A 60,948-nucleotide genomic window follows, 5' to 3' on the forward strand; every position below is an offset into this window, starting at 1 on the left:
ATGAATCGCAATAGCTACAGAATCGCAATATGTATTGAATCGGCACAAAAGTATCGGGATAGAATTGAATCGCGAGATTAGAGAATCGTCCCAGCCCTAATTTTTACACACCACAAAAACAACACTGTAAAAAAAAAAAAAAGCACAGCTATGCATTTAAAAGCTGCACGAATGTTTATTGAATTCAGAACTCTTTTGAAATAAAACAAAACAAAAACAACAATTCAGCTCATCGTGTTTGTAGAAAGCAGGGTTGCACATATGATACTGAGTTCACTGAGTGGGAGGATCATAATATGGGGCTGCTTCTCTTCAAACAGCACTGGGCCATTATATGTCATTGAAGGAAACATGAATGGATATATTAAAGAAGAAGTAAATCTCATGGGCAGAGGAACTAAATCTTGAGAGAAGATACAGACCAAATAACTCAACACTGGTTTTCATTAAAAGGAAAAACGAAGGTGCCTGCATAGTCACAAGTCTGCAAAAAATGAAGTACCTCTTACCACAAACCTCTCAAAGCTTTAAATGCCAACAATGCCTTTCCAAAAATTATGAATTTGTGTAATACATATGTAATACATGTCAGTCAGTATCTGGTGTGACCACTATTTGCCTCACGCAGTGCAACACATCTCCTTCGCATACAGTTGATCAGGTTGTTGATTGTGGCCTTTGGAATGCTGGTACACTTCTCTTCAATGGCTGTGCAAAGTTGCTGGATATTAACAGAAGCTGGAACACGCTGTCAAGTATGCCGATCCAGAGCATCCCAAACATGCTCAATGGGTGACATGTCCGGTGAGTATGCTGGCCATTCAAGAACTGGGATGTTTTCAGCTTCCAGGAATTGTGTACAGATCCTTGCAACATGGGGCAGTGCATTATCATGCTGCAACATAAGGTGATGGTCATCGATGAATGGTACAACAATGGGCCTCAAGACCTGGGAGTTATTTTAGACAGCAACTTATCTTTCAAAAATCACATCAGTCAAGTTACAAAAACAGCCTTCTTTCACCTTAGAAATATATCTAAGCTAAGAAATATGTTATCTATATCTGATGCAGAGAAGCTCGTCCATACGTTTATGACCTCTAGAATAGACTACTGTAATGCATTACTAGGTGGATGTCCTGCATCATTAATAAACAAGCTTCAGTTAGTTCAGAATGCCGCAGCAAGAGTTCTTACTAGGTCAAGAAAATACGATCATATAACCCCAATCTTATCGTCCCTACATTGGCTTCCTATTAAGTTTCGAATAGACTACAAACTACTGCTACTCACTTATAAAGCACTAAATGGTTTGGCTCCCATGTATCTATCCAGTCTCTTAACACGCTACAATCCGTCACGCTCCCTGAGATCTCAAAACTCTGGGCTTCTAGTAGTTCCTAGAATAGCAAAGTCCACTAAAGGCGGTAGAGCATTTTCACATTTAGCTCCTAAACTCTGGAATAGTCTTCCTGACAGTGTTCGGGGTTCAGATACACTCTCCCAGTTTAAGTGCAGATTAAAAACATATCTTTTTAGCAAAGCCTACACATAACACACATCACACACATCACATCACAACCTTGTGCTCCAGAATATATGATCACATGCACATTATCAACTTGTGCTGTTAATATCATGAACAGCAGCTACGCTAATTCCTCTCCACTGCTTCTCTTTCTCTCCCCATCCCGAGGCATCCTGAGGTTTGGCCAGCTCCAGTCACGTCCCACCTCGTGAAGATTATGGACCTATGGATGATCATGGAGAAGTAGATGCCGAGTGTTTAAAGGCCCTGGCATGGAGAAGCTGATGCTGGATCTATGATGATCACAAATTGTTCTGTATTGTTGAAAGATTTATGACCAAACTTTTGATGTCACCCATATGAGGATGGGTTCCCCTTTGAGTTTGGTTCCTCTCAAGGTTTCTTCCTCATATCATCTAAGGGAGTTTTTCCTTGCCACTGTCGCCACGGCTTGCTCATCAGGGACAAACGCACACCATTCACCTTCACTGTTGTTTTCTGTAAAGCTGCTTTGAGACAATGTCTGTTGTGAAAAGCGCTATACAAATAAACTTGACTTGACTTGACTTGACTCAGGATCTCTCCACCGCCACCATGGGCCACTCGATCCACATTGTTGACGTTGAGAAGCATGCAGATGCGTTTCCCTGAAACGGTTTCTTACAGTTTAAGCAGAAATTCTTTTGTTGTGAAAACTAATTGTTGCAGCAGCTGTCCGGGTGGCTGGTCTCAGACAATCTTGGAGGTGAAGATGCTAGATGTAGAGGTCCTGGGCTGGTGTGGTTACACGTGTTCTGCAGCTGTGAGGCTGGTTGGATGTACTGCCAAATTTTCTGAAACGTTATTGGAGATGGCTTATATTAGAGACATGAACATTCAATTCAAAGGCAACAGCTCTGGTGGACATTCCTGCAGTCAGCATGACAATTGCATGCTCTCTCAAAACCTGCGACATCTGTGGCATTGTGCTGTGTGATAAAACACATTTTAGAGTGGCCTTTTATTATTAATTAACACAGATTTAAACAGATTTGTGAACAATATTTGTGTCAGGGATCCACCTGCCACGCCTCCCTCAGTAGCTGTCACGCTGCCTCGTTCTGCCGCTCCCGGCATTAACGAGAGACTGGTGTCCGCTCCAGTGTACCGCCAAGGGTGCCGCACCGCCGCCTGGCCGTGAAAGGGACATTGCAACACAGCCTGACTGTGAAACGGAGGTCGTACCACCACCTGGCGAGGAAGGGTCGCCGTACCGCCTCCTGGCCGCGAAAGGGAGGTCGTACCACTGCCGAACTGCAAAACGGACAAAACGCCGTCACCAAAACCTTCCGGATGTGCCATCGTACCTCCAGGTCCCTCTGAAGGCGACGCCTTGCCCCCAAGTTCCCCTGAAGGTGATGTCTTGCCCCGTGCTCCTCAGAAGGTGACGTCTCGCCCCTGAGCTCCTCAGAAGGTGACGTCTTGCCCTCGAGCTCCTCAGAAGGCAACATCTTGCCCCCTAGTTCCCTGGAGGCGATGTCTCGCCTCCAAGTTCCTCTGACGGCGACCTCTCGCCTCCAAGTCCCTCTGGCGGTGACGTCACGTCTCCAATTTCCCCCAAAAGCGCCGTCACACCCCAAAGCTCCTCCCTGGGTACTGTCGCACTGCAAGGTTCCTCCAAGAACCCCGTCGGACTTCAAAGTCTCCCAAAACATGATCCCCGGGCCCCTCCGTAGGCGACGTCTCCTTTAGACCTCAGATTATATGAACATCATATATATATATATATATATATATATATATATATATATATATATATATATATATATATATATATATATATATATATATATATATATATATATATGATGTGGATATATACATGTATAAGTATATTGAATATTAAAAAAATCTGAAAATGTATTTCCACCATAAACATATTTAATGTATGTCACAACGTCTGTGTAATTTGCCAAGTGTAAAGAATGTTTGCTTTACTCATGATGACAAAGTCTTCTGGGCATGCCCATGCACCCTTATAATGTCCAAATTATCTGTGTAATTGCATTTGTGACATTCTCAACAACAACAAGACATTATAAGACATTTTCAGAGAGCCATTTATGGGCTATGCTTCACATGAGGTGAACAGCCCTGAAGCATTTGGTACTAAAGATTCACCTTTAGCAGAATGTTGCAACTGCATCATGTTAATGGAAACTACCAGTGCATTTCTTTAGGATCTGCCATCTTGAACTTTTAATAACATTTCACAAGTGCAGCCTCACCTTTAATTGAGCAGTAGGAAGAGTACTAGAAAAAAATTAATAAAGGGGAAGAACAACTGAGAGAAAATAAGGTGGAGTCTGCTTTGCACTAATCAGCAAGTTCTCTAATGAGGAGCCTTGGACCTTCTTCTTTCGACTTCTCCCATTAGGGGTCGCCACAGCGGATCATCCGATTCCTGGATAATAGTGGATAAAAAAAGTAAGAGACTGTGAGGTTTGTACAAAAACTTTGCCACAAAGCTGTGTAAATTCTAAACAATGGTAAACAGTAAAGAAGTATTTTTCGTTTCTCACTGTACTTCAGTGAATTTTTAAGTATTTTTAAATTTTTTTTTTTACTTTTCTATTATGAAACTATATTTCATATTAAATAAAATTTCTCACAACTTCAAAGTGAATACATTACATCGCTTAAATAACAACCTGTCACTAGGCCATAAACCCAAAGCTCTGGTGAGATTATGTGTGGAGTAATGGTTCTCTCAATCTCCAACTGTAACAATAAAAAAAACCTTTGCTTTAAATGAAATGAATAAAACATTGAATTGCATGAATGCTTAAAAAAAATTGTTCTCAGTGATCAGTTCTTTGACATACTTAAATACATTGAAAAGCACATATAGCCATAATTCCACAAAATGTGAAACACTCTTCAAAATGTAAAATAAAACCAGAATGCAATGATTTGCGAATCTCAAAAACCAATAGTTTATTCAAAATGGAACATAGAAAACTTGAACTGTGGAAATGTACCATTTAGAAAAGAAAAAAAAAAAGGGTAATTTTGAAGTAGGTATTAAAAACGACATTTTTTAACTAATTAGGTTAATTGGCAAAAAGTCACTAACATGATTGGGTATAAAAACAGAATCTTAGACTGGCAGTCACTCAAAAGTAAAGAAGGGCAGAGGATTTAAATATTCTTCCTCAACATAAAATTGTTAAACCTTCAAGTATTGCATCATATATAGTGCATAATATCATCAAAATATGTTTTAGAGATGAATTTCAGAGAAGAAATCAGAGAACCTGGAAAAATCTCTGGGTGCAAGGGACAAGGGCAAAATCAATATTGGATGCCCATGATCTTCCAGCCCTCACATTGCACTGTATTAAAAACAGGCACAATTATGTAGTGAAAGTCACTGCATAGGCTCAGAAACACCTACAGAAATCGTTGTTTGTGAACAAAGTTTGTCATCCACAAATGCAGGTTAAAGTGCCATTATGCACAGAAGAAGCCATATGTGAACATGATCCAAAAATGCTGCCATCTTCTTTGGGCCAAAGTTAATTTAAAATGGAAAGAGGCAAATTGGAAAACTTTTTTGTGGTCAGACATCATATCATTATCACTCAGTTTAATAGCCTTCATCTCTGATGGTTTGGGTGCATTAGTTCAGATAGAAAAGGCAGCATTCTGATTTGGAAAGGTATCATCATTGCTAAAAGGTACATACAGTTTTTAGAGCAACACGTTCTTCTAGCCAGATGATGTGTTTTTAAGGTACAGCCTTGTATATATTAGAAAGACAATGTTAAACCACATACTGCATCTATTACAAAAGCATGGCTCCATAATAGAAAAATGCAGGGCTAAAACAGGAATGGAGTGCTTCAGAGATCACTGGAAGTGATGGGAGAGAAAAACATTATGTAGACAAAATTAATTTTGAAATCATTTTGACAACATTTGTTCATTTACGGAAATTGAAACCTGTTAAATTGGCCAGTTTTACTTGTGATGACAGAAAATGTTATTTATTTATATCCAGAGTGATTTTGTAATTACATTTGTGTCATTCTAAAGAACAAGATATAATAAGACAGCCTGGCAAATCCATAATCAGTTTTGAGTTAAGGGCTTTGTTTTAGGGATAAACAGACGCATGCTAGCAATTTTTTTCAAGCATTTTTAACTCAGATTTTTGAGCCATGACATTTATCTACAAATAATAATAATTTAAAAACTTAATATTATTTTGTGCATTCCATTTCATAAGAGATTTTTTTTTTTTTTTTTTTTAAAGCAGCAGTTTAAAATACACTCCATCCCAGTTTGTGTATGCACATCACATTTAACAAAAAGTAGAAAGTTGTAAATGGTAATTAGAAATCGTGTATTCAAAATTGTACCAATTACACTAAAGTAATGCAATGATAAAGGTCTCCTAAACCATGCAGAAAAAAGCCAAAATCTTAAAAAACACTTATTTATGCACAAGCAGTGTGTGGTATTGCATTTGAAAAACTTGCTCTCCTACTGCTGTGACAGTAGGAGAGCTCTTAAGGGGGCTTACAAACTTTCAGTATAGTTTGAACGACAGCATGATTCACATGAAAAATTGGTAACGTGTAATAGTGAGCAATTAATCAGCAGTTCCAGTTAAATTGCACTGGAACTGATCCATGATTTCTGTGAATGTGAACATAACCCGTGTTCCTGGTATGCTCCTGTACAGGAAGCAAAGTAACCTGTGCATGTATTTAGCTGATGATGACATCCTTATATTATTAATATAATGTTATATTATAAAATTACCTTTTTAAAATGTGATTTGGTTTTTGTTCATTAGTCACATTTGTGATTACATAAGATGAATGCAAATACACCATTGTCTAGAAGAGCCAAATAAATTTGATAAAATTAAATTAGACAAATGCGAGCACACTCATATTCAGACAGAAGCAAAACGTGCCTAGTGTGAAAACCACCTAAGTGACTGAATTCCAATGATGGAAGCAACACATTCATTAGCTGAAGTTTTACCGCAGGCCCATGCTGTATTAGAAACCCATCCTAAACTGCACACATTATTTTATAGGCCCTCCATAAAAATAAAAAAAGATCAATACTATAATAGCATATTTATACAGTTCATCTACCACCCCAATCCATCAATCCATCAGGATATTAATCAAATCAGTTTTTTCTTAAACTATGAATATAGGCTTTCTAAGATTGGCCCAACAAAGAAGAAACTGCTCTTGGTAAGAAAGAGGAATGCAATATGACGTAGAAAGGAAAGCAATAACACAACAAAAAGAGAGATAAACAGCCCATAAATAGAATTATTTGATAATAATGAAAGTTTAAAAAGAAACATTAAAAAGTGCCACTGCTTAAAATATAGGTAGCCTGTTCTTTTGTTACAAGAAGTGCACCAACAGCTGTAGTGTGATATAGATCATATCCTTTCATAATATTTAAGGTTGCCTTTTAATAAACCATTCAAATCCATTCACTTGGATTTCAAAGGGCATGCTATGGCATTATGAACAGATACGGTATAATATATCAAGTCTTATCTGTCAGAAAAATAAAAAACTGTGATTTGTTTGATAGCAGGTTTGGCTGTCAGTGTATTTTATGATGAATTAACCAATTTCAAACTGTTTTAAGGGCTGTAAAATATGGTATTGATTTTTTTTTTGTCTTTTAAATACATCTAGCTTGATCCTTTTCAGACATGCTTTCTGCATCCATTTTTAAGCAAGTTTAAGACTGTAAAATTTCAGCAAACTTTTCAGAATATTGCTTGTCACACTGTATGAGATGATACCATTAAAATCTTTGCCAGAGTCTATAACAGACTATGTGATAATATCTCGCTTATAACAGGATGTTCTTTATGTCACTTTACACCATGAAGATGAAAAAAAAAGGAAAAAAAAATCTGCTTATTTTATCAATCAGTGTGATCCAGGCCGGTACAGAAAACAGGGTTGTATAATCAGATGTGTGCTTCAAATAAGTATATTAGTATATTAGTTTATTATTAGTGAAACCAAACTCAACATAGAGCATGAAGACAAAAAAATAAATTTTAAAGGATTTTAAGTGATTATGGTGTCTTAAATAATGTAAATCATCAGGACAAACAAAATTTAGTTATGTTTCCACGCAGACAGTTTTAATTGCCAGATGGGTACATTGGCGGATTTTGGTGCTTGATTTGAGACTTGGCAGATCAGTAAGACAAATGATTTTGGATTAAAAACTTAGTGGAGTTATTTGTTTACTTATGTTATTTTTAATAAAAATAGTAAAAAAGAAATGCATGCTGCATTAATTACGTGTTAATAAAATCAAGTTGACATATTTGCTTTCTGAAGGCTGCTTCTAGGAATGTTGAGATTTTTTTTTATATATATATATATATATATATATACTTTCTTAACTTTCCTAGAAGCAGCCTTCACAAAGCAAATATGTCTTACATTCAAAATGAGGGGAAAATGCTTTTCAAGTCGCTTTTTTTAAGGTAGAAATGAACTCCAGACTCAAAGAAGATGTGAGAGATTTCTGATGACATAATTTTTGAAGCAGCTCTTACAATTAGATCCAGCAAATTGAGCGTGAAGCTACAGGCCATTAACCCACAGTATGACAGCTGACAGTAAATTGACATTACCAATTATGATAAATAGATTAGACCTGATATATTTCTTTATTTTCCTGAGATAACCTTTGCAAGTACCTCCTCATGATTTAAACTCGGAATTCTATTCACATACATACACATATATATATAAATAAACATAAACATAAATATAAATATATATATATATATATATATATATATATATATATATATATATATATATATATATATATATATATATATATATATATATATATATATATATATATATATTTTTTTTTTAACTCTATGTGAAAATTTATTTTATATCTAAAATTTAAAGTAGGAATGATTTCTAAAATAAATGTGTCAACATTTAACTTTTTTATTTAACAAATTGGAAAGTAAATGGACAGAAGAAAAATCCAAACCAGAACAATTCTTGGTGTAGCTACATTTTGGCTTCCATTTTTTTTTTTTTACACTTGCACACTTGGTACACTTGCATACATTTTTTTAGGACTAGATACAGTTGTATGATTATGCAGTTATACCAAGCAGGTGCTAATGATCATCGATTTTCTTTTTTCTTTGAAACACAAATGAAACAGAAACAGCTGTGTAGGAGGTTTAAAACTGGGTGAGGAACAGCCAAACTCTGCTTCTAAGTTGAGATTGTGGAGGACAGTTTGATGTCTCAGGTCATACACCATGCCATGACTGAGCACAGCAACAAGACACAAGGTAGTTATTTTGCATCAGCAAGGGCTCTTCTATTTTATTTTTATTTATAATTAAAAGCAGTTTGGAGTTTCAACATGCTGTTCAAGCTATTTTGAAAAAAATGCACAAACCCCCCCGCAATGTTGAGGACTGTAAATGCAGTAGTTGGCCAAGGACTGTTTCTGTGTATGTACACAAACCAAAAAACAAGTGAATATATAGAGCTGCATAGAGAAATGCAATTCCATTACACCTGTAGTGCGAATGAGTAAAAGTATTTGTGTATTTAGGGATTTTAGCACTCAAACATGACTCTGCAGTACATAGCATGTTAAGTGAGGCTCTCTCTCTCTCTCTCTCTCTCTCTCTCTCTCTCTCTCTCTCTCTCCTGTGTGAAAAAACCCACATCAGTGCTATATTTTTAGTGTTATAAGGTAAAGCGTCACCAATGTGTCTGTGTACCACTACAGCAGAAACAACACCATGCTGACTATGAATAGTCTTTGGATGTACAGGTGATGTAATTTATTCATGAGGTCTGGGGATACCCATAGAAACATAGATTTGGGTTTTAACGCTTTGAGCGACAACAACAACAACATTAATGAATAGCAGGAACAGTGTTTAAGATAGGAGAGGAATGCAAGAAGAATTGAATATGAGACATGGAAAGGGAGTAGCTGTAGCTGTGAAGAAAATGAAAAAAATGTATAAGAAAATGCATGACACTCAGATGAATTACTGCTAGTGGCTCCCACTGAAATATTATACTAAAGCAAAATGAAACACAGACTGTAGCTGTAAATAGAGACATCTTAGTTATCCACTCCCCCTCCCTCTCAGTGTCCCTGGCACAAAACCCCCTACACACTTTTAACATCACTCTCTTTAAAGGCAACATTGCTGAGCAGCAAGGCAAAGGAGCTCCAGGAATTTGGACAGAATCATGCCTGAAGTGCACATAAGCTGATATGTAACCAAAGCACGTCCACGCCTCTCTTCTGCTGTCCATGTGATCTGTCGGCTCTCAGAGACTGCATACTTTTCAGTGTTTTCGGTTTTGGTTGTGTGTTGCTTCTATACCGCTACTCTTATGTAAGAACAAAGCACAATAATTAGTTGCAAGAACTCATGATTTCTGTAGAAAGTGAAACTGCAGCTATATTTAAGAAAATTGTACTCTTAACATTCTTATGCATGACCCTATCATTTGTAAACAAGCAGTAATGGTGTAGAACAGCATTCTTTGCCACTTAGAGCAGGTAATATGAACACCACACTGCCATTTAAAAGGAGACCTCTTGAACTTACACAATTACTGTATTTACTCGTGACAGGTATGGGATTTTATCTTCTGTAGCACACATCGGATAAACATTAGTGATGTGAACCATTTTCCTCATCACATGCCGCTGGATGATCTGCTAAACTGTTATATTACAGACTTAGATTTCATTTATATTTATAGAACATCACGATGGATCATGTCGGCTTATTTGGAAATTGCAATTTAATACATCATGGCACAAAGATACAACAATTTGGATTAGTCAAGAACATTTAAAATGCTATTGAGAGCGTTCTGAAACAATTCTTTAGACAATAATACAGCATGTTACTTTGCACTGAATCATTGCTGAGTGATGGTTCCTGGCTTTAATCCAGATTTTGTGCTACTGACTGTGTGATGCTCTGCATGTTTACAATACTTGTTCTTTTCTGGGTACTCTGGTTTCATCCCACCTTCCAAACTTGACAGTGGTGGATTGGCAACTGTAAATTGTCCCAAGGTGTAAATGTATGTGCAAATGTGTGTGCATGGTGCCTTGTGACTGACCTACCCATCGAATATTCCTGTTTCAACACTGTTTTTGGGATCGGCTCTGGATTCACTGCAACATTGGACAGTATCAACAGGGTAGAGAAGATGAATGGAAAAGTAATTCAAAGAATTTTACTATAATTTCATGTAGGCTATACAGGACAAAAGCAACAACAACAAGTCAACAGAAAAAAAAACATTTGAGACACTCCTGGTATATAAGATCAAAGATAAAACAGTTGACAGTTTGCAATATTGGTGTGCCACTATCTGCAGAGACCAGAGATGACCCTGAAGCCACTGTCAAATTATTGTGACATTTAACTGGATTTAAATATATTGTACGGGTTTTATCAACAGGAAACAGTGATTTACAAAATAAAACCTGCAAAGCAGTTACTTAAGTGTAGATTATATTGATGGTTGCTTGTTATCTTCCCTGTGCTGTCTATAAAACATGATGTAGGCGGTCAGGGAAATTATGGGTGTATCAAGGAAGTAGGAGACAAATACTATGGTGGGAACATGTATAGAATTATGTAGTAAAATAAAATGTATTAAATAACTCAGAATAGGTTTTAAATCGTTAATTCTTTAAAGTATCCTCTTTTAGCTTTGATGACAGCTCTTGGCAATCTCTCATCCTCATGTGGCAGTCACCGGGATTTGTATTCCAACAATCACGATGAGGTGTTGAGTGCTTGTTTGCTGCTTTTCCTTCACTCTCCAGTCTAACTTAATCCAAACCATTTCAACTGGTAATCAAACTTCATGTAGCTACTTTGGGCTGTTTAACACGTTTTTCTTTACAACCATTATTCCATATGTATTCTTTTATAGTTTGGATGTCCTCAGTATTAATGTACAGTGAGAAAAATAATAAAAAATAAGTAAAAAACACTGAAGGAGTATGTGTCCAATTGACTAGTAGTATACATACATACAATCAAATAAATAAAAAATAAAAACTCCTGCAGTGACAGTTAAATGGAATCTGTATATAAACAATCCTTTGATTTATTAAAAAATATCCTACTCATTCATATAATGTGCAAACTAAAACTGCTGTTCTCCTTGCACAACGTTCTCTCAATATTCCATAGAATGATGCGAAAACAAAAGAATCATAAAGTGAGTAAAAATGCTGTTAGTTGATAAAAGAGGACACATGAGTTAACAAGATAATTAATAACCACCCTATTTAACCATGGTAAACAAAAAAACTAACCCAGAACAGATTTTTTAAGACAGATGGGCTACAAGAGCAATAGCCACACAACATAAAATTCTCCAATTAGCCTAGAACAGGAGGCTACAGTGGTCATAAGCTCACAGAATCTGCACAGCTGACAGTTAATCTGGGGTCTGAACTGGCATCTGAGGAATTTTGGGGGCTCGCGGTCTTCCAATTGTGCACACGTGTACATCTGGAGCCATGGTAAGAAAGAGTATTGTTGGAATAGCTGCTCTGTTAGTGTTGTTATTCAGGGTGAGGGACGAGTTGCTGACCTTTTGTTTGACCAAAATAATTTTGCTTGTCCAAGGTTGATGTGCATGTCTGACCCCTACCCAAAGAAACATTTTAAAAAATAGTGTTGAAATAAGCCATTATAATTATTAGGGAGAAAAAAATATAATATTTTTTTGTTGTATTCTTTGCTTCAACTCTGATATACTCAAATAGCCAGGAGTGTGTTTCTCAAAAATTGCTAAATTATGTTGATTAACCTAGTTTCTACTGTTACTTTCGTTTCGTATTCTCCCGCTTATCCGTATTTCGGGTCGCGGGGGCAGCAGTCTAAGCAGTAACCCCCGCCTTCGACTGCTGCCCAATCCTCACAGCACCGTCCCTTACGGTCCCTCCTGCAGGTGGTGAGCCCACGGGAAGGCAGCCCTACGTCACTTCGACGTTACGGACCTTGATGTTTCCCTCGCAAGGGACCCCCGGAGCATAGAAGGTTAAGGGCCAAGGGTGGCAGCTTGGCGATACCGGGGCTTGAACCCCAGACCTTCCGATTGGCAACCCAGCGCCTTAACCGCTGGAGCCACCACTCCCTCTAGTTTCTACTGTTACTAATATAGCTAAGATGGGAAATTTTAAATTGAAATACATCCACTATAGAGACTAAAGAATGCAGAAAACTATGTACCATGTGTAACATATAAAATAAATAAATAAATAAATAAATAAATAAATAAATAAATAAATAAATAAATAAATAAATAAAGCATTAATTATATGATCTATTCCTATATGATTAAGGGACTTTGGGTTAAGAAATACAGTGCAAGCACAAATGACAGAGGGACTTATATGCTCATGACAATAATGTGTGGGGTGTTAATACTTTTACATTACCTTGATGTATGGTGTATGTGATAAACTGCATCTAGCTTTCAGTAACCTTTCTGCAGCCAGTCATTTAATGAGGCTACGCAAATAGCTTCAGATTTACGTTCAGTCCTTAGCCCTGTTCTGAGAGAATATTGTTGGAATAGCTGCGCTGTCAGTGCTGTAATTTAGGTGGAGGGTGAAGCTGCTGACCTTTTGTTTGAGTATACTGGGTTGGCTAACAAATTGTGTTAATGTCTGAGATTTATGTGGATTTCTCTGCTCCATCCAACAGCACATTTTGAAAAAAGTGTTGGACCAAGTCATTATGCTTATGGGATAGCAAAAAATACAAGCTGTTACACTATTACATTAGTACTCATAACTAATGTTGCTCTATTGTAGAGTCAAGCCTTCGAAAAAACACAAGCTAAAACCAAGTTAATTTTAATGACATTTTTACAGTTAATATAAAGACATATTAACTATTTACCTTTTTCAGTCTATTTCTTGATAGTATCTTAATAATACTATAAACTCTAGCTAAACTTTGGACAAAATGTTTGTGGATGCCTGAATAGTCCCCATTTGCTATTACAATACACTCCAGGAACTCGAGCTGCATCAAAAACATTTTGGGAACGCTTCCGCGTTGTCCAGGTTCTAAATCACGTATGTAATCTGTCCAATGGAAAGCGCTCCATCACCGGCGGGGTGACATCATGACCAGGAAGCTATAAAAGCACATAGAGTAAAGCCGGCAATAGCATCTGTTTGTTCATGAAGCCCTCTATTGTGTGTTTGTCTGAATGGTAAGTGGTAAATGTTCAAAAAAATTATACTGAAATTATACAAAATTACATGAAAATTATAGGTATAGAGAATTCTTGGGGTAAGTGGTACTGTAGCTCAGTGGTTAAGGTATTTTGAGGTCACATCCTAGCTACACTAACCTGTCACTGCTGCAAGCCTTGAGCAAGGCCTTTAACCAGCAAATGCTCAGTGCTAATGTTAGTGTAAATGTAAATGTAATAGTAGCACATGTAATGTGTGTTCAGTATAGTATTTATGCATTGACGATTGTATTCTGTGTGTGCCATACTCAAAGGGTGTGTATTTTTTGGGTAGTTTTAATTATTCCTACTTATATTCAATAAGCCACGGAGACATAAAAAAGATTACATACAGAACATGTGGGATGTATGCATATACATAAGCCATGGAACCTGATTACCATAACATAATCAGCACCTGAATGACAACACTGACCTTCTGCACAGATTAAGTAGCAAAATGTGCATAACAAGTGTTCACATAGAAAATTAAAACATGTGCACACACACACTCACTCACACACACACACACACACACACACACACACACACACACACACACACACACACACACACACACACACACACACACACACACAATAAGTATGGTTGTCTGTATGCCTAGATCTATAATGAAGGTTTCAAAATTTGAATGGATTCAAGGTACCTGCTTCTGGAAAGGAATTATGTAATGTTTCTGGAGAAACCTTGTTTGTCTCACTGCAGAACTGCACACAATTCTTTAATTAATAAAAATAAAAAAGGTTTAGTACTATGCAGGTAGTAAAAATCTGTATGCATAAAAAGAATTCAGAAACAAAGAGAGAGAAGCATGTCTTTTTACTAATATTACTACAATGTTTAATAGATCTTTATTCTAAGCATTTGAATAAAATAAGTGGAAAAACACAAAAAACTATTGTTCACATATAGCACAGGTGCCAGCAGGTGACTTTCTTTTTTTAATATAAAGTAAAGATTTAATTTAGAGAGAAAGTGAAACATAGGTATACAAAAAAAGTGAAAGATATACACATAACTATGCAATATTCCTAATTTAGCTGCATATTGCACTGTGTATATTGAACTATAGACAGTAAAATATAATTACAAATCCTTGTCTTATGCCATACTGTAAATCTCAGGTGCACTTTGTAGATTACAGTACATGAGATCAGGTGTGAGAAAATGTGACCATCAACAATCAAATTTGGTGATGTTATGCGTTTTGAGTACTAAAACTTTCTCAATGTCATTTACTACCAGCTGTGTTCTCTTGCTTGACATTGTTCCATATAAATGGAAACTTGCAAACTCATATGCAAATAACAAGCCTTTGAAAATAGAAGCTATTAAAACTAAAACAGTATTTTTAATTTTAATTACTTTAATTTGGATATCTACACAATTTTTAATTTAATCAGCAACTATCATTAGATTACAAGTTACCCCAAGCAAAATATAAATAATGTTTATCATTTTTGTAGTTTTAAAATTGAGAAAATACATACAGAATACAGAATGTAATAATAATTTAGAATGTATGGCCATTCATTCACTTTTCTCTATATGAACATATAGAATATGAACACCTGCACACCTGCTGATTTTACAGTTATCTAAACAGCCTATCATATGGCAAAGCTCATTACTATACCTAAAATAATGCAGATACAGTTTAATATCTAATGTTAGGATCACACTTAATAAAAAGGAAAGTGTGACATGTGCCTTTAACCATCTTGAAGATAAGAAAAAACAACAACTGGTCTTTTTGCATGCTTCACCATCTATGTTAAGTATTTCTGTGCCCTTGAAAGCTATAGTTTCTTGCTCTTTCTTGACAGGAGAGAAGATAATGAGATGTTCCACCTCAAGTAGCTCATCCACCTCAAGGTTCTATATGTTGTGCTTTGCTAAGATGTTTTTCTGCTCACCAAAATTGTAAATAGTAATAATATGAGTTACTAAATGATTCTTGCCAACTCGATATAATCTAGTCAATTTCCTCTAAACTTTCTTATTCTCTCTTGAGTTTCCACCCACAGAACTGTTGCTCTCACAGTGTACCTGGAGTCTGTGATATGTTGATAGCACAGTGTGACAAATGAAAAAAAAAAAAAAAGAATCATGGATTGTTGTCTAGAAGCCTCAACCAAGATTTTTCAAACTTCTGCTGACAAGTGACGGAGTGATGTGTTATCCACCTCAATTTGTGTAAATATCATTCGTTGTTTTGGCTATATTCATTTTAAGCAGAAAATCAGGTAAATATTTTAAATAGGCAAGGGTGAGAGCGGTGGCCAGGCAAGGGGCGCTCACTGGTGCCCCCAGGTGGTTATGCCCTAGTTGCCCCCCAGTAGACTTTTTAGGCCGCCTAATTTTGAAATTGCATGACTTATATAATCTGCATTATTAATTTAGAACGAAAACAAACACAAAACATTTTAGCTTTCCCAGCATTAAATTTGATAAATGTAATTACAAAAAAAATAATAATAATAATAATAATAATAAAAAAAGTTCACATGACAGTGAAGATACTGTATTAATCATATGTTATAGACTTTATGGACAGACAATTCTATACAATTTTTTTAAGCTAAGGGTTGTCCAAATATTACATTTCTGACCTTCTACTGTATAGTTCACTACTCATGGCTTTTAATTTTTGTTTCTATAATATTTGCCCATGACTGTATATATTTATATATATATATATATATATATATATATATATATATATATATATATATATATATATATATATATGCCTCAAAATAAGATACAATGTGATGGCCAGCAATGAAAGTTAATAATTAAATGTTAATATTTAATATTTTTTCTCAACAATATTTTTTAGCATTTACAGAAACAATAACCTTTGTATATGTGTAGGTACCCATGTTGCAGAGAAAATACAGCAGGTTGATTATGTTCTGAGTTCCCTAAACTTAGTAAAGGGATATGTAATTATAACTTATTGGATTAAATGCACAAACTGCAGTTTTATTTTGCACATCAGCATATTTACCTTTATATGTAGCTCTCAGTGTCAGTGTTAAGGTTAGCCGGATCATCTTTAAATTTATTTAGTATTACGATGTGCCAACAGGGAGGAGGCTGATAAAATGCCTCGCTGATCCAGCTGTCACGATACACATTCACACCCCTTAACTTACTCAGACAGTCTTTTCTCTCACTTTTCCATCCATCTACAAAGGGAGGAGACGATTGTTGGTGAAGTCAAGGTTGAGTGCAGAGAACAAGTCACACATGTGCACACACTGCTCAAAGAATTTATTACCTACACAACTCTGAGGCACAAAAATATTGTGGGAGCACAAGGCATTAGATTGTGAAGCTGTGAGGACAGCATACAGGACCGGGTACAGGTAAGTTGTTTTCTTTATCCTCTTAGTAAAAAATAAGTGACAGGGATTTTTTTATTTATTTGTAATGATCAAAAAGCAACCTAACTTTGTGTAGCTCTCAGGTATATAAATCAAATGTTTTAGAAATTAAATAATTAATTAAATATTAATTAACACACTGCAATGCTGTTTCTGGATGTACACCTGCAGTATAATTGGATGTAGTTACTATGCCGTGTTTACACTTTAAGGCAGAGGTGACTTTTTTTTGACAACCTCAGATGACCTTGAATATGGTGTTGAAGTGAAAACATTGTTCTTCAGGTTTTATTGTTTTCCCAATAATTCTAAGCATTTTTTGAATCGTGTTAGACCTCTTCTAACTACACAAAAAATGTCTAAGTCATTCTGCAGTACGCAACATGCTTGTTTCTACAGACTGTGCAGGTCGCAGTGGATTTTGTGGGTCACTAATAAAATCTCTTAAGTTCCTGTGACAAGTAAGTTCATGTTCTCAGTTCATGTTTCGCGGTGTGGAATCTGAGAGCGGGTCAGCTGGTGTAATGTCATAGAACAGGGTTGGAAGCTAACTATAAATAGCACAAAAGATCAAAATGTATACCAGGACATGGTGTGGTAATGTGGAAGGGGTCTGAAATGCCTATGTCATGTATTATGCAATATAGTGTGCAGCCAGTTATTGCATTTAGTTACATGTGTAAGGCTATGACAGATAAGACATACTTCCACATGAGGAAGTAAGTCTGACAGCTGAAAATTGATGTATGATGAATTTACTAATGTTTTAAATTATCGTCTGTTATTCACAATTTCACTTCTAAAGATAAAGTTGCACATATCCTGAAGAAAATACAAATCAACCAACAGACCATTTATACTGAATAGTTTAATTAAATACCCATGGTATTGTCTAATTTGACAACTACATTATGTATTTATATATCCACTTCACATTTCCAACATAATATCTTTTGATGTTGTAATACTGATAGTAGACATCTTGAAGGCAAGCAACAAAGCTTTCCAACAGCGTGTTAATGTTTGACTATTTTTCAAATTTTTATTAAATAACATTATACTGCATGTATAAGCATAAAGTGAATATGTGTACCGGAATTATATTTAAACAACAAATATATGAGTGTTATATGAGCTAACATTTCCTATTTGCCTATTTACTTTTTTTATTTTTTTTATTAAAGTTTTATTGTATTATGTATTATTATTATTATTATTATTATTATTATTATTATTATTATTATTATTATTATTATTATTATTATTATTATTATTATTATATACATTATTAGTAGTACAGATAAACTGAACAAAGAAAATTAATTTAACAGGAGATCTAGCAAGTGAAAGGTCCTTTTATTTGAAGAATATAGTCCTTTTTATTTTACTGAATGTGACAGTCATGATGATGCATATTATTTTATTCTCATAAGCTACACTGTAAAGATAAAGACTATGTCTTATGTCATATCTTATGACATTGCTATTTAGGTGCTTTCGGAGTGAATCCTTGAATTGTCCTTGACTTGTAAAACTGATTTTTTTGCACAACTTCTGTTAAAAATATTCTCCAGTGAGCAGCTTACAATATATATATTTTTCTTTCAGCTTAAATAAAATGTTTTAATTATATATATATATATATATATATATATATATATATATATATATATATATATATATATATATGGGCACTGGGCACATAGTATTAAAAGAACAAACTTAAATAAAATGAACTAATGCTATCAGAATGATGAATTAAACCACACATTAATAATTTGAGTAACAGGTTATAATGAATCATGTATTTTAGCAACCTGTAAGTCATATATGAATATCTATTAATAATACCATTACAATACAATAAAGAATGTTTTTACATTCTGTTAACTATTAATGAAATATGTGGGAACCAACCCCAGCCATTAGAGTTGCACAAGCCAGTGCACCCAAGCCCGGATAAATGGGGAGGGTTGCATTAGGAAGGGCATCCAGCGTAAAACATGTGCCCAATCAAACATGCGGATCATAAAAACGGATGATCCGCTGTGGCGACCCCTAATGGGAGAAGCCGAAAGAAAGGTTTTTTATATATATATATATATATATATATATATATATATATATATATATATATATATATATATATATATATATATATATACTGTATATAGTATTTTGAACAAATTACTTCAAGTTACTTCAGCCACAGCGAATCATCCATACCCCCCTGTCCTCTACATCTGCCTCTTTCAACCCAACTACCTGCATGTCTTCCCTCGCCACATCCATAAACCTCCTCCTTGGTTTTCCTCTTTTCCTCCTTCCTGGTGGATCCATCCTCAGCATTCTCCTACCTATATACCATACTGAAACAGCATGAAACCATACTGTTGCTCACAGATCGTCACCTCTTCTCTCATCCTGGTTTCCACTACTATTTCCAATAACTTGTGACTGATCAACTTAATTCCCCTGTAGTTACAGCAGGTCTGCACATCTCCCTTATTCTTAAAGATCGGTACCAGCACACTCCTTCTTCATTCCTTAGGCATCCTCTCACATTCCAAAATCCAAAATCTGAACAACCTGTTTAAAAACTTTAATGCCATCTCTCCTAAACATCTCTATGCTTCTATTGGTATGTCATCTGGTCCAAACAACTTTCCAATCTTCATCCTCTTAATCGCTGCTCTCACTTTCTCTATACTAATCATATCCACTTCCTGCTTCACCAACTCCACACCTTCCACACAACCTTCTCTCTCTCTCTCATTTTCCTCGTTCATCAGCTGCTCAAAATACTCCCTCCATCTTTTTAACACACTCTCCTCACTAGTCAATTTCTCTTTTGTGATTCGCATATTTGATTTGGCACGTTTTACACTGGATGCACCTTCCTAATGCAACCCTCCCCATTTATCCAGGCTTGGGACCAGCATTAAGATTGCACTGGCTTATGCAACCCTAATGGCTGGGTTCAATTAATTTAAGAATATTTATTGATTTTTTTTTACTTTTGTTTTATAAAATTTTTTTTATTTTAACATTTTTGGAAATTGGGCTTATTTGCAATTCAAAGTCGGACCCACTAACTACAAACTACACTGTTCCAAACGAAATATAAACAAATGTTGTTGTTAACAATCTCAGGTAGACCTGAGTTTTACCTATCGGATTACACAGAAATGTCAGTAGAGGATAGAAATTATCCGAAATTATCAAACCACACCTCATCATAAAAATCTAGACATTTTGATTAATACTGCAAAATACAATAATAATAATTAACAAAATTAGTTATAATATATAAATGTTAACTATATACTAACATTTGTGGAATTTATAGAAAATGATTATCATACATTATAAAGATTAAAAAAGTGAATTGAATCTAATTGCTTCAAAACTGCATCACCAAAGATTCTAAGTGTGTCAAAAATAAATTAAGAAATACATTTTAAAGTTATTTGACTTACAGTATTCAGTTAACTTCCACATTACTTTTATTGCACCAAGGTGACGGTTGCAGTGCATACTGAGGGCTAATTATTTTATGGAATATGGCTGTGATTTCTAACCCAACAACAACAAAATACTTATCTTACTTATCTAACCAAATCAAGAGCCCATGATAGCAAGGTTTGTCTCAGCATGTGTTCTTCATCATATATACAGCTTAAAACCAAATAAAACTGGCATGGAAATAGATTAAATGATTACCTTCTCCTCATGTAACAGCAGGTGATACTGGGTCAGGTGGTGGTGCTAAGATGAGGTGTTGTATAAGTTGGAACATTGCACACTTCTTGCCCCTTCTCTGGGAGCTCGAATTTCCAGCTGCTCTATTTGAGAGTGTCAAAGGACACCGGTTCATTTCGTTTTCAGGCAGCAGCATTAGCCAAGAAACCTAAGCCATAGCTCTAAAAAGCATACAGGACAAACAACTTTTAACATCTAAAATTATAAATAATATGGCATTAATTTAATTAAGGATGGCATTATAGCTGAGATAATAGCTAAAAGTCTTTAAATGCATACATCTATTTGTGATTGTAAAAAAAAAAAAACAGTAATTTTAAGACCTGTATTTTAAATACAGGTAACATGTATCATTATAATTGAGCATTAGTGCCATTTTTCATATTAGTACAACACATAATTATTAACCATATGCCTAATATCAGCTGTTTATCCTTAATGTAAGTATAAAATATATGTATGCAAGACTATTTTAATTATGCATGCAATTGTGCAATTAAGGTAATTTTACTACCCATTGTATGCCATTAACCAGATAAATCTGAGGTGTCATACGCTTGGGTTTTAAGTATAACCAGAGTTATGTACACATAATGGATCAACATGAGAATTGTGCCTTGTGCAGTTTAAAAGTCATTCAAATTAAATCCTGTATTATTAAACCTAAAGCCAAATGAGCTTTCAGTAATTTCCAGGTAAATACATCCTATTTCCAAATTTACTATAAAGAAGCTATCAATGTTAAATACTTGTCATCATCACATGCCAAAAGGAGACATAGTGTCTGTGTCTGGAGGTATGTTTGTGTGTACTTTTGTATGTTTGGGAGTGATGAATGACTGGAGCTGCTGGTTTCTGACTAGGCCTAACTCTGTAGTGCAATATAATGTACTCCACCGTCACATTCTATCATTCATACTGAATATCTGGCATGTCAGATCACCTCTGTGGGTTATACCATCTTCATTATGTTTGACTTATTTCTACTGTGAGTTGATAATCTGAAGGTTTTCAGCTTTATTTACCTTGAGGGTACCCTTATTGTTGTATTTTTGTCTCATGTGTATTTGAATGAGAAGACAATATCATTTATTTAACTTCACACTTCCCATGATGGACTCTGAACTGCCTTTCTTGGAGCTATTGATTTGAGACCACACTGAAAACCTTACAAGTGTGTTCTCAGACAACACCCCAATGGATTGAATTTAAATTGAATCACAAGGTTTTGTAGAAACTTGTGGAACCCATGCCAGCTTGAGTAAACACTGTCATTAAGGAAAAATAGTACATACCAAATACCAAACAATTCCAAATTGCATGTAAACATTTGATTGATTCAAATTTTTCAATCAAGTTGTTGTCATTTATATAATTTGCAATGAAACGTGTTGTATTGCATTTGAATAGAATGCAAAGTAGAAGTATTTTCATTTATGCTCTTATGGCTGTATAACTCAAAAAAGAAGAATTCTGAAACTAAAAACAATCAAAGAGTTCAATCAAAGATCAATCAAGTTTTTACTAAAAATGCCTCTCTCTCTCTCTCTCTCTTTCTCTCTCTCTCTCTCTCTCTCTCTCTCTTTGTCTTTTCCAGTGGCACTGACACCTTGAAATAGAAGCGAATTGAAGATGTGGAAGAGATCAAAAGTTACTGATCAAACTGCCACAGGGCAGAGTGGTAAGTACAACTATACATAATCCAGCAGTATTTTACCTGCTACAAATAAATCGAAGCATTTATACATCCCTTAAGAAATGACAGAAATCACAAATCAACTTTTATGCATTTCTATCGATCTTTTTGTCTGAACTAGCCATGAAATCTATTGAGACTACTATCAACTCATCATTACTTTACCAAGAACATGCTTTTAAAGAACACATGTATTTACTTATAGGAGTTAACTTCTATGTACTGTAGATGCAAAACATTCAGCAACACAGTCAGAAAAGCAATTAGTCAAACAACCAGAAAAAAATATAAATCATCATTAATTAATATTTTATAGAGCACAATAACCATAAATAACAGTGACACAAAGATTTAGAGACAGCCATTACAATGTAAATGCTGTCTTGAGGTACAGCTGTTGATCAATAACAGCAAACTTATTTCATTAACAATAATAAAAAAGAGTATGCTTTAGAGCACACCATTTGTATGCTTTAGAGCACAACAATTACAGTATATGTGTTATGATGTTACCCCAAGTATGTAGTTACACACTTAAAAATATTTACTGGTACTTTTTATTATTAAAGATTCAAAGCTGTCTAAAATTGTTTCTGGGAATCCTTTCCAACGGAGAAGTGCTGCATTGTTGGTTTCTACAGTGCATTTTGAAGCGTTTCCCCTCCAGAACAATAACCAAAGCACACTTAATGGTTCTTAATTATATGAGTATATAAACAGTTCTCTATTCTCTAACCAGGCACTGTTTTTTTCCTGTTCTGCTTTAAATAAAGGAAAACATCTGAATGTTCCAAAGTTCATACATTCTCTAATGTTAAATTGACAGTTCACAAGTTATTTTTTTAACCTGTGACTTATCTTGCAGCTGAGCTACTGGTATAGAAAATGTCCTGACCAATCAGATTTAAGACTTTTTAGTGCTGTGGTATAATTATCAGTAAATAGAAGTGTAGGATCCTTTTATTCTTTTGTTTAAATGCTGATTTCCTTTGCATTTTGTCGAAACTCCTTTTACATTCAATCATGATTCTACGATTGGATATTCGTTTATTTTCCTTTTCTTTTTTTTTTGGCAAAACTGTCTGTTGTTTATGTCATTGTTTTGTTTGTCCTCAATCCAGTAATCTTTGACAAGATTAACGTTTTTTTGTACTCCTAACTTTTCCCAACCCTATATGCTAATCCTCTATGTTATACCAGGAACAGAGAATCAGCCAACCCAGAAAAAATGTAAGGGAACTAAATAGTTTTAGGAAACTAAAATGGTATATCTCATCAGTAATTGGCTAAGTAATGTAAGAGATGAGAGAGTTTTCTTTCTCTAAAAACATACACACATTCATGGAAAAAATAACATTTTAGCTGTTTTATATACTGTTTGATTTAAGTTGCAAAACTATCAAAGTTAAAAGTCCCACCACAGTGCCACACACCTATAACCAACAATAAAAAAACCATCCAATTATAACAAATGTTGTCATTTGTCATATTTGTCATTGCTTGTATTAGCCATAACCTAGTTTCCCTAATCAATGGTAATCAAATAAAAATTTCAGCCCTGTTTGTGTTTATTTGTATAATTGAATTCATTAAACAACTGATTTCTATCTATCTATCTATCTATCTATCTATCTATCTATCTATCTATCTATCTATCTATCTATCTATCTATCTATCTATCTATCTATCTATCTATCTATCTATCTATCTATCTATTTTTTTGTTGTTGTTGTTGTTGTTTTTTACTATTAAAGAATGTTAAAGAAAAACCATTAAAACTATTAATTCACAAAAAGATAATGTAGTTCATTGGACCAAACATCAAAATTGAAAGTTGTAAAGCTGTTCTGTTCTCCTTCAATGTTATGACTGTCATTTCTGAGAAACCAAACACTGACTGCAATATTATATTTCTCATATGGTTGTACTTAGGAATCAAAAGAAGATCGAAGGTTCCTGGGGTAATGATTACACAGTATGTGGAGGAATTGCCAGAGGGGAAATCTACTCCTGATTTTACCCGCAAGCCCATTGCTTTAACCATTCAAGAAGGTATACTGTAGATATTGGCTACTATGGTACTACAGTACTATAATAAAATATTAAATATTTCACTGCATTCCATAAAAGGAAAGACGAATTTATATAAAAATTTAACATTTAAAACATTTTTTTATTGATTATTAATTTTTTTATGTAAAAGTACACTAACAAAAATAAGAAGTACACTTGCCCAAAATAATTAAACTAAGTTAAACTACATAGAATAGGGTTTACCATTTTATAATGTGTATAAGCATGTCTGCATTTTAAAATGTGTAAAATATAAAAACTATGTAGAAACATCCATGTGGCAAAAATAAACTATCAGAGAAATTCTAATGCAAAATACAACAAATACAATTATAAATAATTAGCTCTTAACCATTAAAAAACCTGTTTCATCATATCATTGTCATCAAACCTAAATAAAAAATTGTCAAAACTTACTAGAATCTGAATGTTTAATGTTATCCTATTGGCCCCTATTGGTGTCTAGTAGATACCAACATGTGTTCTACAAATGGCCAAAGATGTTCTGTTTATCCTTAATGGTATCTACTAGACAGAACAGGCCACCAAATTACCAGTCTGGACAAATATTATTACATTAAACACTTCATTTGGACAATGGTCATCATTTTCATCTTTGGTTGCTTTTAAATATAATTTTTTCCTATTAAGGTAAATTGGCTATCTTTAAAGCCATCGTAATTGGAGAACCCAAACCCACTGTGTCATGGAAGAGAGCAAAAGGAGAAATGAATGATCCTCAAAAATTTCAGAACAAATATGACCCTGTGACTAATGAGCATACTTTAGAGGTTAGTAAACGTGTATAGCCAAGAGTATGTAGTAAAATTGCAATACCGTACATTTTAACCATTTGTATTTTCCTTTTGCAAGATACCTAAAGTAAGTGGGGAACAAGCTGACACATACAAATGCTATGCTGTAAATGAGTATGGAAAGGCAGTCTGCACTGTCATCCTAAATGTCATTGAAGGTACAGTACAGAATTTCAAGTAATATGATATTTTTATAATCTGATATTTCAGTTCATATTCATTGAATAAACTTTTTTCTCCCACAGCACTATAACACATTTGTTCTTATTCTTTTCTCTGTTGCAGTTGGATTCAAAAGGAGTAAAGAACTTCAAAAAACAGAAGATTGTATGTTGTATCTCTGTTTATTATCAGTTCTTCCTTTAAATTTCCCTACTTTAGATATGTACATTACATTTATGCATTTGGCAGTAGGCCTTTACTCAGAGCAACTTATAGAAGTGCTTTGAGGTCTCTATCAATAACAGAGAAAGAACATTGAAAAAAGTGAAATAACTATTTGATCCCGTTCCAAATTAGCAATAATTCTGACTCCCACAGACCTAAATTAGTCCTGTCCCTGTCACAGAATCAACCTCTTCTATTTAAAACTCTCCACCAGCATGGGAAGAGCTGTCAAATGATGTCAGGGACAAGACCTGCACAAGGCTGAAATGGTTTACCAGCTCATCAGATTGTTGCCTTGGCCATATGGTTTGGGTCATTGTCACGCTGGAAGACCCACCACCACCCTTCTTTAGTGTTCTGAATGATCTCACTTGAGATCAAGCTCCTCCCATGTAATTCTGGGCTGATCCCTCAACTTTCTCAGAATCGTCCTTAACCCATAATGTGAGATTTTGCATAGAGCTCCAAAGCAAGGCCGATTGATTAATAATTTTCAGTGGTCTCTTTCTCACCAAGCTTCTTGCTGATGGTCTTGTAGCCCATTCCAGCATTGTGCGGGTCTACAATCTTGTCCTTGATGTCCTTTGACAGCTCTTTAGTCTTGCCCAATTAGGTGAAGGTTTGAATAGAAGAGTCCTTTCTTAAAGGGCCAGGACTAATTTGGGTGTGTGGTGGTCAGAATTCTTGCTGGTTGGTAGGGGATTAAATACTTTTTTCACTCGATCAAATACTCAAATTTAATTTAAGTACGATATTTTTTTTTTCTGGATGTTTTTATTATATATTTTCTCTCTCTGTTAAAAAAAACAAATAACCATCTGTTGTCCATATAATGATATTCTGATCTTTAACACCATTCTATTATTTTCAGTGGAGGATCCAGCAGAGTTCCGAAACAAGCTAAGGAGAAGGTATAACCTTCTATATCTCAAACTTTTAGGCTACTTTTTATTACAGTTCTATGCACAGAAATTTAGTGCAAGGTCTTGTATATTAGTTTTTTGTCATATACTTAACTTCCTGTTCCATCCACAGTGCTGGAAAAAAGATAGTTGAAAAAAATAATGAAGAAATCGATGAGGCAGTGTGGGATCTGTTGCTGTCTGCTGATAAGAAAGACTATGAGCGCATTTGTATTGAATATGGCATCACAGATTTCCGTGGAATGCTGAAGAAACTGACTGAGCTGAAGAAACTGAGGGAGCAAGAACACGCCACGGTACACTGTGGTCATTTACAGTAAAATAAAGTTTTCCTAAATTTTTCCTAACATACATTGTATAAGATGCAGATTACAATTTAGGGCTTTGTTTGTGGATTTAGTTCATTCAGCACATCAGCAATCTGAAACACATTGCAGTAAAATCTGAAGATTCTGCATCTTTTGAGCTGGACCTGGAACTCAAGGACCCCAACAGTCGCATTTTCCTCTATAAAGTAATGGCTGTTTTCCAAGTTTACTGCTCAACATGTGACCAAATAAGATGACTATGTTTGAGGTACCAGCACAATTTTGAAATGATCTGTATGTATGTATGTTTAGGATGGCATCATGGTTCCATACAGCAAAGATGTAAACAGTGAGATGAAACACTACTTGAAGCAAGTGGGAAAAAAATTTGTGTTTACAGTGAAATATCTTACTTTTGAGGATGCTGGTATTTATCAGGTGGATGTTGAAGGAGTCAACATTTTCTCGACAGATTTCAAGAGTATGTTTTCAGTAATTCAACAATGAGCTGAAATTCTTACTATCACAGTAGTATTTTCAAAGATTCCAAGTGCTCATTGTGTGTCTTTGTTTGTGTTATTTAGTTCCCCCTGTGGATTTTCTGGTAAAGATTCAGGAAGTGAAGGCTGAAGAAAGAGAAGATGCCATATTTGAATGTGTGACTTCTCTGCCTATGAACAAAATATTATGGACACTAAAAAATAATCCATTATCCAATAGTGATAAATATGAGATTACCGATTCTGAGGACAAACTGGTTCACCGTCTGAAAGTCATTGACTGTATGCCTGTGGATGCCGGAATATATTCTGCTGTGGCTGGCATAAAGTCATGTAGTGCCTGGCTTGTGGTAGAGGGTAGGTTTCAGTCTACACTATGTTGATCACCAAGACAGTTACATAGTATTCTTTTTAGTTAATGTTAGTAAGTGGAAGATGCTTACAGCTATATTTAAAATTGTGTCTTTTGCAGGCAATAAAGATCCTGCCATGAAAGGAAAAAAGACAACCCGCAAAACTACGCAGGCCGGTGGCAGTGGAGCTGACCTAGCTAAAATTGCTGCTGACCATCAACAAAAACTCATGAAGGAGATGGAAGCTGCTAAAAAAGCAAAGTTTGCGCAAGATGCAGCTGCAGCCAAAGCCCAAGCAGAAGCAGAAGCTGCACTGGCAGCATCAAAAGCTGCTGCAGCAGCAAAAGCAGCAGCTGCTGCTCACGCTGCAGAGGCTGTGCTTGCAGCAGCTAAAGCTAAAGGCATGTCACAGAAAGATGCACAAGCCCAAGCTGAAGCAGCGGCTGCAGCTGCGGCAGCAAAAGCCCAAGCTGAAGCTGAGGCGAATGCCAGAAATTTGGCTGAGGCCAAGGCTAAGGAAGCAGGCTTGAGTGCACAGGACATTGCCAATGCAGGAACAGCAGCTGCTGGTATGCTTACTGAAAATATAGCTGCAGTAGAGGAACTTGGACTGGCTGGAACAGTCATATGGGATGGAAGTGCTAATTCTGTAGGGGGTACTGGTCTTGCAGGAGGTGTTGGTCTTACAGGGTGTGCTGCTCTTGCGTGTGGTCTTAGTTCACCAGGAAGTGTTGGTTCTGCAGGAGGTTCTGGTCTTGCAGGAGATGGTGGTAGTGTGGGCCGAGCAGGGGTGGATGCTAATAAACATGCAGGAACAGAAGCTTTAGTGGCTAACACTTCCAAAGGTAAGAAAACATTAACACTTACATGTATTTTACTTCCCTAGTCTGACCTCTTAAAGCTGCCAAAAGATTATCAACATTCTATTTTAATTATAGTATTTGTAAACAATATCATTCATTGCTTTTTATTTTTTTGGTATCTTATATTTCTCTCAGTTTTTTTGATGTCTTGTGTTGACTTGTATAAATGTTATGCTTCTGCTATATTTATTGTCCTGCAGCTATCTCAGTGTTTGCTTTCTTTGTTTAAGAATAAACACAGTTAAAATGCTTTTCCAATTATTGAAAATAAAAAACTAAACACAGAGAGAAATGTGCTATTTACACTAATAGTTACAGAAGCAGAACCAACTTCACCTGAAAATGCCTCAGTCAAGCAACCTGGGCCGCCAAAAAATAATGAGGAAAAGCCAAAACAGACTAAGAAGGAGCCAGAGCAAACTGAAAAGCGGCCAAAAAAGGCTAAAATGCAATCTTGTGTGAGGCAAGGCCCACTGCTGTCAGACAGTCATTGATAAGAGTCTGGATTAACATTTACATAATTCAATATTATATAAACAAATATGACTCAACGGAAGCCACTGCTAACTCTATATTAGTATCCTAATACTGGTGTTGAGGTGAATTACTGAGTAAGTGTTTCATAACTGAGTAACTGTCGAAATAGAATTTAAGGATTCTTGCTTACTGATCATGTTGAGGACATAACAAGGTCAACAATAAGATTAAATTAAAACCTAAACCTGTTTTAAATAGACAATTTATAAACATGTTTCCCTTTCAGGAACTCTAGCTGCGTCAACAACGCTTTGGGAATGCTTCCACGCTTCAGCGCTCTGAATCACATGGGTAATCGTTCCAGCAGAAAAGTGCAATGTCACCAACAGGGTGACGTCATGATCAGGAAGTGAAGAAAAACAACATGCTGTGGAGCCGCCTAGCTTCTGTTTGTTCAGGAAGTGCTCTGTGTGTGTCTTTCGGTGGTTTCTTCCCCCTGTACAGAGAGTGCTGCACTCCACCTCTCTTCCTCCAAAGAGAGGGAGGGTATGGACCTCGTGTGTGATCCTGTAAAGGGCACGCCCCCCCCTGCCATTTGAGTTTGAGGAGCTGTTGGAGGTAGTGACTTGTCCTGTAGCCAAGCTGAACCAGTCAGCCGATCTGCAGGAACAACATCCCCTAAGTTAGCTGGATAAGTGTTTTTTGCCACCAACGTCGCTTTTGGGGTCACGGTACATGCCCCTCTTTTGCACCCTCAGGGGATTGGATTCATGTATCCATCTTTCCTTTACACAGGAAGTTCCGAAGCTTACCAATATTGGGTCCTTCCATATGGCCTTGCACTCTCACCCTGCATCTTCACAAACTTGCACCCACTCCACACAGTAAAGGTCATGTGGGGAGCCTTACGGGTTCCTGTTACAGGGCCCCGTGTTGGGGGCTCCTTGTCATCGCATAACGTTAAGGTTGAGCGTCTCCCACACATGTTGGGGGCGGTCATGAGTGGCCGCTCTGCCCAAGGTCTTTGGAAAGGGCCCAATCTCTCGTGGCACATTAATTGCCTGGAGAGCCCTTCTATTCTCCTGCTTTTCATGCCCCTGGCCAGGAGAAGCTTAATACATCCACAGAACTGCTGTGTAGAGAAAGTCGGACCAGCTGTTTGTCTGCTATGGTCTATATAAAAAGGGGTTTCCTGCCAATAAGCAGACCCTTAGTAGATGGATTGTAGATGCTATCCACTCCACTTATGAGTCCTCTTGTCTCCCTGCTCTTTTTAGGGTCAGAGCGCACTCCAGTTGAGTTTGGCGGCCGCTAAGGCCTTGTCCTCCAGGATATCTATCCAAGACATTTGCAACGCTGTAGGACCATTGTCAGGTCCTACAGCCTTGACTTTAGTGCCACTCCTGGCCCCTCTGTCATTTGACCTAGCAGTGCCCATCCACACTAGGCAGGGATTGGTCAGTCTGGCAGTATTGGACAATCATTCCCAAACCATTGTTGATGCAGCTTGAGATCTTGAAAGGAAACGTCTTTAAGTTACATATGTAACCCTGGTTCCCTGAGGGACAAGACGCTGCGTCTCCAAGCCACACTCCCTGCATCCCTGCGAGTTCTTCCTTTACTTTCAAAGCTAGCGCCGTCTTCAAGGCACGTGCTTTTATAGCTTTGCAGTACAAAAAATTTATTTGGTCCTTTTCTGTTGTAGAGATTACATTCGTGATTCAGAGCGCAGAAATACGAAAGCATTCCCAAAGCGTTTTTGACTCAGCAATTTGTTGCTTCAGAGAACGAGGGTTGCATACATAACCTAGAGACGTTTCTAATCGTGCATTTGTGCATTTCTGGAAGATTCTGAAATATGCAATGTACAGTACAATTTGTGGATGGTGTTGGTGTTCCCTTCTACATTACTACTATCTACTTCATTTTTAATTTATGCCACAGTTCTTTTCACTAGCATCACAGAAATGCAAACCTGTTATGTCATCCAATGTCTTGTGCCCTAATGTATCCTTTCGTATACTTGATTTTCTTTATGTGTACATTTGCTTTGCGTGTTTCTTTTGTTTGTCATTGTGTCAATCATTGTTATCTATCAATCAAGTTATCTGTGCTGAGAAATCTCAATTGCCACCTGTATTAATTACTTGATTCTTACTAAAAAATAACCTAATTAGTTTCCAAAGGCAATACAAATACTTTTTTAACTATTATTTTAAGACACTTTCACAATATTAGTATGACAAAAATGTGTATTCTTATTTTTTTTCTTTGTGATCACCACTAAATGTTTTGTTTTTAATGTTTTTCTTTATTATCTTTTCTGTCACCATCTACCTTCGAAATGCTCTTCATCAATTCATAAAAAAAATCCTGAAGTTGGAGGCAACCCACATGGTAACTCCGGTCATAACCCAGGAGGTAATCCCGGTCATAATCCAGGTGGTAACCCAGGCCATAATCCGGGTAGTAACCCCGGTCATGATCCAGGTGGTAACCCTGGTCATAATCCAGGTGGTAACCCTGGTCATAATCCTGGTGTTAACCCCGGTCATAATCCAGATGGTAAACTGGGTCATAATTCAGATGGTAACCTGGGTCATAATCCAGGTGGTAACCCTGGTCATAATCCAAGTGGCAACCCCGGCCATAATCCAGTTGGTAACCCTGGTCATAATCCAAGTGGCAACCCCGGTCATAATCCAGGTGGTAACCCTGGTCATAATCCAGGTGGTAACCCTGGTCATAATCCAGGTGGTAACCCGGGTCATAATCCAGGTGACAACCCCGGTCATAATCCAGGTGATAATCCAAATGGAAAACCAATTGGTAATCCAGATGGCAACCCAAGTGGCACTCCAAGTAAAAATGGTACTAAAACTGGGGGCATTGAGGGAGCTCCACCTGATGGTGAGGCCACTGAAGGCAAAAAGGATGAATCAACTGAGGCTGGCAAGCGTGCAGGCCACAAAAAACAAGGTCCCCTGGTTCCAGAGAAAACTGCTGGTAAGATATAATAATAGCTGTAAACAAAAATTCTTAATTTTAATAAGTGATAGCTTGGGACAGAGGTAGATTTGCCATTGCTTTGTAGACTGTAGAATATCAGTGTGTGTCACAGGCTATTTGGTCTATGTTATATTACTGACCCAGTAGCCTATTCCAAATTTGTCAATTTAAATTTAAATAATTTAATTGTTTGCTATGAATAAATTTCTTGATTTGCAAGTGTTTGTGTGTTCATATTAAGGGCATTGCCTTTGCCAAGCTTGCATAACATGCAGAAGAAAATGCAGTGGTGCACTTCAGCAATGTGGATAAACACTGATGCAGGTGGCCACTGCAAACTGAAAATAGAAGCAAGCATTTTTTGCTTGGATGTCAAACATTGTTTTTAATAATACAGTGGTGATAAAATGTGTCCAAATGACTTGTAGATCCTGGTGTTTACATCTCTGCTGGCTTGGAAGACTGCAAGGTTATTGTAGGAGAGGCAGCTGAGCTGCTCTGCAAACTCAGCAGTGCAAAGTGTAAGGGGCTCTGGTACAAAGATGGAAAAGAGGTACGGTAACAATTGTAAACAAGGCAATAAACAAGCATTAAAAGCAGGAGCTGGAATAGTTTCTGATAAAATTGTAATCAGAAATTATGTTCAATTTTACTATATAGATTTCTGATTCTACTGAGGGAATGACTATCAGCAAAGATGGTGCGACTCATAAACTAAATATCCACAAAGTATCAGAGGAGTTTGCTGGAAAATATAAATTCGAGGCTGATGGTCGTAAAACTGAAGCTATGATAATTGCTGAAGGTGCTTAAACTACTTATCTGCCTATTTTATATGATACACTTGAATATTGTTATTTTGGAAGTCTAATGTCTAATCAAATCTAATGTATTTATTTCTTAGATCCACCAAGATTTGGTGCAAAAGACCTTGAAGCATTTGCCAAAACAAGAGTGGTCAAAATTAATCAAAAAGCTGAATTTAAAATACCATACATTGGCTGTGAGGCCACTAAGATTCAGTGGTATCAAGAAGGCGAGGAACTTAAACCAGATACAAACTGTAGAATTGAAATGAATGAAAACAACTGCCGTTTGTCCCTCAATAAACTACAGCGCAAGGACAAAGGAGAAATTAAAATCAAAATAAAAAATCAGTTTGGCACAGTTGAAGCAATTTCTAATCTAGTTGTACTTGGTAAGTCAATAAAATAAAGGTTTTTGGTATTAGATATGATTTCTTTCTATGTGAACATCTGCTATTTGATTTTTCTGTCTAATAGACATACCCACTCCACCTCTTGGACCTCTGGAAATAGTTGACGCTTCTCCAAACTGCATTGAGTTTAAATGGCGCCCACCAAAAGATGATGGGGGTTGCCCAATCACTCATTATATCCTTGAGCGCAATCAGGTTGGACGCAACACATGGAAGAAGATTGGACAGATTCCGGGAGAACCCCATTACAAAGATTCTGATGTAGAGCATGGGAGAAGATACTGCTACCGCATCAGAGCTGAGACCTCGGAGGGCATTAGTGACTTAATGGAGACAGAAGATGTTCAAGCTGGGACTAAAGGTGGAATTCTCAATTTTACTGATAATTTAAAATTCAGGGATTTTTTTTATTATTTTCATGCATAAAATAGTGTATCATAAAAAAGAAGCATAAAAACACTATTTACCTTTTCAGCATACCTCGGCCCACCATCTTCTCCTAAAGTAATTGGTGCATTTAAAGACTGCATTACCTTGTCATGGACCCCTCCAACCAACACTGGGGGAACCAACATTTTGGGTTATAACCTTGAAAAACGCAAAAAGGGCAGCAACTTGTGGAGTCTTGTTAATCCTCCTGAGGAGCCAATCAACAGTTTGTTTCTTTCTTTGTCACATTCTACTATTCACATCTTACCTAGCAATACTGTTTCCATAAAACCATTAATTAAACCATAATTCTCTTGTTTTCAACAGCCAAGAAATATGCTTGTAAAGATGTTATTGAGGGCATGCAGTATGAGTTTCGAGTTTCTGCCATCAACTTATCTGGAGTTGGTGAACCAAGCATACCATCTGAGACTGTGTTTGCTAGAGATCCTAAAAGTAATTAAAACTTTAATTACTTACCTGCTCAATCATTAAAAATATATATTACATTTAAGTCTATAACAAAGTAGTATACAGTTGGTATCCTTTTTGTGCACTTTACTGCCACAAATATTCTACAATGTCACTACATTGTTTTTTTTTATTTGCTTCTGCCTCTGGATGCTGACATTTTATTGAAACAAAAATGATCATTATCTCTCCTGTTATCTTTATCTGTAGAACATCCTGGTAAAGTAATTGACCTTAAAGTGACAGGCTCCTCATACAACACGTTGTCCCTTTCTTGGACAAAACCAAAAGAAGAAAAAGGAAAACATGATCAAGCTAAAGGATATTTTGTGGAAATTAGACCAGCAGAGAACACAGAATGGGATCGTTGCAATAGCAATGCCATTATAATGAACACCTACACTGTGAAAGGATTAATGTCGATGGCCATGTACTGGGTGAGGGTGCTAGCTGTGAATGAAGGTGGAGAGGGAGAACCTCAGGAGCTGAAAAACTACATTCGAGCAATGCCGCCTCCTGGTAAGTCAATAGATGGAAATCACAGATTTTGACAGTGTTCAAATAATTTATTTAATATAACCAATCTTCAGAAGATCAAATACATGAACAAATAGTAAAAAAAAAAGAAAAAAACTATAGAGCTGATTTTAAATGTTGAGTTTTTTTTACATAGTGAGACCAAGGTTCACAGATTCCAAGATAAAGAGCTTCATGATAGTCAAAGTTGGGAACACAGGACGATTCACTATTAATTTTGTGGTAAATTTCAATTTGTAGTTTCATAAAATATTAGTAAACATTATAAAAAATAAAGAAATAATAATAATTCAATGATTGATTCATGTAAAGCACCATTTACATATGAATGCATTGTATGTTCTGACAGGCCTCTCCAGTCCCTGAGGTCATTTGGCTTAAGGACGGAAATCCCGTGTCAAAACGTGTGAACGTTAGTAATACTGAAGATTGCTCTCAAATCATGATTCCATCAGCTGAGCACTCTGATAGTGGAGTCTACACCATTGTTGTAAAGAATATTGTGGGCCAAGAGACCTTCAGTGTCAATATCAGAGTCACAGGTCACTTAAACACTATTCCACAATTCTCCATGCATTTCTTTTTTTTCCCACATTTTTAAGACCTTATGTTCAATGATTTTTTCCATAACAATTAACATTTCATACACATCAATAACCAAAAACCAGATTTATTAACACTTGACAAAAAATGGCAATTAAAATGTATCTGTGGCACATCACATTTCTCAGGACTGTCTTTAAGGTACTTCTACACATTGATTAGAAAACATCTGTGGCATGTTTGATTAAACAATGATTAAGAAAGGTGTAAAGCTCAGCTTGGTAATTGTTTTTAAGCCTGTAAAAAAATATAGAAATAAAAGCTAGAAATTGAATTATAAGCATTACAGTGATCTCCTCTATTTATGGAACTAATTATGAACTGCAAATAAAGGATTTTGATTCTCCTTTTGTTCTATGTGGAGGAATGGACCAAGGTTCCTACCTACAAATGTTACCAACTTAGACATGACAAAATATGATTACTTTTAGTTTAGGCTTCAGCAAATTAATTGTACCAGTGCCATTATTCTACAAACCGCTCTTTGTTTCAAAATAGTATTTCAACACTATTTCAGTACTTTAGAGTATCAAAATACATCATCATATCCAATGTTTAATAAATGTAACTTGCCTATGAAAGCATAATTTGTACTTGCATGTCTCCGTAGATGAGCCTAAGCCTCCAGGGCCTGTGGAACTGGATATGAATGTACCAGGCTCTGTGACACTCACATGGGCAGCCTCACCAGATGAGAAACGAGACGATCATCTGCACTACATTGTGTCCAAGAGGGACTCTGTTAAACAAACCTGGCACACAGTGGCTGAAAATATCTTTAACAACAGGTTCACAGTCTGCAACATCATGCCAGGCAGAGAGTACCAGTTCCGCGTTTATGCCAAAAATGACATGGGACAATCTGCTCCTTCTAAATCTCCAAAGTGGTTCATTTCTGAGAAGAAAGGTCTGTAATGATGCTCTGTTACTGTCCTGTTATCTCTCTTAAACGAAATGCATTTTTTTAACCTGTGATTCATTGAGTGTATTAACAATTTTTCTCCACCTTAAAAAAAAGCTAATACATAATTAACAATTAATAATAAAGAGCAGTTCTCAGACGTCCATACAGGTTCTAAAAGCTTGCTAGTACTATACTCATGTGTAAGCATTAATAGTGCTCAGTCACTCTAGGGCAACTGAAAGTATTCAGAAAGCTTCTGCTCCCCAATATGCCTCAAGATACCTTTTAACAATGAATTTACATATATTTAAATATTAGTTAATTCAAATGTTAACTGGATGTTGGCCATATACAGACAGGTGACAAATGAAATGAAAACCAGTGGCTCTTTTTTGCTCTGAGGGCTTTTTTCTGGTGTGGTTTGGGTACACTTCTTCCTTCTTAATACTTTTCTACCAGACGTGCGGCATGGAACAGCTCGGCTCAGCAAATTACTCATAATCCTCCACACGGCCTCTATTTCTGCTGCCAAGCCAGACATGACGTACATAAATGCCTATGCTGAATTCGGTTACTTTTGTTACTCAGGTGCCATGAGAGCTGAGCCAGGACATACATATGAGTGAGTGCAGAAAATAACATACTGCAGACCATCAATTAATTACTCAGATATCCTGATTAGTGCCTCTGGCTTGGTTTTCTCCTGACACTGAACACTGTAGTATTGTGGTGTTTGTCAAAGTTTTTCCACTCCTTTTAAAAGTCCTCTGGCAAATAAATAGTACAGATTTATTTGAAATGTATTTACCCACAGAGACCATTGCCTACAGCAAACTTTAGCTTACATCTATGTGATCCAAATACAATCTTCTAGTCTGAGCTTATTTCCAATGTTTTTTTCTTCACTTAGTTTTGTCCGGATATTATATATATATATATATATATATATATATGTATATATATATATATATATATATATATATATATATATATATATATATATATATATATATATATATATATATATATATATATGATACAATGCATCTGAATGGCATATCCAGTGCCCTGATGAGCAGTGTAGCAAAAAAGTTAATGGTTAATGGTCCAAGTACATTTTTACTGCTATCAAGTCTCCACCTGAGAGGGATGTTATCAAATGCCAATAGATCGGTTAGGATTAGACAGATAATGTGTTCTAAATGGATACGAACACATATACAAGTAGGAGGTACACTATTGCTTTTTTGTATATTTGAAAGCTTGTGAGAAGGGATCACAGGACTGGGATCCTATTGAAAAAAACAGAAATGTCACCCAAGCAGGAGGTTTTTACTTTCGTCCGAGCATGAGTGAGTGGTCAGACATGGAGTTTGCAAGACAAAGACCACATTGCATGATTTACATTGTTCATTTATGACATGTTGACAGTGCTGGCATTTCTACCTGTGTTTATAATTTTTTTCTCCGAATTTTTCACAGTTTCCAGGGGCATAGTGGCAAGGTTCATATTCAATTTAGAAAGACCCTACCCATGTCTGATTTTAAATCGAGTACAGATATAAAATATGAATATGTGAACCCTGAAAAATATAGGTGCAGATAGTTGCATTGCATTAAAACCTGACCACTAGGTATCCTCCTGAGAAGCTGCCCCATTTTCACAGCTAGTATTATGTGATAAGAAACAGATGCATGTCCCAGTATTTGGATAGTCCAGTGTGGTTGCTGGATTTGCATTTGTTGTGTAAGCCATGTGCACGCGGAGATGTGCTATTGTAAAGGCATTGGCAATTTATTCTGAAACATTTTTATTCTGAAGGGAGTGGCCACAACCAGGACAATAATCCTTTAACACGCAAGGCACATGGACTCACTGAAGGATTTGATGAGTATGTAAATGATGTTGATTATGCTGTATAATGCACTCAAGCTGTTCTGGAGGCTTGGGAAGATCAAACACTTTATGTTCGCGTTAATTTGTCACCTCCTGGTTTTGTCTTTGGGAGATATTAAGTGTTGTCATTGCAGGAAGTTTCATCAGTGTGAAGAACTGCAATTGGAAACACATTGTTTCATTTGTCTCCTCTAGAGAAGTACAGAATAACTATGCCAGAGACAAAAACCTGCAACCTAGAAGGACCCCCAAAGTTTCTCGTCCCCCTGAAACTGCATGCAGCTCCACAGGGCTATGAGTGTTACATGAGCTGTGCTGTGAGAGGCAATCCCACCCCTTATGTCACATGGTACCACAACAATATCAGTATCAACACCGACTCCAACTACTACATCACCAACACATGTGGCGTCTGCTCCATGCTCATCCTGATGGTGGCTCCCAATAATTTCGGAGAGTACAAGGTCATGGCGGAAAATAAATTAGGTCGAGCAGAGTGCGCCACCAGGCTGACAGTCAGAGGTAAGACTTTTAAGTTTCTCTTCCTTTTATGTGTTACAGATTATAGCACCACCTACCACAATTCCAAACCATTACCATTTATAGAAATAGATAAGCAATGATCCATTTCACCACAAAGAATCAATCAAATTGCAGAGCTGTTTCCATCAGTGCACAGCAAAGTAAAAACTAAACTTTTTTTTTTTTTTTTTTTTTTTTGCAACGAATGAGCAAATCTTTGCAAGTACAAATTTTGAAATGATCTTGTTCTGTTGGCAAATAATTTCGTTAATGTTTAGTATTTTTTCAGGACAGCAATAAAATTAAATATTGAAAATAGCTTGAAATTATAAAAAAGAAAGAAAAACTAAACTTCATTTAGTTATTTAGCTTTATATGTGCTTGGAGTGATAAGTATCATCTATATGAAATCAATAGTAGCTGTGATGAAACTATTTATTTAATGCAACTATATTCAAAGCGCAACTGTGGTGTTTCAGTAATATATATATATATATGTTTCCCTTTTTCCAGAATAAGCCATGGACAAATGAAGGCAACAAAAGCGTCCATCCTTAAGTCTTAATAATTATTTATTTTGATGGGTTTCAGCTAATTGTAGAAGTAACATGCAATTTGTGAGTAAGATCTTCAAAATATTTTTTGTTTTACATACAAGGATGTTGTTGCTGCTGCTGATTTGCAGTATACCGTGTAGTACTTAACAATCAATTGCTTTTTTGTTTTTCTAAGATTAGTTGTCAAGCTTATTATTTGCTAAACAGTGTGTTTGCTACTTGCTGTTCATTTTCCTTTGCTCTGAAAAAAAAAAAATCATTATTTTTCATGAATGTTATTTGTTTGATTTTAAATTGTGATGCACTGACAAACAACAATATATGAAAGATTTGAAGCAATACTTTTTTTATGACAATAATTATAATTGGCATGAATAAATGAATTAAGTTGGTAAGGTGGAGGATTGATTAATTACTGTAAATTAGTCATAGATGTGTAGCATCGTCAACAATGTGTGCATGAGCAGGTACATAGTCAGTGTTAAACTTCATTTTTTTGCTTGTTAGCATTGCCAAATACAAGTCATGCTATTTGGTATGTACTCTATTAGAGTAATGTATTTAATAGATATGCAATAAAATCAGACCACAACAAAAATACACCCTTCTTATCTTGCTCTCTCATAAGGCAAAGCACTAAAGCATCCTGCTATTTTGGTCAGACCCTTTCACTCACGTTAAACAGGGGTCAAATAGCCAGGCTCATGGATCACCAATACATCATCAGCCGAGGCCATGTGTATATGTATATGGTGTCATAGTGTGCAAGTGTCACTAAAGCAGTATGATTTGCACTTTGCCTCACTTTGATCTATAAATGGATGCAAAGTCACATCTTATTTACACTGAGCTCATCACCATGGTTCATTTTGTTGATAAAGCTCATGAAAGGCTGTTTTCTAACACTGAGTCAATCCATCACCCAAAAGATGACAAATCACATATCACCAATCAGTTGTTTCTATAAATTACTGTATGTCAGTCTCAAACAAATATCTATTATATTTCCTTATTTAGACATGCAATACTGAGAATATACTCAAAACAGCTATTGCAGCTTCTAAAGTTCTAAAACATTCTAAAAGGTATTTTTTATTGCTTGCAAAAAGATATGCACGATTGCATTACTGTTACTAAAGCCACATATACATACCTCTACACTGGTAGTTTTCTGAGAAGAGATTTAGAAGCCAACCCCTTATGTCTTTATTGAGTGCTAAACATCCACTCTTGGAATGCCAGTCGTGCGTTTTTGAGGGCATAGTTTATAAACGCCTGCTTTCACGCATTATGCACTCTGAACCTCGGTCACTAGGGAGTAGTTACACATCCCCCTCTACAATCTCTGCCGTAACCAACAATTTAGGGTAAGTCCATCCTTATTGATTTTTCACCTTTCAAGAATGCTGCAGTGTATTGATTTATATCTCACAAAAAAATATGACACTACAATTTTATAAAGACATAAGAAGCTTGCAGCCGAGAAAGGCATCTTACATACAACACATACTAAATGATCCCAACCTCTTTGGTAACAGGGGCATAATTTATTAGTATTATTCATCGATTTTTGCAAAGGTATTGTTGCTAATGATCCCAAATGTGGGAAAGCGGTCTTTACCCAATAACCAATACACAGCACCTGGAGTGCATATTTTCATCTCTCTGAACATAAAACAACAGCTGATTAGAGACCTAATTTAATGTTATAACATTCAAATACTTCGATTAGTAGGGCTGAAGGAGCATTAGAGGCAGGATACCTGAATCATAAAGGAAAGAAATTCATTTGAGAACACACAGAAGAAAACTTTTTTTAAACGAATTAGTCATGACTGTGTATTACTAATGAAATCATTATTCATATATCAAGCTTTTATTGCTGTATAAGGTTGATTTCGTTGTATTATTTTTCAGGAAATGACTAAAAGATACAGGGTTTTGGTCTGGTATATTAAAATTTTGATTTAGAGTGTGTTTCTGCAGAATGGAGATCATGATATATGGGTAACCACTGACTAAGGTATGGGACACAAATCTGGATAACAGAATATAAAGTCCAAAAGAAAGGTAAAGCATGGGATTTTATCTAGTATAAATGTTTGTAACATTAAGCATGTAGGGTTAGCATTAAAGGCTCCCAGCTCCCGGGTTTGATCCTGAGCTCAGGTTACTGTCTGTGTGGAAACGCATATCTTCTTCTAGTGTCTACATGGATTTCCCCTGAGTTCTTTGGTTTTTGCCGATGTCCCAACAAACATGCCAGTATATTCATTCAAGACTGGAATCATATCGAAGTTGTATTCAACTTCATGTTCAAGGTTTCTGTGATCCTGAGGCTCTCCATCTACTGTAACACTGACCAGGATACAGTACCTACTGAAGAAGAATAAATAAATAATTGACTATTCTAAAGTAAAACTTTAGAATTATATGCTGAACTAATATAATTCTATACTATAATTATACATAAGCATGAAATGTGAGACAAACATGAATTTTGACGTCGTAAAATTTGAGGAGCCCCAATGCTACTAGTGGGAGCATCTTAGAACAGATGCACATGTACCTCCTGGGCTTATTCATAAATCACTCACAGAACTATGTTGCTAAGCAATGCTATTTTCCAACTCCAGAAAATATTAATATCATGGAAACTACTATTTGTTTACGACTGACTGGGAAGCATGGCTGTCATTAGATTAACATATAGGAACATTATCATTTAATAGGAGTTAATTGGTTACGAAATAACTTCTTTTGAAGAATTGATTTTGAAAAACCTTATTCAGAAGTAAAGATAATTTTATCCTAATGAACATTTAAGGCTTGGTCAAGGTGTATGTACATAGTAAAGATAAGTATTTACACTGATACAGTATTAATGTTAAATCAGTGTTTGCTATGTGCTTTGACCTTCATGCGATTCCAAAAAAAGTTTATTAGCCTAGACAAGAAAAGTCTTCTAAGCAGAAGAGAATGTTCTTCAACGCGTGCTCTCTGACTGACGGTTTATGTGGTATGTGACCTATCCGAAGTGAGAGCAGGCAAGGCCATTACACTGCTTCCCAAGTGCATGTAAGGTATTCTGATATCACAGGAATTCCCGGATTTAATGTCGTTTTAAATTACCACCTTACTAGCTAGTAAAACTGATTCAAATCTCACTCTATCATCTAAGACACTTAGTCTCAAAAGCGAAATGCTGTTCTCATTGCACCAGGCCTGCAGTAATATAGCAAATGTTTCATTTCACATGGGAAATGTTAGCTCCAGTTCCATCTAAATCACTCAACAGCCTATTGAAACTACAATCACTAAATAATTTACACTTAATTGGATGATGAGACCAAACAAAAAAGTATTATCTACTATAAAACATTTTCTGAAAAAAAGAGCAAAATACTCTTGTATGAACAGCACCTTATCATTCAGGAAGGTGAAGTTCCACCTCTACATCTTTACATAAGGCCTTATCGCATCATATTTCACTCTTCTTACTGTATCACTCCATCTAATAGAGACTAGAATATGGGCAAGGTTTACTCAAAATATGTCAGTAACACATTCCTGCTGCAGACATGCAATGAGGTTGCAGTGAAGTGTAAATGACACCTCTTATAACTTGATTTGCAGCACTGTGAATTATATCCCAGCCAGATGGAGTTTCCTACAGAAGTCTGACAGGAACCTTATTTGCCACACTTGAAACTCACTGCTTTATGGGACATACCTAACACTGTAAACATTACAAAAATTGTCTATTTTCTAGACAGGGCTCAGAAGAGATAAACGTAGTCTAAACAACTGTATAGTTCAAACATTAGCAACTCTGTTTTCTTACCACATTGGTGTGTTTCTATGTTTCTATTTTTAGTTTAGTGCAAGACAATTTTATTTTTTCACTTTTGCAGTTGCTATTTTCATCACCATAAATCAGCAAGTTGTGTTGGTTGATCAGTGAAAGATTATGTGCGACAGTCACCATCTGCCAAGAACTCATTTTGCTCAAAAAATTTATTTTAGATTATTGTTTTTTTGATAGCAAAGCTTAGAATATTTGTTATCCTAAAAATATGATTTTTAAATAATATAAATATAAAGAACTGTACTAGCATTGTTACTTAATTACATTAAGGAATTTAATACTACATAAATAACCAATTAATAAATAATAATTTCATTGTATTATTATTATAGTGTTATAATCAAGCATAATAAAAAAACTTTTTAGCAATAAATACTAAATGATGATAGATAATAAATAATAAATACCAAATAATTTTCTTCACACAGTCTTTTCATAACACTTTCACTTTATCATAAAAGTGAGTGACAGAGATTTTGGCAGAGATTATGTTTAGCAACTATATTTTGAATAAACTAAAATAACTTTTCTTTACACAAAGCTTGTAATTTTATTTATAGAAATTGACTATCGATCTAACAGGAAAATAGTTACTTCAATAAAAGCTGGGGTCAGAGATGTTACTGTTCCCATGGAGTAAGAAGGGTTAAGGGCCTTGCTCAAGAGCTTGAAACCCCAACCTTTTCATCAGCAACTTAGAGCCTTAACCACTTAGCTTCCACATCCCCCTAAACCAGGGGTGTTTAACTCAATTGCACAGGGGGCAAAAAAAAAAAGCACACTTTAGGTCGTGGGCCGAACAGGAAAAACATTTTTCAAACACACTAAAACTAAATGGTTTTTTTTTTTACATAAATATGAATAAAAACAGACAGTAATATTATTCGAGAATAAATAAACAAACTTTAAATAACTTAAAATATTTTGCTCTCCATAAAAATATCTCCTGTCTAAATTATACAAAATCAAAATATGAACATGCTGCAAAAACCCATGGAAAATAATTTAAATTTGTGTGAAAATTGTGCTCTGGTGAAAAAAACGTCTGCTGAAATGTCAAATTCTTCTTTAACTCTTCTAATTTCTGGATCTTCTGCTCTGCATTCAGGTTTTTCAGCTTATCTTGATGTTTTGTCTCGTAGTGCCGTCTTAGATTCAATTCCTTAATTATAGCCACATTCGCTCCACATATAAGACACACGGGTTTACCAGCAATGTCAGTAAACATACACTCAGCCTTCCATTGGCTTTGAAAGGCTCTGTTTTTAAAATCAACTTTTCTCTTTGCCATTGTGAGGGGCTAGCTTTGCAATAACTTTACAATAGGGTTGTCTTGATTGACGTGGGAATGTTCCCAGGTAGCCTAGCGTTCGACAAGGCAGCTGAAGTGCTGCATTATGGGATCTGTAGTCTGTGTGTTATCAGCGCTTCATATCGTCGGGCCTTTAATATATATAAAATGATCTCGTGGACCAGATATAATTGTACGTTGGGCCGGATGTGGCCCGTGGGCCTTGAGTTTGACACATATGCCCTAAATAAACATACATACATACATACATACATACATACATACATACATACATATTAAATAATCACAGATCCATGGGTATTCAATTCCACTGATAACATTGTTTGGCGTTTATTATGTTTATTATGTTTATGGAAAACAAACTATTAAAAATAGAGGTGATATTCTGTTTTAGTTTCAAGCCTATACTTTATAGTGTTTAAAGGAAATCATGCTGAGAGAAAAATGGGCATCTTCCATCTTCGTGAATTCGGGTGTCATATATTCTTAATTTTTTATTGATCTGCGTATTTTCTCTGAAATGTCTTTCATTCTGTATATTCAGGTGATTCATGCCTAATTTTAGAGAGATGCCATTCAAATAAAGTATGTACTTGTAGCCAAGTCCCAGGATTTATTATCAATTAAATATATACTGTAGTGACAGAGAAAACATAAAAAGATGTATCTGCTGTAAGTTCAGCCTGTCAGCCAATTATATCTATAACAAAAAATCCCCACTGAACTGATAAACTAATTATATCGTATCACACTCATAGTCCATAAAGAAAAATAGAAGAGTAAAACTTACCTAATAATAACGAGTAATTATAATAATATCTCATACTTTATTTTTTACATTTGCACTCCTCTGCACCACTTTACCATGAACTTATAATCATTAGTAACCTATAAATTGTACAGTATGTATGATTTTTCTGTAACTGTCATAGCTATTTTATTTTAAATGTTTAATCATGCCTAACATATTTTAGAATGAAAGCAATTTGATTTATAATGCACCTAAACTATGATCTGTATAGTTGGGATCAAGTACTGCATGATAGGATGAAGTTTCCAAAGTCAAAGGATGTGGAGCCCACAGCTTCCGGGCAATGTATGTACCTTTCACTTTTACAAAAGCAATAGACATTAAATATCCTGATAATGTTACACAAATTACACCACTTGGAGTTACATAATGTAATTTTCTTTTTTCACAGTAGCCATCAGGAAGAGATCCAAAGTTCCTGGTGTGATGATCACACAGTTTGTTGAGGAAGTTCCTCAAGGTAAATGCCACCCAGACTTTTCACGCAAACCCATCGCCCTGACTATTCAAGAAGGTAAAACCTTGCCTAAGTGAGCTTTTTCATATATTATGATAAATAGATCAATAATCTTGTGAATAAGTTTGGCAAAATATTACTGACCATGTTAACCCTGCTTTTTAAAGGTAAGCTTGCCATTTTTAAAGCAATCATCACAGGGGATCCAACACCAACAGTAAGATGGACTCGAAATAAGGGTGACATTTCTGACACAGAAAAATACTTGATTGTGTATGAGCCAGTCACAGGAGAACACCAGTTACAGGTACAATGTTTGTGTAGTTAGCGTTACTGTGAAATGTTTATGTTTTTCAAGGATTTTGTTAATGAAATTTGTATTTTGCAGATGCCTAATGTAGCTGTCGACCAGGCAGACACTTATAAGTGTTTGGCAGAAAACGAGTTTGGTCGTGCTATTGTTACTGCAACACTGAATGTCATTGAGAGTCAGTAAAGTTCAACAACTTATGTCACCTGTGTAAAATATAAGCTCTGCAATATTATCAGAAAACAATGACATACCTAATGAAAAACTGGCAAAATCTGCTTTACAGTTGGATTCAAGAAGAGCAAGGAATTGCAAGAATCACGAACAGGTCCGTCTGCCTAATGTTATATGAATGAATGAATACATGTATACATCATACCTCACATGCAATGTTTTTTCTAGCTCAACGTGAACTACCCACAGATTTCAAAAAGGCCTTAAGAACTCGGTACGCTATCTTTAGTATGAATTGGGCACATTTTCATTACTCAAGGATTCTGAATCCTCTATAACAATATCCTGTTAAGAATACAGATACTGGTTATATTTGTGTCACCCTTTGTGCATATAGAACTAATCGTCCAAAAGAGGAGCAAAAAGATGGAGAGGTTGATGAAAGGTTCTGGGAGCTACTGCTGAGTGCTGATAAGAAAGACTATGAACGTATCTGTGCTGAGTATGGTGTGACTGACTTCCGGTGGATGTTGAAGAAATTAAATGAAAAGAAAAGAGAAATAGAAGAACAGCAGGCGCAGGTGAAAATGTCAAGCATCTCATTGAGTTCCGTTTATATTTGCCTTGAAAAAAAAAGAACACCATTTTAATGAAAGCTTTCTCCTAATTTCTATGACACATTTGTATTCCTTGTTATTTTGGAAAAAATCTGAATTTGCCTTTCCTCCAACAGTACATTGAATATCTGAGTAACTTGAGACATATTGAGATCAAAAATCCTGGGTGTGCACAATTTGAATTTGAAATGGACCTCCGGGATCCGAATGCTAAAATCTTCCTCTATAAAGTAAGACACTAATCAAATTTTTGTTGACATTTTAATCTCAAACCTACAATAGATGAAGCAGAATCAGGCTTATGCATATGGTAACTATTCTGCATTGTTTGTGATACAGGATGGTGAACTGGTTGAATTTAACTCTGAAACAAATAAAAAGCACAGCCTGCGCCAAGTTGGCAGACGGTTCATCTTCACTGTCAATGGTCTGTCTCCAGATGATGTTGGCCTGTACCAAGTAGATGTTGAAGGAGTCAATATATTTTCTACAGATTTAAAAAGTAAGGTTTATAAACACTAACGCATGTTCTGAAATGCACATATTCATAGATCTAACTGGCTTTATGTGTTTACAGTTCCAAATGTGGATTTTTTGGTAAAGATTTCAGAAGTAAAAGCGATCGAAAGAGAGGATGCAGTTTTTGAATGTGTTCTGTCTACACCACTTCCAAAGATCACATGGTTGGGAAAGAGTGTTGCATTGGCTCAAAGTGAGAAATATGCCATTACTGTGTCCGAGGATATGTTGATCCATAGGTTGGTGGTAAAAGACTGTATGCTGGTGGATAAAGGCATATATGCTGCTGTGGTTGGAATCAAATCTTGCAATGCCTGGTTGTTGGTAGAAGGTAGGTAAATATTTGATCATTTACAAGTTAGTTATCAACTTTTTAAACTCTTTATGCATAAATTAGGAATTCTACAGATTCTAGCATAATATTCATAGAAGTTCATAAATTGATATAAAATATATCCATAAATAAAATAATCCATGATATTATGTTTAAAGGGGAAATAATATTTTGTATTTTTTTTTTTTTTATATTTATTGTAAGCAACACATTTGTGTAAAATAAGTCATTAGATACTGTAAGTATACATCTGTAAATGTCCTGGTGTAAAACAAATCTAAACAAACAACAAAAAAAAGCAATGAAGCTATCAATCATTTGTGTTACATATTTACAGTGGATTGTTAAATGATTTTCTTTGAATGGTTCACTTTTTTGAATTAACGATTAAATAAATGGCTTCAATTATTTGACACATCAACTACAATCTAATTATCTGATGTTGCCATGGAGTTTTTTCAATCCCAGTCTAGCATATTGACATCCATATCTGTCTCTCTTCTGGAACAGCTGACAATGATTTAGACAAGCGTGAAAAAAAGGCAGCACGCAAAACAACCCAGGCCGGAGGCAGCGAAACTGACTTGGCCAAGATTGCAACTGAGCAGCAAGCCAAGTTGCAGAAGGTAAGGGAGGAGAGGAAAGCAATGCTCAAACAACATCAGGCCAAGCAGGCTGCGCAGGCCCCAGACAATGCGGCTGAGCCTCATGTTGAGTTACCATTTGAGCCTCTTAACCCTCCAGCACAGCCTGCAGCAGAGCTAATCCTACAGACATCCCAGAATCCTGAAGACAAAAGTAAAACTGAGCCTAAAGCTAAGCCCAAGTCTGTCTCTGAAGGTATGATAGAAAAGCCAAAGGAGGAAGAGCCAAAGAATGAGAAGCCAAAGGAGAAAAAGCAAAAGGAGAAAAAGCCAAATGAAGAAGAGCCCAAAAAGGAGAAGCCAAGGGAGGAAGAGCCAAAGAAGGTAAAGCCAAAGGAGGAAGAGCCAAACAAGTTAAAGTCGAAGGAGGAAGAGCCAAACAAGGTAAAGTCAAAGGAGGAAGAGCCAAACAAGAAACAGAGAGAGGTTAGCGAGCCAAATGGCACAGTGACAAAGGTGACAGAAGAGATTGTACCCAGAACAGTACCCCAAAAATCAGAGAATAAGAATGATGGATCGGGACAAGTAGAGCTATGTGAAGAGCAGTCAGAGCCAATCAGTGAGGAGCAAGGAGAGGAGAAGAATAAGAAAGCCAGGACAGGACCATCTGCCCCTGATACTATCAACAGTATGTCATCTGCAATGCATTAGCATGTAAAAAGCAAATATTTTTAAGAACGATTTATACCATTTGTTATTCAATAATATACTGTCACAGCTACCTGTTGCATATTCTAGTAATTGTAAAACCAACACTCCTGGGCCCCTAAACAAGGCCCTTAACCTGCTGCTTATTTGTATAAATGAGATAAGTGTAATTCACTCTGGATTAGGGTGACTACTAAATGTCATAAATGTTATGTAAACGAAATAATATGAGTTGTTAAATGTGTAAATGCTTTGATATACTTTCTGTTACTACTGTACAATGTGCTTTCTGATTGTAGCTGTCAAAAATGATGTGACAGACAAGTCTTTTGAGCAATCAGTTTCAAATCCAGACCAAGGAGTTTATTTCACTAGTGGGTTACAAGATGTCAAAGCCATTGTGGGTAATTCAGCTGAGTTGGTGTGCAAGATAAGCAATACAAATTATGATGGTGTCTGGTATAAGGATGGAAAAGAGGTAAGTATTCTCACATACTCAGTTCATGTAGTGTCAGAGCAAGAAATGCAGTAACTAATTGTAAAGAATAGTTTTGGTCCAAAAGCCATTATGGTGTCTGTACAGATACAATCTACAGATAGCCTGATGATTATTAAAGATGGAGCCGTGCACAAGTTGGTAATTTGTAGTTGTACAGAGGATGACAGTGGAAAGTATCGTTTTGAAGCAGATGGGCGCAAAACTGAAGCTTTACTTATTGTGGAAGGTAATTTATTAAGTGATTTGATGTCATTTTTGTATTCATTAAGGTGAATATTCTGAATGTTTTAGAATGTTATTAAAAATACAGTTTTTTACTGAATCAGAACAATTAAATATATGTCCTATGTGTAATCCAGACCCACCAAGGATGAATCAAGATGATCTGAATAAGTTCTCAGAGCCTGTCATCATCAAGGTTGGCCAGAATGCTGCCTTCAAACTGAGCTTTGTGGGTCGAGAGCCAATCAAAGTACAGTGGTACCATGAAAGTGAGGAGCTGCTAGATGACATTAATGTCAAGATTGAGAAATCCTTCTGCCACAGCCGTCTAGTCCTTACCAAGTGCCAGCGCAAAGACACAGGAGAGATCAAACTCAAGCTAAAGAATGAGTTTGGGACTACTGAAGCTTTCTCTAAGCTTATAGTCTTAGGTCAGTAATGTTTACACTCTGTGTGGTGTTTTTTTCCTTTGCTGTTTAAGTATTCTTCATAAATCCACAATATAATTTCTGTATTCAAATATAGATAAACCTACCAATCCACTAGGCCCAATAGAGGTAATTGAAGCCTCATCATCATATGTGGAGTTCAAGTGGAGGCCACCAAAAGATGATGGAGGTTCTCCTGTGATTCACTACAATCTCGAACGGCAACAAATTGGCAGGAACAGTTGGAAGAAGCTTGGAAATACTGCCCCTGAGGCCCACTATAAAGACACTGATGTTGACCATGGCAGGAAATACTGCTACCGTATAAGGGCCATAACTGCAGAAGGCACCAGTGATGTGTTTGAGACGGATGACATACAGGCTGGCACTAAAGGTGAAGCTGCTACATGTCTTAATTTTGTAATACTCTCTTCCCCTGCTATAAATCATGGTAGTTTTATTTTAAAGCTTTAAAGGCTTAATTATTTAAACCAAGTGTCTGCAAGAAAAGCACAGCAGAATAACCCAATTTTACAAAAGATTATGGGGCATAATAACAAATGACAAACATTATGACTTCTAAAACCCAAGATTAGCCCAGAATGGTGGCTTTATAAAACAACAATTATATAGAAATCTTACATTTCTTAAATACCTAAGAGTAAAGAGTCTGCGATTATAAATAATTTTTGGGTTAAATGACATAATTTTCATTAGGTGCCTCTTTTAAAACAAGCAATTATGAATATGCAGGAATGGATTCCAAACAAAAAAAAAAGAAATACACATTTGCTAGGCACATGACATTTTAAAGTATATGTTCCAAGGCTATCTTTTTTTTTTTAATAATGCAAAGTAGCAGTTTTGTGGGATATTACATTATTTTGTGAAGCATTTTATTTCAGCAGTCGTTTTGATGGAAATGTGCTGCAGGCAGCAAGATTTGTAAACATTTTTTTCCCAAAACACTTCCATTTCCATTGTATTGCTTGCAATATGCATTACATTAATGGAAACTTTGTTACATGATCTCTTTGAATTTTCTTAGAGCCAGTCTTTTCCCTTTTTGCTTCATCTCTTTCTCCTTACATCTTCAGTGTATACTGTGATTTTGTGTATGGTGTCATTGCTTGTTTTCATGTGAATCAGACTTCATTCAGTGTACAGGTGCGGATGCATTAATTTCTGAGGAAACTCTCCCAGTTTAACATCTGGTATGATCGAAGCCTGCAATACTTGAAAAGGTTTCTGTTTCAGTGCTCACTATACATAAAGCATATGGTGGAAAATGTCTATTCCTGAGCATTGGCTTGTTGTTCACAGGGAATGTTGAATGATGTTGAATGAGTTGTACCTATAACTCAGAAAAGGTACATTAAGATTCAGCCTGTAGAAAGGTTTATGGCCCTTTTACTCGTCAGTTTGATTCATTAACAAGACCAGTGATTGAAAGTAGCTGACCGTCAATGGGATGTCTACGTCAGACTCCACTCACTGTGTTGAGCAGTGTTAGATAATTGATTTCAGACTGTGCAAGACAGTGGCAAGGCAGGTGATTGATCCTTTGGTGGTTCTATTTCTCTACCTCTTAGCTCAGCTTCAGCCCAGGATTTTATTTCGTTTTGTAGTCTCATTACTCCCACTCCCAATCTCTGTGTAACTCCAGACTTTTCCACATACTCCCTGCATTTAGTCACTCCTTTAGTCCTTCCTTTATTAGTCACTTCACTTGAAATCTCCTCAGACATTTCTCCTGCTCCAACTGCTGTTCATGGCTTTGTCCCTGTGTCAATCCCAAGCCATGTTCTTGCCACTCTGCAACCCCTACAAACTGCATCTGTTTTTTTCCTGACACTGGCTCTGCTCTTTGACCTGACCCTAACACTATACTTGCTGTTGTGTCAATTTATTATTCTGAATATTACCTGGGTTTCTGCTCCCATGTTGATCCTGATCCCAGGTTTGTCTTTAATCAAGCCCAAATAAGATTTCTTCTGCCTCTGTAAATGTAGTCCTTTAAACCCTCAATATGATAGTGACACCTGCTGTCCTGAAGTTGTTCAATATCCTTGCAGTGTGACCCTGTGGTTTTGACTTTTGGTTTTGTGGAATACATGGATTCATGGAAAAGCTTTTATTCTCTATTTGAAATTCCCTACTTTGGTTTTCCCCTAACCACTAAACCTAATTTGTTGTTTGGGTGTTTTCTCTCTTTTTTTTTAAATCCCTCTTGTTCACATAAATGTGATAATTGAGATTCTCTCTTTTTGAAATATTAATATAAATCTGTAAATCTGCTGTACAGCATATCCTGGTCCACCTTCCACACCAAAACTTGTCAGTGCCTTTAAAGATTGCATAAATTTATCATGGTCCCCACCAACTAAAACTGGAGGAACAAATATTGTGGCCTACATTCTGGAGAAACGCAAAAATGGCAGCAACCTCTGGAGTCAAGTAAACCCTATAGAGGAGCCAATCAAAGGTTTAACATGTCTAATTATTTTATTATTATTTATAATTTATATGCAAATATTGTCTATATTCAATTTTATTAAAGGACTGTTTTACATAGATAATGTATGACATTTCTTATGATATAATGCAACAAAAACAAATTTTATAGGTAAGATTTATTATGGGCATTATGATTTATCATTATGACATCATCTTTGGCCCCAAACGTTTCCCTTACCTTCAGCCAAACAGTATGGAGTGAAGGATATTGTTGAAGGAATCGAGTATGAATTCCGTGTCACAGCCATCAACTTTTCTGGTGCTGGAGAACCAAGCTCACCTTGTGACTTTGTGAAAGCCAGAGATCCTAAAAGTGAGTTATCTAAAATGGACTACACATTGACACCCAAACTGCTTTCTCTGGCTAAATGTTTAATATTTAATATTGAATTGTTTTTGCAGAGCCCCCTGGTAAAGTAATTGATCTGAAGGTGTCAGATTCCACATATTCTTCTTTGTCCTTGAGTTGGACTAAACCAAAAGAGCAAAAAGGGGTGCAAGATGAAGCGAAAGGATATTTTGTAGAATTAAGACCAGCGAAGAACACAGAATGGACTCGCTGCAACACACATGCAATCATTACAACTTCCTACACAATTCTTGGTCTAAAGTCCATGGCCATGTACTGGGTTAGAGTGGTTGCAACAAATGAAGGTGGAGATGGTGAACCTCAGGACCTCAATAACTACATTATTGCCATGCCCCCACCAGGTAAAAATTAAATACAGTATATTTTCCCTCAAAAAAGTTAAAATAGTTTTAAATATGTGTGTGTAATATATATATATATATATATATATATATATATATATATATATATATATATATATATATATATATATATATATATATATAAAATCAAAAATATATATTTTGAAATGTCTTTTACAGTCAAACCACATTTTACTGATCGAAAAATGAAGAGCTTTTTGGTGGTGAGAGCCGGACATTCTGCTCGGGTCAATATTAATTTTGAGGTACAAGAAAATATATGAAAGGTATAATAATGAAACAATAAATATGTCATTCTAAGTATAATGTGAAATTGTTGGGGGAAAATGTATTTGGCAGGCTTCTCCAATGCCCACAATAAACTGGCTTAAAGATGGAATGCCTCTATGTAGACATGTAACAGTAAGCAACACAGAAGGAAGATCTCAGCTCCTGATTTCATCTGCAGAGCGCTCTGATACAGGAGTGTACACTATTATAGTCAAGAACATGGTGGGCCAAGAGATCTTCAGTACTGAGATTAGGGTCACAGGTAAGATATTATAATGAATTATAATGAATAATGAAATGCAATAAGTGAACCAGTTAAGCAGATAAAATGCTTCTGTTAAGAGCAGACTGAAAGATTCTGGTAAGTATCTGTGTCTAACATAGTCAGTAATAGTAAAAGGTAAATGTCAAGTCCATGAGAGCAATTTGACTTGTCTAATGGGTAAGAGGATTTGTGATACTCTCTCCTCCTTCAATGAATCATGGGCATCTGTTAGCTTATTTTTGAGCTTTTATTTTTTTCTCACTAGATTTCTACACAACAGACAAACTAGGCAGGGTAAAGGCTGGCATGTGTCTTGGAGACAGCAGGTGCTAGTCTTCATTCTCCCCAGGTGGGAGCTGTTGCGTAATAAGGGAGAGCTAGCTGGTTGGTGGGCACTGTCAAATTACCAAAGTAAGAGGAAATGTGGGGGGGAATGGTTTGTGTAGTATGACTTAAGTTCTATGACTTGTGGTAGTAAATCAAGGTGATAGGACTTGTTGGGATGGTAAATCATCCATGGGGCCCTTAACACTTATTCAAAGAAGCAGATGGGACAGAGCCCTGCCATAAATGCAAGCTGTTCACCAAATGTTAATTTTTATAAAGTCCTGATTCTCAACTTAAATAAAAAAAACACTGCTAATTATCACTTTTGAGTGACCCACTTAAAAATTGGCAGCTTTGACAGACACAAAACAATGTTTAATTGATTTTCTCATATTCTTATTGCCTTCGCACTGTCCTCAAGATTCACACAGAAAATACTGCACTCTGTGTAAAAAAAGGGAACTACATGGAGCAATACAGATCCCTTTGGGGCATGACTCATTTGGCTCCATGTTTGGTAAAAGAGCAGCTGATTGGACAATCAATAACAGGGTTGCCAATCTTTTGTTCTCTAAAAACGGAGGCTATGCATTCTCTTTAAGATCGTATATAAAAGATATGTTAAAGATACTGTGACAATAAAAGTGCAGACAGTGTGTTCATGTTTTACAAAACAATTTCCACTGTAAGCTATATTAAAAAGATTAGGTGAGGGAAAGAGGGTTAATAGAGTGGATCATGTGTGCACATCAGAAATATGTGTGTAACCTTGTTTCCCATAATAAAGGTGAAAAATTGTCTTCTTTCCCAATGCCCAGATGAAATTGGTTAATTTCAGTTTTTGTGTGTGCTTTTGAGATATTGTTGGGCAGAAAATATTGGTATTATATAATTTTGCTGACAAGCCTGAGTAATGATAATTGCCTTTTGTTAAGTTGTGCAACTTGATAGGGAATATACAATATGTATATATGTGTTTATGTATATATATATACAAAAATGTATGCCTAACCCACTTAACATGAAGCCATTTAAATACCTGCTTCTAAACTGTGCACTAAATAATTAATTTATAGTAACATAGGTCATTTTTGATAGCCACTCAGCATAAATTATCAGTCTTTATTAATGTTGTCTTGTCCCATCAAAGTCTATGGTCTCAAGCACCTGCTAAATTCTACCTTTAATTAGAATCAAAATATCTTCCATAATTTAATATAATCTGTTGATTAGATTCGGTTTGCTGCAACATTACCTTTAAAATTACTTGTCAGATTCAGGATCCCAGTGAATTTTTCAGGTCAAAATATATTTTGTACATATGCCCATATTCTGAAGGATTTTAAGAGAGGCAGAGGCACATCATGTTGTTAAAGCTCACTTTACACAAATAACAAGTATGACAGAATTGAAATGAATGAAAACAGAATGGCTTGGAACAGATCGGGCCTGATCAGAGAATAGTACAAAAGTCTATGTGTCTGTCACACAGATGACCCAAAATCTCCTGGTCCAGTGGAGCTGGAGGAAAATGTGCCTGGCACATTAACTGTCTGTTGGAACCCATCTCCTGACGAGAAACGAGATGACCGTCTGCACTACATGGTGGCCAAACGTGACTCAGTCAAGCAGACATGGCACACGGTGGCTGACAGAGTGTTCAATAACAGCTTCACAGCTGTCAACATCATGCCAGGGAGAGAATATAACTTCCGTGTGTATGCTAAAAATGACATCGGGCTCTCAGAGTCTTCTGAGTCTCCAACATGGGGGTGCATTATGAAGAAAGGTAATTTGTTTCTTGTTACTACTAATCACATTAATAATCACAGTGTAATAAATTTAGAATTATGTCATATATATATATATATATATATATATATATATATATATATATATATATATATATATATATATATATATATAATTTATTTATAAAAAATGTTTATTGTTTATTTTTTTATCAATTTACAAAATGCAAAGTTAGCGAACAGAAAAAAAACCTAAATCAAATCAAAATGTGGTGTGACTACCCTTTGGCACATTTTGCACACTTGCACAAAGTCAGGGATTTTCTAGGATTAGAGTCATGTTTATGATTAATCAATTATGCGTGCAAGTGCTAACGCTCATCAATTTCACATGTAGGTTGAAACTCAGTCATTAATTAAAACAGAAAAAGCTGTGTAGGAGGCTTAAACCTGGGTAATGAACATCCAAACTCTGTTACTCAGCAAAGGTTGTGGAAGACAGACTTATGTCACAGGTCATACACCATGGCAAGACTGAGCACAGCAACAAGACACCAGGTAGTTATACTGCATCAGCAAGGTCTCTCACAGGCAAAGATTTCAAAGCAGACTGGGATTTCAAGCTATTTAGAAGAAGAACAAAGAAAGAGGCAATCTTGCGGACTGTAGACACTGTGGTCGTCCAAGGAAACTTAAAAGAGCAGATAAAAGGCACATCATGCCTACTTTTCTTTGGCATCAGAACATGTCTAGCATTGCCAACAGTAAAGAACTGCCAGAAACCAGTGGGACCCAGGTACACCCATCTGCAGTCTGGAGAAGTCTGGCCAGAAGTGGTTTTCATAGAAGAATTGCAGACAAAAAGCCATACCTTCAACAAGGAACCATGACTAAGTGACTAATCTATGCATGGACAAAATAGAACTGGGGTGCAGAAAAATGGCAAAAAATACTCTGGACTGATAAGACAATTTTGAAATATTTAGCTATAGCTAGAGGCAAGTTGTTTCTTAATGAATTTTTGAAAGATTGTCTGAAGGCAACAGTGAAGCATTATGGAGGTTCCTTGCAAGTTTGGGGCTACATTAATGTAAATAGAACTGGAGATTTGGTCAGAATTAACGGTGTCCTCAATTCTGTAAAATATAGGCAGATATTTATCCATTATTCAGTACCATCAGGGAGGTCAAATCTATTCTCCAGAAGAACATACAGTGAGGAAAATAAGTATTTGAACACCCTGCTATTTTGCAAGTTCTCCCACTAAGAAATCATGGAGGGGTCTGAAATTGTCATCTTAGTTGCATGTCCACATTGAGAGACATAATAAAAAATAAAAATCCAGAAATCACAGTATATGATTTTTAAACTATTTATTTGTATGATACAGCTGCAAATAAGTATTTGAACACCTGTCTATCAGCTAGAATTCTGACCCTCAAGGACCTGTTAGTCTGTTTATTATCCTAAATTAGATGCACCTGTTTGAGGTCGTTAGCTGCATAAAGACACCTGTCCACCCCATACAATCAGTAAGAATCCAACTACTAACTTGGCCAAGAACAAAGAGCTGTCCAAAGACACTAGAGACAAAATTGTACACCTCCACAAGGCTGGAAAGGGCTACGGGGAAATTGCCAAGCAGCTTGGTGAAAAAAGGTCCACTGTTGGAGCAATCATTAGAAAATGGAAGAAGCTAAACATGACTGTCAATCTTCCTTGAACTGGGACTCCATGCAAGATCTCACCTCGTGGGGTCTCAATGATCCTAAGGAAGGTAAGAAATCAGCCCAGAACTACACGGGAGGAGCTGGTCAATGACCTAAAAAAAGCTGGGACCACCGTTTCCAAGGTTACTGTTGGTAATACACTAAGATGCCATGGTTTGAAATCATGCATGGCACGGAAGGTTCCCCTGCTTAAACCAGCACATGTCCAGGCACGTCTTAAGTTTGCCAATGACCATTTGGATGATCCAGAGGAGTCATGGGAGAAAGTCATGTGGTCAGATGAGACCAAAATAGAACTTTTGGGTCATAATTCCACTAAACATGTTTGCAGGAAGAAGAATGATGAGTACCATCCCAAGAACACCATCCCTACTGTGAAGCATGGGGGTGGTAGCATCATGCTTTGGGGGTGTTTTTCTGCACATGGGACAGGGCGACTGCACTGTATTAAGGAGAGGATGACCGGGGCCATGTATTGCATGTATTGCATTGAACAACCTCCTTCCCTCAGTTAGAGCATTGAAGATGGGTCGAGGCTGGGTCTTCCAACATGACAATGACCCGAAGCACACAGCCAGGATAACCAAGGAGTGGCTCTGTAAGAAGCATATCAAGGTTCTGGCGTGGCCTAGCCAGTCTCCCAATAGAGAATCTTTGGAGGGAGCTCAAACTCTGTGTTTCTCAGTGACAGGCCAGAAACCTGACTGATCTAGAGAAGATCTGTGTGGAGGAGTGGGCCAAAATCCCTCCTGCAGTGTGTGCAAACCTGGTGAAAAACTACAGGAAACATTTGACCTCTGTAATTGCAAACAAAGGCTACTGTACCAAATATTAACATTGACTTTCTCAGGTGTTCAAATACTTATTTGCAGCTGTATCATACAAATAAATAGTTAAAAAATCATACATTGTGATTTCTGGATTTTTTTTTTAGATTATGTCTCTCACAGTGGACATGCACCTACGATGACAATTTCAGACCCCTCCATGATTTCTAAGTGCGAGAACTTGCAAAATAGCAGGGTGTTCAAATACTTATTTTCCTCACTGTACATCCGAATCATTAGGAACTATCTTAATCGTAGAGAAGAACAAGAAGTCCTGGAAGAGATGTTTTTGCCTTCACAGAACCCTGATCTTAACATAATCAAATCTGTCTAGAATTACATGAGTGGACAGAAGGATTTGAGGCAGCCGACATTAACAGTAGATCTGTGGTTAGGTCTCCAAGATGTATAGAACAACCCACCTGCTGAGTTCCTTTAAAAACTGTGTGCAAGTGTCCTTTTAAACAGCAAAGAGAATTGATGCTGTTATGCAAGCAAATAGCGGTCACATTAAATATTGATTTGATTCGGATTTTAATTTTCATTTTGTTAATTGAAAAATAAACATTTAACACTTTTTTATAAGCATTCTTACTTTACAGCTTTTTTTTCCACACGTGCCTGAAACCTTTGCATAATACTATATGTTCATTTGCATGTTCTCTGCAGAAAAGTTCACCCTCACTATGCCTGAACCCAAGACCTTCAACTTTGAGGCTCCACCTACTTTCACTGTTCCAATGAAAACACATACCAGTCCAGAGAAGTATGAATGTTACATGAGCTGTGCTGTGAGAGGCAATCCTAAGCCCTATGTGACTTGGTACCACAACAACATCAGTCTTAACTCAAACGCCAACTACTACATTACCAACACGTGTGGTGTCTGTTCATTATTAATACTAAGAGTGGGGCCTAAAGACAATGGAGAGTACAAAGCTGTTGCAGAAAATTCTTTAGGCTTTGCTGAATGCACCACTCAACTCAAAATCAGAGGTATGTTATGTAAATATATATTGCAGAAAAAGGCTCGGTCCAAAAAAATATGTTTGCATCTGTCATTTTGTTACTTGAATATTAGGTGATATATACAGTATTTGTTTGTCCACTACTTGAAAAGTGTTTCATATATATTTACAGGATTTCTTTGATTTTCCTTTACCCTAGATTGAAGTGATGCTGCCATGGAGATGTTCAGAGACTTAAGACTATTTTAAACTTAAATTTCTAGTTACCTACAAACTTTCACAAAAATAAAATTTTGCCAATATTGTTTTATTTAATAGATGCCAAATAAAAGATCATACAAAAAAATGTCCATGGTGATTTCATTTATGTTGTTTATAGAAACATACACACACACACATAATGAAACAGTTTATACTGTACCATTTTATAGCCCAACTTTATTTTAGGAAAATATGTTGTAGTCTGCAGTGTATTTATTTAAGTGAATTAACATAAGTATAATAATAGTATAGTATAGTATAGTATAGTATAGTATAGTATAGTATAGTATAGTATAGTATAGTATATAATTAATAATAGGTTACATTATTTGAACAAATTGTCATCTCATTGATAATTCTTCAAAAAAAAAATATGATCAAAACAAGATAAAAGTGAAATAAACAAAACTTGTCCTTTTTAGATTGATATATAGTGTGTAATGATTAATGTTTGTCATTCTTGTATGATCCATATTGTTTGTCTCATCACAGGCTGGACATTGTGATTAAATTAAATAGATATATTAAATCAACCTATGGTTTACAGATTTTCATTAATAACTTATGATATTCTTTAGGGGAAAATAGGAATATGTTTAGAAATGAACAGAAATGCATGAAAATATTTGTCAATGTTGCACAAAATGTTTCACTATTTGTAGTCAAGAACATAAAAGTAAAAAGTATGAAAGAATTGGAAATATTAGTATTATACTGTATATAACTAGCAAACGTTACACTAAACTTTAGGCTATTCAGTTTATGGCTTTGATTCAGATGATGTTCCTACATTTACTTTGTGACTTGTATGTATTAGACTTATGTATTATTTTCTAAATAACTGACTTTAAAAAAATCAATAACATCAAA

At 36.0% G+C, this 60,948-nt stretch overlaps 2 protein-coding genes across 3 annotated transcripts; both read left to right on the forward strand.

The window, feature by feature from the left end:
* Window positions 1-17,011: 17,011 nt before the first annotated feature.
* Window positions 17,012-40,185, forward strand: igfn1.1 (immunoglobulin like and fibronectin type III domain containing 1, tandem duplicate 1). 2 transcript variants are annotated; one of them, XM_083528777.1, is made up of 26 exons: window positions 17,012-17,264; window positions 22,642-22,725; window positions 23,941-23,970; window positions 24,673-24,792; window positions 25,465-25,604; window positions 25,687-25,786; window positions 25,914-25,955; window positions 26,887-26,926; window positions 27,051-27,234; window positions 27,339-27,452; window positions 27,559-27,727; window positions 27,831-28,103; window positions 28,219-28,944; window positions 31,819-32,445; window positions 32,877-33,001; window positions 33,109-33,253; window positions 33,353-33,646; window positions 33,732-34,028; window positions 34,143-34,322; window positions 34,424-34,552; window positions 34,778-35,086; window positions 35,241-35,326; window positions 35,454-35,646; window positions 36,318-36,614; window positions 38,704-39,030; window positions 39,544-40,185. In XM_083528777.1, exons 4-26 carry the CDS (start codon window positions 24,705-24,707, stop codon window positions 39,546-39,548), a joined length of 4,890 nt encoding a protein of 1,629 aa, XP_083384903.1. In that variant the 5' UTR covers window positions 17,012-17,264; window positions 22,642-22,725; window positions 23,941-23,970; window positions 24,673-24,704; the 3' UTR covers window positions 39,549-40,185. The 2 variants fall into 2 exon arrangements, with proteins under 2 accessions (XP_083384903.1, XP_083384902.1); XM_083528776.1 differs by lacking the exon at window positions 23,941-23,970.
* A 5,629-nt stretch (window positions 40,186-45,814) lies between these two features.
* Window positions 45,815-60,152, forward strand: LOC310737518 (immunoglobulin-like and fibronectin type III domain-containing protein 1; the record flags this gene model as incomplete). The annotated part of the gene is made up of 21 exons (XM_083561867.1): window positions 45,815-45,863; window positions 45,970-46,092; window positions 46,203-46,342; window positions 46,424-46,527; window positions 46,917-47,100; window positions 47,253-47,366; window positions 47,476-47,638; window positions 47,714-47,986; window positions 48,500-49,261; window positions 49,581-49,759; window positions 49,865-50,006; window positions 50,140-50,433; window positions 50,528-50,824; window positions 52,736-52,915; window positions 53,132-53,260; window positions 53,350-53,658; window positions 53,839-53,924; window positions 54,019-54,211; window positions 56,034-56,330; window positions 59,519-59,845; window positions 60,017-60,152. 21 exons carry the CDS (start codon window positions 45,815-45,817, stop codon window positions 60,019-60,021), a joined length of 4,350 nt encoding a protein of 1,449 aa, XP_083417993.1. The 3' UTR covers window positions 60,022-60,152.
* Between the last annotated feature and the right edge of the window lie 796 nt (window positions 60,153-60,948).

The sequence above is a fragment of the Silurus aristotelis genome (genome assembly GCF_946808225.1).
Source record: "Silurus aristotelis genome assembly, chromosome: 2".
In the NCBI taxonomy this organism is placed as follows: domain Eukaryota; kingdom Metazoa; phylum Chordata; class Actinopteri; order Siluriformes; family Siluridae; genus Silurus; species Silurus aristotelis.

Bases quoted from the DNA above. Each gene is read 5' to 3' on its own strand.
- igfn1.1 (XM_083528776.1), top strand. From the start codon at position 22,677: ATGTGGAAGAGATCAAAAGTTACTGATCAAACTGCCACAGGGCAGAGT. The intron at 24,793-25,464 runs GTATACTGTAGA...TTTCCTATTAAG, and splicing joins TGCTTTAACCATTCAAGAAG to GTAAATTGGCTATCTTTAAA. The intron at 27,453-27,558 runs GTAATGGCTGTT...ATGTATGTTTAG, and splicing joins GTCGCATTTTCCTCTATAAA to GATGGCATCATGGTTCCATA.